The sequence below is a fragment of the Protopterus annectens genome, chromosome 7.part0 (assembly GCF_019279795.1).
Source record: "Protopterus annectens isolate FY-2018-M chromosome 7.part0, PAN1.0, whole genome shotgun sequence".
NCBI classification, from domain to species: domain Eukaryota; kingdom Metazoa; phylum Chordata; order Ceratodontiformes; family Protopteridae; genus Protopterus; species Protopterus annectens.
This window is the reverse complement of record NC_056739.1, coordinates 1,457,332,609-1,457,404,697: the sequence shown is the minus strand read 5'-3', so window position 1 is coordinate 1,457,404,697 and position 72,089 is coordinate 1,457,332,609.

Here is a 72,089-nt window from a genome sequence, read left to right as displayed (position 1 = left end):
AATGTGCCAATTCCTAATTATAATATCTTTAATAATGTTACTGAATGGGCCGAACTCAATAATGCAAGCTTTTTTGTATAGTCGAGTAGCTCCCCCTATGTTCTCATTGGGGACTAATTCAGGCGCCATTTTTAAATATAAATGTATGCAAAGCATTTAACTTAATTGTTCTGATGAAGCTCGCTGTTTGTAGCGAGTGAAAGCGCTCAACAATCAGTTTTTACTTGGATTAAACTTCTTTTGTTTTAAGCCGGTTGGATTTATTTTGTTGAATATTGCTACAAGGTGGAAGGACCTGTTTGGATATCGTGTTGTGTTCTTTCTTATTTTACCCAAACGGATCAACATTATTCAGGAGTTGCTTTATGGATTCCACCAACTTAACCGCAGATTTGGCTCCTAGTTCCGGTTCTGAAATAGAACAACTGAAAGCGGAGGTTTCCGCTTTACGTAATGAGGTGTCCAAGCTAGCGGAATTGTTCAGCAAGATCCCCGGTCTTATTGACTCTAGGGTGAACACCCTGACTTTTGAGAATGACAGAAATGCTTTGCACCATGTTTCATGCAGTAACGGAAACATGGACCAGTCTGGTACACATTTCTCTAATAAAGATATACCGGACACGTCTTCACCTGGAATCCCTAATGGGCAGAATACTGGTCACGCACATGGGTGCGCGATTGATTTACCCTGCAGTTCTGCCAACAATTTTAACAACAGGACGGCAGGAACTGAATTTACTTTCGATTTCTCGTTCGGTAACCTTTCTGAGGAAATGAAAAGAGTGGGGACCAGACCGAAGCTTACACAGGCTACCAGGACTTATGCTCAGGTCTCAAACAACAAGATACTGGAAAAAGGTACTGTTACTCACATTAACAAAGACAAGAAACTTAATGTTTTACAAGAGTTTCTTGGTCAAGATTGCAATTTTGACAATGTTAATAACAATTCCAACAGTGCCAAACAGAAAGGCACTTTAAAGGACTCTATTTACAGTTTTGGAAAGAAACTTAACATAATTAATGGACTGAAATTAGACAATGCGTACCTAAATTTTTGCATTTCCATCAATATCATACCCATGGGTTTGCGTTTTTTTAAATTACCAATGGGAATTGACATAGACAATGAGGTCAAATCAGATTTTAACTGTCTTTTTGATAACTTTGGAATTCAATACATGAAACTAGTGATTAAATACAATGATGAGAAGCTATGTAAACTTTTGGCTGAAGTGGAGAAGCTTCACAATGCAATAAGTCAAGATTTAGCATTTCCACAATGGGAATCTTTGTTTTACAAACAATTTGATAGTGCTGATATTAGGGCAAAGAAGGCCCAAGAACGTAAACACAAAAAGATACATAGGGATAGGGAACAGTACAAGAATCACACGAACTACAAATGGAACATATCTCATCAAAGTTTTATACAGCACACTAAAGAACATGATCAAGAATATGTTTATAGGGAAGATGAAAGTAATCAGTTTTTTCACAACCAAGGGGGAAGGCACTTAGCGAAGTGGAAAAAAGGGGGAAAATGGAAAATGAAATTTTAACATCTGACACACAACAACTTGTAAGTGTACCCGACAGTTGTGATAATTCTGATATTACTACAATTAACAATATAGTTTGCACACAGAATAATTTCACAATTTATAATTACAGCAGGTTGCCTTTGGAGAAATCACATTTCAGTTTATTATCCAAAGGGTTAAAATTTATTCCTACACCAAAGTTTAATGTAGTTGACAGTATTTTTGAGTTCAAAAAATACGTGAGGAAATTAAATTTATCTATGGTGTTTGGAAACAGTGAGCAAGAAGTGTCTACAGGCGTAGACCTACTGAGAAAGAAAAGTAGTTACATGCCTTTGGCTAACCCTAGTATTCACAAGTTTGACCAAAAGGTCACTAGAGAACTATATGGTATTAGTCATACCTTTAAAGGACACAGATTTAATTCCAATCTTTCTGAAACGGAGACTGCCACTTTATTTGACTTACAGAACAACAATAATATCAGAGTCATGAAACCGGACAAGGGGGGAGGCATAGTTACTTACGATGCGTTAACATACAGAGGGATCATTCAGGATATTTTACTTGAATCAGGCAATTATTCTTCTATTTCACAGAATGAAATAAATATTGCTTACAGTAGAATTGACATGTACTTAGAAGAATATTTTTTGGATCAGAGAATAACGGAGGATTTATACCTTTACATGTCTGTGCCTCATCCTACCATGGCCACCATAGTAGGTATTCCCAAGGTCCATAAGGACTGTGCCAACCCGCCTTTCCGACCGATAATATCAGGCAGCAGGTCTAAGACCTTCCCAATTGGAGTGGTCATAGACAGTATGTTAAAACCTATATACAGCAATGTCAAACATATGGTGAAAGACTCGTGGGAATTTTTGAAAAACTACCCTGTTTCCAGATACAATAACAGCACTATTTTCAGTAGCATAGATGTTGTTGATTTATTTAGCAGTATTCCCATTGAGGATGGACTTGAAGCTTTTGCTAATTGTCTCAGGAGACATACAGAATTGACTTGGGACACCATCACACTTCTAACGGACTTGATGTCCATAGTGTTAGAAAATAACTTCATATACTTTGAGGGGAATCTGTACAAGCAGACCAGGGGCGTTGCTATGGGGGCGGCTTGCGCGCCCATATTCGCTAACCTGGTCATGCTTGAATGGGAAGACAATTACATCTTTAACAGTCCACACTACAAGTCCATTTATTACTACTCTAGATTTTTGGACGACATTTATATCATGTGGAATGGTGAGGACAGGTCATTTTGTGAATTCTTCACATATATTAATTCCACATGTGAATATCTAAAATTCACGGAGGTTCACAATAACCAAGGTGTCCCATATTTGGACACTTTGATTTCTGTAGACAATGGTTGTCTGAAATCAAATATTTACAGGAAAAACACTTTTTCCAATTCGTATATAGATTACCACAGTTACCATCCAAGAAAGTTGAAATGCAATATATACAAGGGCCAATGCATTAGGGCCATGCGTATGACTTCTGAAAATTCAGACATGATTAAGGAGATTGAATTTATTACATCCTTATTTCAAGAAAGAGGCTATGCTACAGATTTAATGAATAATATCTCAAGTTATATTGTTGAATTAAGAGAGAGTAGATATACTTCACTACTAGGAACTAATGTATCCCTTGTAGGACCTGAATTAGTCCCCAATGAGAACATAGGGGGAGCTATTCGACAATACAAAAAGGCTTGCATTATTGAGTTCGGCCCATTCAGTAACATTATTAAAGATATTATAATTAGGAATTGGCACATTTTAACATGCCAAAATGAAATTTTGGATAAGGTTGGTAGTAGACCAATATTCGTAAACAAAATGGGAAGAAACCTCAAATGTTTATTGGAATTACCCAAACATGGACAGACCAAGCTTAACTCACACACTAGCAAGTGTGGGGCTTGTAACCAGTGCAGTTTCATTAATGAAAATGAATACATTCAGTTAAAGAACACCAATAGGTCGAAGATTTTTACATCTAAAGGAAACTGCAAATCGAAGATGCTGGTATATATTGCCTTATGCATGGTCTGTCCTGCTTTTTATATCGGTAAAACCGAGAGGTTTTTTAAGCAGAGAATATACTCCCATATATATTGTATAAAAAGGAGAGACAACAAAAATGCCTTAGCTAGGCACATTATTGACAAAGGGACAGGGCATTCATTTAAGTTTGCCATCATTGAAACAATCAAGAATAATCCAAGAGGTGGCAATACTAACAATTATTTAGCCTATAGAGAATTGTATTGGCAAGTGTTTACGGATGCCACCTTTCCACCAGGAATAAATGACTATTTGTCCATAAAACCATTACTGACGTTAAAAGAATGAATTTACAAATAAATGGTACAGTCAACTTACAGCAGGGTGTGACATTAAGTTTAAACCACTTTACACTAATGACACAATCTCATATGTTATTAGAATAGATTTTAGTATATTATAGATTGATTCTTTAATGAATATTTTACTATTATAGTACAATTTACTGATATAATAAGATGAACAAAAGCAGTTTTCAGTTACATTTTGAGTTTATGGATTTTGTTACACTGCAGGCATCATAGCTGCAGAGTTTTCACTTTTAATTAGAAGTTTTTATAAAAATGTGTATTATCACTTTAACAGTGACTGTTTTTCAAGCCATGTTTTTTGGCGCCATTTTTAAATATAAATGTATGCAAAGCATTTAACTTAATTGTTCTGATGAAGCTCGCTGTTTGTAGCAACAATCAGTTTTTACTTGGATTAAACTTCTTTTGTTTTAAGCCGGTTGGATTTATTTTGTTGAATATTGCTACAAGGTGGAAGGACCTGTTTGGATATCGTGTTGTGTTCTTTCTTATTTTACCCAAACGGATCAACATTATTCAGGAGTTGCATTCAGGATAAGGGGTAGCCTCTGAAAGACATATCTCTCCCTCCAACATGTCTTATTTATGTGGCAGTTTATGATTAGTTCTCTGGATTGGGTGTTTCTGATGCTATTTGTTTTGTAGATGTGCAACAGATCCATTAAGGCTGGATCAGCGGATGTTTTATAGACCGGGCAGAGGTCACCTTTCAGCAGCCTGTTAGACACTACGTATATGGACAAGGCTTTGAGGTGGTCCACCTAGGACTTATTTCCTAAACCATGTATTCTTTTTGTGAGGAACCTCTGTGGGCACTCCATTTATTGCATATGCCTGGTCAAGTACATGCTGAAGTGGAAATTGTACTCAATGATTAGTCCTCTGAGGACAGAGTACAACAGAACAATGACATACTTGGACCTGGATGCCATTTTCATACTTATAAGTTGTGCAACGTAGAATGATTTTCTTACTGCTGTAGGCAAATGATGGTAAAAGACAAAGTCACTGTCTACATGCATTCCCAAATCCCTGAATACTGGATCTACTCTTAGGGGATGTATCATCAATGTGGGAATTTGCAGGGTAGCTGTCTTACTGAAATCTACTATTATGCATTTCTTGGCACTAAGTTAAGGGCTGTGACTCCAGTACTAGTTATTAGTCTTGTGTCAATCCTTCTTGGAGGGTATTTATATCTTGGGGAGATTTAATGACTGTACCTAATTTGCAATTGTCTGAGAACTTGGTCAGCCTGAGGACTATGATGTTAGCCTTGACTTCAGATGAGTAGATACCAAAGAGTAGTAGTCCCAGAACTGAGTGCTGAAGCACTCCTCTAATGACTAGATTTTTTGTGGAGGTAGACTCCTCATCCTAACTTCTTTGGTCTTGTCTATGAGACAGTTGGCTATTCAGTAGCTGTTGTAGGGGTTAATACCCAATTCGGTGAACTTGTTTACAATATCCAAGTAGAGTATTGTGTCAAATGCTTTGTCAAGGTTAAGATAGGCAGTGTGCACCATTCTGGTCTCATCCATTTCTCTGTTGACCATCTTGAAGAAGTCCACCAAGCTAAGTAGGCATACTCTGTCCTTAACTGAACCAAACTGAGTTGGATGTAGTATCTGTAGGTTTGCTATGTTGTCATTTAACATATCCATGATTATTCTCTCCATGGCCTTGTATATTAGACTAGTCAGGCTTATGGGTCCATAGTTGTTTGAGTCCATCAATGCCCTGTTCTTGTGCAGTGAAATAAGTATTGCAGTTCTCCATTCATTTGTCATGAAGCTTGTTTGGAGACTGTGGCTAAATAGCAATTTCACTGCACTCAATATTTCATGTTTGATGCTATTAAGGAGGCATCCTGGAATATTATCAGGGCTCATCAATGCAGTGTTATTGGCCTTGGAGAGTGCCTTGAGGACCTGTTCCCTAGCAATAATTGGCAATTGGAGAGTCATGGGTGTGGGTATTTCTTGAGAGGTATCGGGGGGGGGGTGGGCTAGAGTAAAATTTGTCAGCCAGCTTATACATGTGGCTCCACTTACAATTAATTCAGTACATTGTTATTTATTGCCTTTGAGTTTGCGGACATAGCTGAAGAAAGCTCATGGAGTGCCCACAAGCTACAGAAACAAACAAACAGATATTGATAATTACAAAGGCATTTAAGTTGATTTAAAGTGCAAGTACACTGTAAATAGTGCAAATATACAGCAAGCAGACATTGCTAAGTACAAGGGTACTTAAAATGATGTAAAATGAAATTATGCAGTAAGTAGTGCAAATACATAACACTAGCACAGTCAGAAATCATTAAAAAGTGCAATTTGTACTTAAATCATTAAAAAGTGCAATTTGTACTTAACTAGCAAGAATGGCACAGGATTGCAGCAGAACTCTCTGAAATCTCAGGCATAGAAGCCAAGTGTTTGGAAGCTGTCAGGAAATGAGGCACAGAAATTGACCAAATAAATAAAATGGCTCCATCACCATTCAGGAAATTCTACTTAGATTCTTCTGAAGTGATTCCCAAACTCAGAATAAGTTCAGGCCACTCTCTACTGCCACCATAGTACAGTTCAAACCATGCTTAATGTAAATTTACCAGGAGAAGCAGAAAATGCAAAATGAAACAGTATTACAAAGGCACTTTAAGATGGTTTGAAGTGTGGTGATACAGAAAACAATACAATATATAGCAGATCAATAGTGATGAGTGCAAAGTCTCTTAAATGATTTAAAGTGCAAGGACACAGTAAATAATGCATAGGCTTAAGCCATATGTGGGCTGGGGATGGCAGTTTAGCTGTAGTTGAAAAAAAGAGTCTTCTAGGCATAAATCTGGACATTCAGTGAAAATCTGGACAGTTGAGAGGTTTGAAAAACACAAACAAAGACCCATCAGTTAATGAAAGGCAATCATCTACACAGAGCAATCACATTTATTTGAGAATGTTGCACCAGGCTTACTTAAAAAAATAACTAAAAGTCATCTTTTACAGCCCTTAACAGCAGATTTAAACCAGAAATCACACTGTGAAAAAAAGGCTTATCTATTTCAACTATACATTTCAAAGTAATCCTACTTGAAAACAGTCTTGTTTTACAGGCTTTCTTCAATTTATTTTCAGCTTTTGCAAATGTAACCAGTGATCCAAAACATAAGCTCACAAACAGCAAAGGCCTACCACTTCTTTCTAACTTATTGAGGAAAACAATATTATATATAGCTGTAGCAAAAAGCACAGCAATTTTGTTAAAATGCATCTGTGAAAGATATATCTATGTTGATATTCAAGGCTTCCTAGTGAACAGACAGTAATCCATACTTTGTGCATCTGTCATCCAAGCATCACTTCACGTAGAGGAAATGCTATAGCTGAATACAAGCTACCTTGCAATGTCATCAGAAAGCCAGTAAGTGTTAGAAATCAATCTTCCTCATTGTCTAAAACTGTCTTTATCATGTCCTTTTTTGAAAATGGATTTGCTTCTCTGCCAAGTGCAAAGAATCTGGGTAACACAGCTTATGAATTTTTGTATAAATCTAAAACATATTATAAAATATTTGAATAATGAAATTACAAAATTAGCTTCCTAATCTGAATAGCTTTTTTGTGGTACTCAGCATTTCATACCTCCTTTGATAATGCTTAGCATTGCCTCAGAAATATGTTATTTAAATAATATGACCTGTACCCAGTAACCGAACACCCAGAGAACTGAATTAAGAAGTGTATAGCGGGCACAGCAGCCCATTTAAATGGCACAGTTTCTCATTATCAATATTTTATTCCAGAATAAAACTGTAATCAAGCAAAACAGAACATCAAATAATATTTGATAGATTCATGCATATTTGACAAATAATAAATATCTGCTTTAATGCAGCATTAGCAATATGTGGATACCTCTGTCCTTTTGGCCACATCCTAATATTTCTCATTTCAGTTCGTTAGGCTTCCTAAATTACATACTGACATTCTTTGATACTGCATGCTGTCCTTAAGTATTTCTTGTCTATCTATTAATTCCATTAAACAGTTTAACACAAGATCTTTTTGTTGTAGTTACTGTGACAGCTGAGCTATGCTAAACATGTCAGCTCATGTATCAATTCATCACTTTCCTTCTATCTTGTTTGCTTTACCGGCCAGATTACATATTGTATGACGTATGTTTCCTTTGAATATATGTCATTTCATTTTAATCATTACCACCTTTCTTGATCATAGATTTGCTATAGCAAAACTTTTTACTAAGTTGACAGTTTTAACAAGGATAGTGATAACATATCCAGTGATCATTTATTTCCCATTAATCTAGTCACTGTGTTAGAGCCTACAAGGCTCTAACAGTATCTGTATCAATAGTAATACACTCTTTTACTTTTTCTACGCAGCATACTTTGCATGTACTTCTCTCCTAACTAAGCAGAAAGGCTCAAATCTTGTGTTAAAGCTTGCATAGACTGTCATTGTCAGTATAAATATTAATGACCTCTATGTATTCATTTTGTGCAACAGACCATGCCGTAGTCAGCCACATGAAGTACAGATGACAGGCCTGATAGGACCAGTACTAAAGAAAAAGTTTGATCCCTTCTTACCAAAAAATCCTTAAAGGGCCCTTTAAAGGCCATCAGACCATAGCACATAGTTCTGCAGGGGACAAGACGTGGGTTGGAGTTGTACATTTATAATGTTTGTAAAATTTGTATTGCAGGGCTCTGTGGAAGGGTAGTGGTATAAATGAAGTCAGGAGTGATGAAGCTCCAATATTGCAAATGTTTAAGTACAGCCCTCACTTTGCACATTGTATGTGTGTGTGTGTGTGTGTGTGTGTGTGTGTGTGTGTGTGTGTGTGTGTGTGTGTGTGTGTGTGTGCGTGTGTGCATGCGTGTGTGTGTGCATGTGTGTGTGTGTGTGTGTGTGTGTGTGTGTGTGTGTGTGTGTGTGTGTGTGTGTGTGTGTGTGTGTGTTAAGCTATATATGTGCTTTGCAATTTTTGTCTACTTTTAGTTGCATAGTATGGAATGCCACTATGCTGCAGTACAGTCCTTATACTGGATGGAACTTTTTCAAGGTAAGTGTTTTTCTTTTTATTTGTAATTTACATTGGAATGTTTTTTCTTACTACTTGCTGACTGGTTACGAAGTATAATTTAGTTATGTATCTGTATTATGTTGCTGGTGTTTCATCAATGTGGTGTTTCAACAATGTATCATCAATGTGGGAATTTGCAGGGTAGCTGTCTTACTGAAATCTACTATTATGCATTTCTTGGCACTAAGTTAAGGGCTGTGACTCCAGTACTAGTTATTAGTCTTGTGTCAATCCTTCTTGGAGGGTATTTATATCTTGGGGAGATTTAATGACTGTACCTAATTTGCAATTGTCTGAGAACTTGGTCAGCCTGAGGACTATGATGTTAGCCTTGACTTCAGATGAGTAGATACCAAAGAGTAGTAGTCCCAGAACTGAGTGCTGAAGCACTCCTCTAATGACTAGATTTTTTGTGGAGGTAGACTCCTCATCCTAACTTCTTTGGTCTTGTCTATGAGACAGTTGGCTATTCAGTAGCTGTTGTAGGGGTTAATACCCAATTCGGTGAACTTGTTTACAATATCCAAGTAGAGTATTGTGTCAAATGCTTTGTCAAGGTTAAGATAGGCAGTGTGCACCATTCTGGTCTCATCCATTTCTCTGTTGACCATCTTGAAGAAGTCCACCAAGCTAAGTGGGTATACTCTGTCCTTAACTGAACCAAACTGAGTTGGATGTAGTGTCTGTAGGTTTGCTATGTTGTCATTTAACATATCCATGATTATTCTCTCCATGGCCTTGTATAGTAGACTAGTCAGGCTTATGGGTCCATAGTTGTTTGAGTACATCAATGCCCTGCTCTTGTGCAGTGAAATAAGTATTGCAGTCCTCCATTCATTTGTCATGAAGCTTGTTTGGAGGCTGTGGCTAAATAGTAATTTCACTGCACTCAATATTTCATGTTTGATGCTATTAAGGAGGCATCCTGGAATATTATCAGGGCTCATCAATGCAGTGTTATTGGCCTTGGAGAGTGCCTTGAGGACCTGTTCCCTAGCAATAATTGGTAATTGGAGAGTCATGGGTGTGGGTATTTCTTGAGAGGTATCGGGGGGGGGGTGGGCTAGAGTAAAATTTGTCAGCCAGCTTATACATGTGGCTCCACTTACAATTAATTCAGTACATTGTTATTTATTGCCTTTGAGTTTGCGGATATAGCTGAAGAAAGCTCATGGAGTGCCCACAAGCTACAGAAACAAACAAACAGATATTGATAATTACAAAGGCATTTAAGTTGATTTAAAGTGCAAGTACACTGTAAATAGTGCAAATATACAGCAAGCAGACATTGCTAAGTACAAGGGTACTTAAAATGATGTAAAATGAAATTATGCAGTAAGTAGTGCAAATACATAACACTAGCACAGTCAGAAATCATTAAAAAGTGCAATTTGTACTTAAATCATTAAAAAGTGCAATTTGTACTTAACTAGCAAGAATGGCACAGGATTGCAGCAGAACTCTCTGAAATCTCAGGCATAGAAGCCAAGTGTTTGGAAGCTGTCAGGAAATGAGGCACAGAAATTGACCAAATAAATAAAATGGCTCCATCACCATTCAGGAAATTCTACTTAGATTCTTCTGAAGTGATTCCCAAACTCAGAATAAGTTCAGGCCACTCTCTACTGCCACCATAGTACAGTTCAAACCATGCTTAATGTAGATTTACCAGGAAAAGCAGAAAGTGCAAAATGATACAGTATTACAAAGGCACTTTAAGTTGGTTTGAAGTGCGGTGATACAGAAAACAATACAATATATAGCAGATCGATAGTGATGAGTGCAAAGTCTCTTAAATGATTTAAAGTGCAAGGACACAGTAAATAATGCATAGGCTTAAGCCATATGTGGGCTGGGGATGGCAGTTTAGCTGGAGTTGAAAAAAAAGAGTCTTCTAGGCATAAATCTAGACATTCAGTGAAAATCTGGACAGTTGAGAGGTTTGAAAAACACAAACAAACACCCATCAGTTAATGAAAGGCAATCATCTACACAGAGCAATCACATTTATTTGAGAATGTTGCACCAGGCTTACTTAAAAAAATAACTAAAAGTCATCTTTTACAGCCCTTAACAGCAGATTTAAACCAGAAATCACACTGTGAAAAAAAGGCTTATCTATTTCAACTATACATTTCAAAGTAATCCTACTTGAAAACAGTCTTGTTTTACAGGCTTTCTTCAATTTATTTTCAGCTTTTGCAAATGTAACCAGTGATCCAAAACATAAGCTCACAAACAGCAAAGGCCTACCACTTCTTTCTAACTTATTGAGGAAAACAATATTATATATAGCTGTAGCAAAAGCACAGCAATTTTGTTAAAATGCATCTGTGAAAGATATATCTATGTTGATATTCAAGGCTTCCTAGTGAACAGACAGTAATCCATACTTTGTGCATCTGTCATCCAAGCATCACTTCACGTAGAGGAAATGCTATAGCTGAATACAAGCTACCTTGCAATGTCATCAGAAAGCCAGTAAGTGTTAGAAATCAATCTTCTTCATTGTCTAAAACTGTCTTTATCATGTCCTTTTTTGAAAATGGATTTGCTTCTCTGCCAAGTGCAAAGAATCTGGGTAACACAGCTTATGAATTTTTGTATAAATCTAAAACATATTATAAAATATTTGAATAATGAAATTACAAAATTAGCTTCCTAATTTGAATAGCTTTTTTGTGGTACTCAGCATTTCATACCTCCTTTGATAATGCTTAGCATTGCCTCAGAAATATGTTATTTAAATAATATGACCTGTACCCAGTAACCGAACACCCAGAGAACTGAATTAAGAAGTGTATAGTGGGCACAGCAGCCCATTTAAATGGCACAGTTTCTCATTATCAATATTTTATTCCAGAATAAAACTGTAATCAAGCAAAATAGAACATCAAATAATATTTGATAGCTTCATGCATATTTGACAAATAATAAATATCTGCTTTAATGCAGCATTAGCAATATGTGGATACCTCTGCCCTTTTGGCAACATCCTAATATTTCTCATTTCAGTTCGTTAGGCTTCCTAAATTACATACTGACATTCTTTGATACTGCATGCTGTCCTTAAGTATTTCTTGTCTATCTATTAATTCCATTAAACAGTTTAACACAAGATCTTTTTGTTGTAGTTACTGTAACATAGCTGAGTTATGCTAAACACGTCAGCTCATGTATCAATTCATCACTTTCCTTCTATCTTGTTTGCTTTACCGGCCAGATTACATATTGTATGACGTATGTTTCCTTTGAATATATGTCATTTCATTTTAATCATTATCACCTTTCTTGATCATAGATTTGCTATAGCAAAACTTTTTGCTAAGTTGACAGTTTTAACAAGGTTAGTGATAACATATCCAGTGATCATTTATTTCCCATTAATCTAGTCACTGTGTTAGAGCCTACAAGGCTCTAACAGTATCTGTATCAATAGTAATACACTCTTTTACTTTTTCTACGCAGCATACTTTGCATGTACTTCTCTCCTAACTAAGCAGAAAGGCTCAAATCTTGTGTTAAAGCTTGCATAGACTGTCATTGTCAGTATAAATATTAATGACCTCTATATGTATTCATTTTTGTGCAACAGACCATGCCGTAGTCAGCCACATGAAGTACAGATGACAGGCCTGATAGGACCAGTACTAAAGAAAAAGTTTGATCCCTTCTTACCAAAAAATCCTTAAAGGGCCCTTTAAAGGCCATCAGACCAAAGCACATAGTTCTGCAGGGGACAAGACGTGGGTTGGAGTTGTACATTTATAATGTTTGTAAAATTTGTATTGCAGGGCACTGTGGAAGGGTAGTGGTATAAATGAAGTCAGGAGTGATGAAGCTCCAATATTGCAAATGTTTAAGTACAGCCCTCACTTTGCACATTGTGTGTGTGTGTGTGTGTGTGTGTGTGTGTGTGTGTGTGTGTGTGTGTGTGTGTGTGTGTGTGTGTGTGTGTGTGTGTGTGTGTGTGTGTGTGTGTGTGTGTGTGTGTGTGTGTGTGTGTGTGTGTGTGTTAAGCTATATATGTGCTTTGCAATTTTTGTCTACTTTTAGTTGCATAGTATGGAATGCCACTATGCTGCAGTACAGTCCTTATACTGGATGGAACTTTTTCAAGGTAAGTGTTTTTCTTTTTATTTGTAATTTACATTGGAATGTTTTTTCTTACTATTTGCTGACTGGTTATGAGGTATAATTTAGTTATGTATCTGTATTATGTTGCTGGTGTTTTCCTTGTGCATAAAAGGTTCATAGGGAACTACTAGCCTAACTACCCTTGTGTGCCATTTATGACTATTAAATTTCCTTTCAAAGGTTACAATCAAACCTTGCACCTTGTGGCTGTAAGGTAAGCACCCTAACCATTATACCAACACCATTCGAGTGCAGCTAGGGCTTTCTTTTTTATTATGTGTCATCTTGGCTTAGATTATAAAAAACACCTGACATGACTTGTTGCACATCTGCTCAGTATATCCCAACTTACACCACACTAACTCTGGCCCCAAGAGTTGATAAATGGCAGGTTTACTACCTGCATTTTCAAAAGGTGAGTGTGCTTGAGCTTGTCACGCAATAAGTAAGAGTGACATAAGAAGTTTTTTTCCTCACTCAGAGGTTACTACACCTCCAAATGAGTGTTTAGGAAGAGGCAATGTAGCAACTATATTGCCTCTTCTCCAAGATGCACCAAACGCAGGCCATACAGATCTCATTAATGTGAGTGTGTACAATCTATCCATCCATCTACAACTCTTTTTTCCATTCTTTGCACATGGGTGAATGTCTTCATCAAAAATTAGCAAGAAAAAATATAAGTACATTCCATCTTGAGCCAATGTAGTCAAGCAAATATGACTCAAGTTTTGGAAGCTGAGTAAGACAATGTAGTACACAAGTATGACTTGTCTACTAGTGTTTAGTGATGATTTCATCAGGATATAACTGCCTAATCACATCTTGTTCAATTTAGACTTGACTGTAGGTCATTTCATTGTAAGCTAGGGACTGGAGAAATCTGTAAGGAGTTTTCCCTTTCTCCACTGCAATGTAATAGGGGTATCATTTTAACTATGGTGGTTCTTATTTGGCATGGATGAGTAGTTATTAGTACAGGTATGCCCTTAATCATTTATGATTAAGAAACTGATTTATCAATGATCACATGCCAGTCATTTGTCTCATTCACCGGAGTGAAATACATGCAGTCTCACACACGTGACACATACACAAACACACACACATATATATAAAAACAAAATATGAAAAAATTGATATCATACCCCATGTGTCATATGTGGGCATCATTAATTACAGATCTAGCACCTCTTGGCACTGTGCGTGTGTGTGTGTGTGTGCGTGTGTGCACTATGCAGGCTGCAGAATTTCTTGAGTTTTCATCCTCATGCTCGGTGTATCTCTGACTCACACCCACCCTCTATATGTCCATTCTTTCTACAAAATCCCTTGCCATAATGCAAAATATGTTTCTGAATCCCATGTGAAGTTTTATTCTCAGAAAATAGATTGCATTCTTCCCACAGTATGACCCAATATTATATTTAGTAAATGCCAATGTCATAAAGATGTTTTTGTATTCTTTTGTGAAAAGCTTGCTCAGTTTTGTTATATAAAAACGGTGGCATCCTGAGCAGACTACCAGATAGACTAAACCTATTGTGACACAATTACCATTAGCAACCCTAATTTTGCTGTTAAGCCCATTGTCAAGAATAATTTCTTTCTGCGTGGTAATGTAGGGGCATGATTTACAAAACCCACATGGGGTGGTGCCTCTTCTATGCCCAGGTCCATTAGTGTGGGTGCCACAACTCTCGAAAATTTGCTTTCAATTGTGTGCTGTCTTGTATGCAAATATTGTTTTAAAACCCAAAATGTCCATCAGGACAGTGTTAGAACTAATATTGCAGCAGTTCCTACTGAGAATGATTTAACACAGGGAGTCTACTTTGTTATATTGTACAATTGGCGCCCTTTTGTAATCATGGTTATTATCTCTAGTGGAGTGCTTCTCAGCTGCTGTGTTTTTCTTTTCTAAATGTAAATCTAATCCTAGTAGGGGTTTGTATTTGTTCTCCCATTCATGTAATATTTCCATGATAATAGTGTTTACAAAAATCTACTGGATAGCCCCTCTGAGTGAACATGCTCTTTAGAACAGTACATTTTTTCTCCAATGTCTGTTTACTAGAGGTTATTCTAGCTACTTGGAAATGTTGTCTTTTTACCAATTTTTTTGTGATTCATAGGGTGGTAGCTATTGTAGTGCAAATATGAGTTACTGAAAGTTGCTTCTCCTTATCCATATCTTAGATATGAACCCATCTGTTCCAGATGAACTTAAAGTGTTGACAGTTAATACTTTGATTGTTAAAATTCCAAGTGAATTTTAGAAAAGAAGTGGAAGAATAGAGTTGTTTAACAAATTCTGGAATAAATTTCAAGCGACCTTCCCACAAAAAAAAATGTCATCCAAGTATTGTAAATATGTTTTACGGAATTTGAAAAATTCTGATTTAAACACATGTACCTTCTCCTGTGAGAGTAATATCAAGCTGGCATATGAAGAGGCACAGACTACTACCATGAAGACTCCCTTGACCTGTTTTAAAAACTCTCCCTCAAAGTGAATAAAGATATTTTTCCAGCACAATCAACATTGATTCTCTTAAGTAATTCCACCTAGGTGTTCATCAAGAAAGAACATTCTGTTAAAATGTTATGAAATAGTTCATTGCCCTCAGTGTTGGGTATGTAGGTAAATAGATTTATAACATTTATGGTAAGAAATCTTACATTCCTGGAGCAAAGTTTGGGAGTAAGCCTAATAAGAAAGTTTTACGAATTCTTCAGTAAGTGAGATCTTTCCTCAAACTGTGGTTTCAATTTTTTATCAATGTAGGCTGCTAAAGGGTGAGGGTTTTAGCCATGAACTGCCACTATGTGTCTATGCTTAAGGTTTTTTACACTTTTTTTGAATCTTAGGTTTACCAAATAAGTTGGGCATAAAGTGTTTTTTCTTTTTTATTTCTTAGATAGGTGAATACATTTGAGTGAGTTCTGCTTTCTAATAATAGTTCTTCCAGAAACAAATCAATTTTGTAACAAACAATGTTAATTTAATTTTTGATACTGTAATGTAAGGGATCTATGTTGATCCATCAAAATTACGTTTCATTGAAACAAACCGTCAAACTCACTTTTGTGAAAATACACTTTGTCGAAAATGCACTTTGACTAAACACAAAATAACGAAAAAATAAAAAATAAAAAAAAATAAAATAAAACAAAACACTAAATCACATTTATGCAGGGGGGCAATCCACCCTGCACTCCCCATGTGGGGGGCTGCACCCCTCCACCCCCCTACTTAAATATACTAACTCTGAGATCACACTACAGTGGGGAAAAGGATATAATTCCTTATCCCCACTGTAACACGATTCGGCAAATTGGCTTTTGCAAAAGTGCACTTTCAATGTAGTGCACTTTCACGGAAGTGGGCTCGGTCTTGTTTCTCGATGAAGTGTACTTTCAACAAACAGAAGGAGACCCAATGTAAGTAACAGTGTCAAAGAGCAATTCATTAATTGTTTTAGTGGATTGCCAAGTGTTTATTATTACTGTCCTACCTCTTTTTTCTGGTTGCACGATTCTGATTGTTTTGTCCTGTCTTAGAAAGTTAAGAATGTCCTGTTCTCCAGATGTAATGTTCTTAATCTTGTTATACTTGTGATTCATTGGAAACTTATAAAATTCTCTAGAACAAGTTTTCTCAAATGCTTGTATAGTCCCATTGATGGGAGGGTTGAATAGACATCTTTTTTTTAAAACCCCAGTGTTTGGTGTGGTGGTTTTCTCATCAGTATTTTGGAAATATGTTGCTAAATTTAATTTCTTAGTACAAGTTTTTAATTCAATCAGAGAATCAACTATGTTATACTTTGAACCTGGAATAAATTTAACACCCCTTGAAAACAATCTAAAATGGTCATAAGAAATATCAACACGGCTCTAGTTGTATATATTGTACCCATTCAGGATGAGGTAATGGCATCTTTGTGCTGAACAATTATCTGTTGGGACCCCTCCACTTTATGTTCTTGCTCTCTTCCCCTTCCCCCATCCATTCCTGAATCTGGGTTGTGTTGAGGCTTGAGATTCTCTGTCCACATGATGTTTCTGGGGGTGGGGTATTGCCAGGTATAGTGGCTTCTCGCTGCAGCCCTTTCTGATCTCCTTAGTGGAGGAAAAATCCTCCTCTGATACAAAATTGTGAGGGTCAGAGTGATGCAAATGACTACTGTATTCATCTTTTTCATGTGCTTGGTAGTAATAATTAGGGTTGTCAGCAGGGGCTATGGAATTCAAATGGATCTTGGCAGAGTTGTTCCTGTATTCCTGCTGGTGCCTTACAGTTTCCTTGTTTTTCTGAGCCACATTCTGTTTGCATTTGCTGTCAATATGTAAAAAAATGTTTAAAAAGATTGTTATATTCTGGAAACAACAAATCACTTTCATTAGGATTTTTAAAACCTCGGCTTCTTTGAGCAAATTCTCAGTTAATTTAGTGGCATGGCATACCATGCCTTTCTAACACTCTGTCGAAAGAAGTGTGTTTTAAAAGTTTTATTTCTTTATTTCATTAATTCTCATACAATGTAACAACACTAGACCATCATTTGATGTTAAGACATGTTTGTGGACAGACTTTGGTTTGTCCACTTGTTCTTATTTTTGTTCATTTGTTTATGTATTTATTAAACTGTACTTTAAGGAAGTCTGTGTATAAGGAAGTGATGCAGCCCTTTTACATTCTGATGACATTCCTGGTCGAAATGAAAGCACTAAATTCGGAATAAAGTATCTAGCTTTCACTGCTCATTTTGTTTTTTTCATACTTGGTGAATTTATCTGCAGTCATTTTGGTCACCCTCAGAAGTTGATGGTGTTTTGCATTTGGTTATTGTCTTTTACTCTATCCACTGTCCTTTTGCAGTTAAATTATTAAGCCATACATCAACGATCAACGGAACACAAATTTACAATGGTGAAATTGTAAAGCAATAGTTAGAAGATTCTTTACTAGTAAGGCTTCTACTACAATATGATCACACAAAAATAGGTATTGTGGAAAATGAAATAATTCTACTGGATAAAACATTATACAACATGATAATGAAAAATATGAAGAATTAGAAGCTGCCCCAAAAGACTTCAGGGAACTTGAAGCTTCAAATCAATCTTTAATTGATGTTAACTATTTCAGCCAGATGTGCTGACCTGACCATTATTACCTTAAAATGGTGGCTAGTTTACTAATGGTGAGCCATAGCCAGTAAATGCTTCTATCATAAAAGAAAGAATGATTTGTAAGTATTAATCCTACTGAAATGAAAGATGGGAGATCTGAATACTGGTAACAAAGTTTACTATCTGGAACATATAAGATGATGTCCCATCACCTAAATCTAATAAGGCTCCTGGCCCGCATGACTTTGATACATCATTTAAAAATGTAAATATTTTTTCTAGCCACAATGTTGCTATGATCACTAAATCACATAAAACAATGTGGAGCAATAGATAACTATACAAATCAGTCCAGGACCATTTTATGAATAAAGCAAACTCAGACCTTCTTTTGATTAAGAATTATCATTCAGTATCATCAACAAATATTGATTTAAGATTTTATTCTTGCATTTTTAACAAGCTGTTTTATTAGTTTCACATCCTACACCTTTTAAATTTTAAGATGATTTTATGGAAGGGATACACAGACAAGATAAAATGATGCTTGAAATAATTTTGTATTGCAATCATAATCTAAATAGATTGATGAGAGTATTTACATGGAATGCCAGTAAAGTCTTTGAGCATGCATGTATCCTTTTTTATGTGTTCAGTACTTCATAAAGTTGTATTCCATGAAAATATGTTAAAGTCATAAAGTGGCTATATAACTGTATCTCAATAAAACTTGCAATAAATTAGGACCTTTCAAGTTGACATTTTGACTGTAATTTGACAAAAGTGCTCACTCTCCTTATTTACTAATCCTATGTTAAGAAAAAAAACCTTAATTTACAAAATCATATGAAATGTGTACCACACTGAAAAATATGTGGTAAAATGAAATTAAATATAATTTCATTTTCTGATGACATATTGTTATACCTCTGTAATCTTAATAACCTGATACCACAAATTACTAAGTATTGAAGAATATAAAAGAGTGCAAAATTATTGGCTCAAAATGGGCAAATAAATTGTATTTACAGTTAATAGCATCAACAGAAGTAACATCACCAATGTCTCAGCAAAAATTAGCATCTCATTTGAAGAACTAGAATATTTTGAAGTCACGCATATTTCTGACATAACTTCATATACTCAAAACAACAGTGTTCTTGCAAAAGCATCAGCATTTAAAATGTTTCTCCAGGAATGACCTATTTCTACAATAACACATATTCTCACAAATCAAATATGCAATATAATGAATATGACAATATCTAAGTTCATATTGAACAATTATATATTGAACACACCAAGAGTCAATTTGAATAAGCTATTTTTGTGCAATAACAAACTTTCTCACAAATCCAGGAAAGCATTCAGTTTAATAAATAAAATGCAATCTAATTTACTATGGAAAAGTAACACATCAATAATCAATTTAAATTAGCTATTTGGCACAAGTGGGAGATCTGAAAAAACTTAAATATCAATATGTTTTACTTAATAGTGAGAATCATCAAATTACTGTCCCTTATCAGGATAGCTTTCACTTCATCTGAGATAATACCCCTATGTAGCTTGTCTTTTTGAATTCAGCCTTTGCTGAATAAAACCACTTTTAAATCTATACAATTTCTGTCAAAATTTGAAGAAATTCTCTGTACTACCAGTTTATCATAAATTGCTAGTACTGGATCTCCATCTTCTCATGAAAAACAAACTTGACATATTCAATCAGTTTTTATTATGGCAACCATTACTAGACAATCCAGAATGTTACATTACCATGGACTCAGAACCTTTACAGCACTCTAAATTTCCTATGCACTCATTTTACTTTATTGTTAACCAAAGTATTACATTAAATAAAGGTATGCTGGAGAAATCTTCAATCTACTGCCTACCCTCTAATTAAATATAATTAGTGTGATTATAGAATAGTTGTATTACACATTTAAGTATAATAAGGTAAATCAAATTTGGTTCATCCTGGTCAGGGTATTCCAAGAAAATATTTTTCTTTGTGTTTCACACAATAATCCACTATAAATATTATTCTGATGCACACATTTCCAATTACTGGATAGCACTTTAAAAAGATATAAGTATCCTTTCAAGCTGGATTAGCATTTGGTAGAAATCATACAGAATGCTTCCATATCCCAAATTCATACACCAACAACTCATGTCACTCAACAGTGCCTACTGTCTCCCCATAAATTAACTGTTGTGGGCAAACTAATCATCATGATCATATGCAAAGATAATTCAGAAAATGAGGTAATATATATATCTGAAACAGTAGTCCAATAAGATATTTGGACAATTATAATCAATGGTTTCAAAAACATCAAATATCTTACTGGACTACAATAAGATATTTGATGTTTTTGAAACCATTGATTATAATTGTCCAAATATCTTATTGGACTACAATAAGATAGTTGGACAATTATAATCAATGGTTTCAAAAACATCAAATTATTCATGATATAAATGATTATAGATGGTTCCAGACTCTTAGGTTTACCATCCATTTGGTAATATTTCTGAGACTGTAGATAGTTTTGCTGACTCATTCATATACCATTTGCTAATAATTATGCAAAGTAATGTACTCTAAGAAGCTCTGTCTCAACTTGTATATATATATATATATATATATATATATATATATATATATATATATATATATATATGTGTGTGTGTGTGTGTGTGTGTGTGTGGGTTTCCTATGTTAGGCTGACAGCACAGAAGATCGACACTCAAAACACCGATGCCAGAAGAACAATGAAGCAGATGACCAACAAGTCATAATCCCGACAGTGAAAACATCGACAGGGGTAACTTGTGAGCGTGACCCAGTACGTGTGCAATAGTGAGGGACTTAGGGTTAGGGTGCGGGTAAGGTAAGTGTGCTTTAGTGAGGGACTTAGGGTTAGGGTGCAGGTAAGGTAAGTGTGCGATGCAGGTAAGGTAAGTGTGCGATAGTGAGAGACTTAGGCTTAGGGTGCAGGTAAGGTGAGCATGCGATAGTTAGGGACCTTAGGGTTAGGGAGCAGGTAAGGTGAGTGTGCGATAGTTATGGACCTTAGGGTTAGGGTTTGGATTAAGGTTAATGCATAGATAGTTTTGTATAAGGTGTAGTGTAGGTTTTTAGGTTGTTGGTGTGCTTGTGTTGTATGTGTGTTGTGTGTAACAGTGAATGTTTTGTTTTGTTAAGTGTCAAGATTGTGGTGTGTCAGGCATGTGAACTTCCATGTTTTTGAGGTTTCGTTCTTCTGGTGTCTGTGTTTTGAGTGTCAATTTTCCGAGCTATCAGTCTAACGTAGGGAACCCATATATATATATATATATATATATATATATATATATATATATATATATATATATATATATATATATAGCTATATACATATATATATATATATATATATATATATATATATATATATATATATACATTTTTTTTTTTACAGTAAAACCTTGGCTGAAGAGGGGAGTTCTCCTTAACTCTATGGAAAGCTTATATTAAGGTTTGTTTGAAATCATTGGCACTTATAGAGAAATTCATGGTGATCGTAAACAAGTATCTTTACTTATGAGGTAAGAAGATCTGGTATGGTCTACAAACTATGCACTAATTAGTTTCTGTTTGTCCATAAACAGCACATAAACTTTTTGTGATTCCTTCATATCAGTACCTTCACTTGCTAGCCCTCTAAGGTTTAACTATGGTCTCAAATTCATAGTATACAATTTTAATTTTATGTTAAGGGAAGTTGACTGATGTTTTGTTTAGGCTTTATGCTAATGAACATTACTTGGTTTTCTTGTTCTAACACAGCATTTCCAATATTGGGATAAGCTGCACTTGTAAAATGTTGGTGATAAACTATATTCCATATTGGAATTATGTATCTTTTTTAAAAATGGAATGTGTTATGTGCATTATATGACATTTTGAAAAAAATCAATAAACAATAAGTGTTTAGAAAGGATAAGAAACTAGCCAGAATTTTCAGCCTGAAATATGTAGCTTGTCATAATCAAATACTGTTTTGTGATGCATTAAACAAATGATTGTTCAACTGTTATATGCATATTGCTAATAGTTTTAATTAATTGCACATATTGCCTGCATTTACTAAAATGACTTAGCTTTGTTGTTTAATAAGTTTTACTCTTTTCCTCAAATGTGCTATCTACCTGTTACCGTGTACTGTGCTAACTTCTATTGTTTGTTAAATGATCTTATAAGGTGTTGCCTTCTGCCAAATGTTCTTATTGTCTGCCTGTTCTTCAGGCCATGGCTGAAATGGGACTTTAGCTCAGTCCACCTACATGATTAACAAAAACAATTACATAAAATGTGACTGCTTGAGCATTCAGAGCTAGAGTATTGCCTCTAAGCTTCTTTATGGAGTTACAAAACACTTTGTTGTATTGCAAGTTTAAGGCCATAGTAGGTACTGATTAAGTGGATTCTCCTCATAGCAACATGTTGTGCTATGCTGAGCTCAGTTTTATTTTTAAAACTGGTTTATTTATATATTATGCAGAGATATTTTTCATATTATATTGCACTGCAGTTCAACCACAGCGGTTGACTATTAAATCTCCCATTTTATTTATGTCCAACAGGGACAGAGTTTATGATACAGCTATCCAGAAAAAATGCAGTATTTGTAGAAAACTGTCAATGATATACTAGGGGATATACTTGGAGGCATTTAGTGTTGTTAATGGCATCATTTATATTGGAATAATTGCTGTGGAAAAAAGTCCCTAAATGTGGAGACATTTTGCATGAAGTAAGTGTTTGTTTTAATGGAAAAAAGCAGTGGTATTATGGTCTGATTTGATAAAGGAAGAGGCAACAGTGGACTTTTAGCAAGCAGAAAGAATGTTAGCAGAAATGACTTCTAGAATGATTTCTCTGAGTTGGACTTTTCACCTGTTTCAGCGATCAGTTTTATCAAATCCAGGAGGTGTTGTGTGCACTTATTATTGAAAGAATAATTGTGTCAGTCAGTTACAGGGCAAATAAATCACCCATAGTCATTGCAATATGTTTAATACTAGTTTCATTCAGTCAATGAGGTGTAAATAGCATCTTTAAGGGGTCATTGATGGGTTTGGGAGCAACCAATTACATGCTAATCATACATACAAGCGTTTCTTTTACTTCCCTGTTACTGTTTGTGTTGGGTGGCCTTTCTCAAGACAATTACTAATTCAAGTGGACACATCACCACCAGTCTTGCAGAGCATGAAGGAGTGGAAACATTAATCAACAGAATTAGTGGAACAGTATATGGATCCCTAAATCAGAACTGAGTCCCACAAATTCCAGATTCAGGAATGTCTTAAATGTGTACAACATCTAATTTAAACTTTAGAAATGGAGAACCACTTTCAGTTTATTATTCATCTTCTTAGATGTTAATTTGGGATACTCATTAAATTAATTCTATCTAAACAGGACACCAAGGGTAGCAAATGTCCTACACATAATGTGCAATGCCCAAAGAGGGGGTAAGACATTATTATAAAATAGAATGATGAACCACAGAACTTGTCAACCACCAGATGTGACACCAGTTATTAAGGTCTGTGATAGATTTTCTGTGAGTTGTTTCAATTTGCAGAAAGCTGATTCTGCTTCAGGTGTCCACTGTAATAAATCTTGTGCTGCCATAGGCTTTTTGAATATCAAGTTGGTCAGTGGAGCAGATTCCAAGGCATAGTTTGGAATCCAACTCAGACAAAAATTAGTAGTACTTAGGAAGGACATCATTTCCTTCTTGGTAGTTGGTTTAGGTGCTTGTAATATTGCTGTTTTTCTGTCTTCATCTAATATTCTGCCTTCTTTGGATATTACATATCCCAGGTATTTGACCTGTTTTTTCCAAAGTTGCAGTTTGTTTTTGTTTACCTTATGTCCTTGAGTGGCTAAAAATCGTAGTAATGCTATGGTATCTTCTCTGCTTTCTTGCTGGGTGGGGGCTGCCAGCAGAATGTCATCTACATAAAGTAAAATCTGACTGCCTTTCGGTGGGATAAATCCCACCAGGTTACTTGCCATTTCCTGTGCGAATATTGTTGGACTTTCACAATAGCCCTGTGGTAGTCGCATATATGTATACCTTTTCCCCGGAAATGTAAATGCAAACCAATGCTGGCTGTCAGGGTGTATCAGTATTGAGAAAAATGCATTGCTAATATCTACCACAGAAAAATACTTTTGTTGAGGTTTCAAATCATTCAATAAGGTGTGTGGATCTGGCACCGTAGGTGCGCTGGGTATAACTGTGTCATTTACAGCTTGTAAATCTTGGACCAAACGCCATTCTCCGTTTGCTTTCCTAACAGGAAATAAGGGTGTATTACATGGTGAATCGGGAGATTCTATCAAGACTCCTTCCTTAAGTAAGGCTGCTATTATAGGTTTGATTCCTATTTCTGGATCCTTTTTCAAGGGATAATGTCTCTTTTGAGGTCTAAATGCTGACTTTGGCATGATAGTGACTGGTCCTGCTGTACGAATAAGTCCTACATCTAATTTCCCTGTTGATCAGAGAGTCTCTGGTATGTCTCGTAAGGCTTTTTCCTCTTCCTCTAGTAAGAGTGCTACTCAGCTGTCCTCACTTGCCTGTGAGTGCACAGCTGGGTTTGTCTGCATTATCCAATTTAGTTTCTGCTTCTGTACTCCCTGTTCGGAAAGTTCTAACTCTTGTCTGTTTTTCCCACCTTGTGACTTTTTCTCCTAGGTCTGTCCACTTCACATTTCTATCTTTAGTTAAACTCACATGTGGTAATCAATTAGATTTGTAAAGTGCTAGGAATTCCTGGGGCAATGAACAGCTCACTATACTGTTTCCTTCTGTGTCCCGGTACAAATTTCATAATACTAATCTGTTAGCATGGTTTTTAAACAGTTCTTGCTCATATTCTTTATCAGGCCCTGGCTTGCTACAGTAATATAGAGTGCAATGCAAAAAATGCTGTTTATCAGTGTTAAGGGAGGGGGATTTACTGATGGCTATGTTCATCAGTTCTTCGGTTACTGCCCCTGGACCAGTCTTAACCAAGTCCTGGCTGTACCAATAAAATATTTCACCCTCCGGTCGCACTATAAAAGTATCCATTTGTCACTGTGCTTCCATACCCTGCATAGTTGGAACTACTGCTATGCCAAATATCTGTATTTGGTCTCTGCCCAAGAGATTCACTGGGCATTTTGCAGAAACAACAATTTTGCTTTTCTAGGTCATCCCTGAAACTGGGTCAGTTATCGCTATGTTGTGGGAGAGTGGCTCCCGATACAGCTGTCCATTAGCTGCTTTCACTAATATGTAGTCAAGTGATTCTGAATTTTCTGGTAGTTTGGAAGGATGCATCAGGGTCTGTGAAGCCCCTGAGTCACACAGAAATCTAACCTCTCTCCCCTCTACCAGAAATGTAACTTCCGGTTTTGTGTCTGCTAAGTAAAGCTCTAGGCTCAATAATGGTAAGTCCAAAATTTCATTTTCTTCATTATCTGTGATTTCATGCACCTCCTCTAGTTCTTCTATCACATCCTCTGCCCCTTCTATTACATTTGCACTTGTCTTTTCTTGTTTATTCCTTTTCAGTGATTCTTGACTATCATATAGTCAGTCCTCTCCCTCCTTGTCTTCTGTGGTTACCTTTTTATTTTGCCTGCAATCCCTTGCTAAATGTCCCTTTTTTCCACATTTAAAACATTCACCCCTTTTCTTTCTCTCTTCAAAGTCTTCTGATCGTTTATCAGATTGTTTGTTTCCCTGGGCATTTTTCTTACCCTTCTTCCCAGTTTGTACTATGAAGACTTCGGATCTGTCTTCTACTGCAAATACTTGAGTTTTATTTTTCTTTTTGGTGTTAAAATGCCTTTCGGCATGTCTTACATATTCAAGTAATGACTGTAATCTACTTGTACGATGATCTACCATGTGCTTTGTAATAAAGTTGCTAATGGGTGCAATACTGCCTTTCAAAAATGCATTCTTTAGCTGCTGCTCATATGGGGAATCATGTGTTTGGTCTTCAGGTACCTGCATTCCACAATGGTTATTAAAACATTCTAATAATCTGGCATAATATCTATCAACAGTTTCACCTTCTTATTGTATGCATTGATTAATGCAAGTCCATTCAGCCCTTGGCTTCCATTTCTCAGCGATTCGGTCCATTAGACCTTTCACTCTGTTATCCAGTTCTGTGTTACTGTGTTACTATGTGGGAGTGGTCTAAACTCTGTGTCACGGGGATTCCAGTTGCCACTGATCATGTGCCAATCTGGACCTACGATTTGTCTGACTACTTCCTCTACTTCCTCTCCATTCAAATGGTAACTTAACCTCATACCCTGTAAGTCTTCTAAGAATTTTCTAAAATTAACTTTCGGATGGGGAATTCCCTCTGTGGCTTTCCGGATGTCTTCCAGTGTCCACGGTCTATATACTAGAAGAGTTGGGTCCTGTCCTGCCTATCCTGCCTGCGGATTTGGTACTTCTATGAGTGGACATATTTCTTCTTCACTCATAGCTTGTGAATTTTTATTCATTTCATACAATTCAATATCCCCTTTTAAGTTGCGTGTTCGAGACCTGGTCTCGATAGGATCTCTGACAAACGGTTTTGGCTTTGCAGAAATAGCTGGGTATAGCGGTGGTGGATCAGCTTGTCCACTTGCTTCATATTCTGGTAAGGTAAGCAGAGGGGGCAAAGGGGCTGTTGCTATTACCAAGTTATTGTCTTCTTTATCTAAAAACATTGCTTTTGAATTTGTAATCTTTTGTTCCCTGCGGTTTGCTTCCTCAAGCCACCTGTGTGCCTGTGGGACTCCTAATTGTCGTTGCTTTTTTTAGTTGACCTTCTGAGTCTGTTTTAAGTGGTCTAACAAGTTTAATAAGTGAAGATTTATCAAAATTACAATCAAATTTGTATTTATTAACCCATTTTGTATAATACCTAACATTGTCGGCACGCTGCAATTGCATATATTTCGCGTCTTCGGTTAAGGGCGGGTCTCGGGAACTTTTTATGCACTGATTTCCCATGTTGCCTTAGCTAAGCTAGAAATTGTTACGTAACCCTTTTTATCACGTGATACCATGATGTACACTTCTTCACAGTTTATCTAGAATAACTGCCTACCTATTCTGTTTCCCTGATCTATGACAAGACAGCAATCTTTTTTGTCCCTGATCTGCACTTGCAAATCTCCCTGACAAAAACAAAAATACTGTAACAAGTCCCTGATCTAAAACAGAAAATGGGAAATTCCTCCTTACCTGAGCCTCCATGTTTGATCCCACCGGAATGTTGACTCGTCCTCCAATCGCAGATCAGAAACAGTGGCTGGCCTCTTTTGAACAACAATTCAGTCAGAGGTCTTTCAAAGCAGAATAACCGATGTGGCCTCTTCTCCGTACGGGTTCATGCCACCGGGCCCAATTCTGACCTGAGCTAGAGTGAGAGATATAGTATCCGGCTCGAAGGACCAATCTGTCAAAGGAAAAATATACTTTAAAAATGATCAATACATGGTAGGTTCAGGTTAAGGCACTTTAATCTTGCAGCAAGGAGACAAAGACGTGCTAATACAGAGTTTGCCTGGCTAGAATCAGGAAATGCAAGCATTTTTATACATTTTCTAATAAGACATTGCCTACCAAGCTGAGGTAGTAAATCACAAGTTTTAACATCATCATTTCGTAGTGATTGTTTTTATAAAATTCTGCTTGTACTATCAATTTTTGTGAGAAACTTCCTAAGAAAAACAATGTGGCCTTGGCTACCACCGGTTAGATATATGCAATGTTACCATTCAAGGTACTGTGGCTAATTTGAGCACAAAGCAAGTATAGATTGCAGTTAATTTCTTCAACAGTCCTTTGTCCATTTTATCTCTTTCTTCTGCAGCTGTGCGTGTGCTTATACTTCAAACAGAGCTAATTGTTCAAAATCATTACATTATAGAATATGGCATTGTTCATTCATTGCTTCCTGACCTAGCAGATAATCACCTGCTTCTCAAGTACATGCAGTTACTAGCAGTTACTAGGTCAGAGGGCATCTTGCAAGTTTCAGAAAGCACACTGCAGTTTCAAAAGCATCTTTTAGTCTCATATAAAACTAAGCTGTATATAAAATAGTTCATATAAAATAGAATGAAAAATGCACAATGCAAAAACGAAAACCACACCAGAACAACGGAGCAACGACCCAGCAAACGCAATGGATATAAAACAAAAACAAATAATAAACGCTACCATGCGCTGGGTCAAAACGGCTGGATAAATGCAAAGTTGATACTCCACAATGATAATAGTCACAGATCCAGATATGAAATCCACCAAGAACTGCAGAAAAGTCAAGAATTAAACTGTTTAATGACAGAGACTGTTAGCGCTTTCACCCGTAGGCTTCTTCAGACAGTATAAAAAACACAGAGCACACATTCAATTTTATAAACATTAATGGAAATCCATATTTATCTTAATAGTGTTCTGGCATCCTTACTTAACCAGACATGACAATGCTCAATTCCCTATTTCTGGTCCCCTGCACATCCCTTCATAGTCAACATTCTATTTCCTTATTTTCTTGCCATTCAAATGTTTGTGTTACTGTCACACCACACGTTGTACTGAAAAAGAGGCATATATTTTGTTTTCAGCTTTATCTTGTAAAAACAATTCCACATTTTGATGTGAATTTTCAGATAAACATAGAATAGCTAGATAGCATTACAAACAAGTTTGACAAGACAGTATGACAGTTAAATGTGTATCTTTTCTTTTAAGACTTCTGAAAGTTAATAGCTTCACTGTAAAGTCAATACTGATGTCCTTTCACTACTCTGCTAGTAAGGATTTAGAAAGCTGCATCATTACACTGATTGTGCAGCTTGCTAACAGTGTAGTTGTGCTGTGGAATTAAATTAGTTGTAGATGATTACATGACATCATTAATAAAAATTCACAGTAACAGTGCCTAATTGCACAAGCTGATTGCAGTGTGACGGTCAGTGATAAATCATAGCTGACGATAATTGCAGCTCACTAGTTTAACCCTAACCATATGCCAGCTGCCTGCATTGATTTGCAGGAACATTATTATCCTAAGCATCAAAACAGAAACTGATTTTTAATGCTTTAAGCATTTAAAAATTGAATGACCCAAATAGCATCTCAGTGTGCAGTGTTTTGTAACTTGCTATTTGAACCACACTAGAATTGAGAATTCACAAGTAACCCTTTTAAGAAGGCAACACATTCATAGCCTAATCCATGCCCTGCTTTTTGATTATTTCTACAATAAAAGTGCCTTGTTAGATTGACTATAGGTAGCATCTGAACAGCAATATGTAATACACAGGAATAATGACGTTCTATATTTATAGGAAAAATACCAGGAAATCACAAGCCTTGATAAAGTACTGAGAAGACAGGATTTTCATGGAATTTGATATTCAGAGTACTGTTTCTCCCCAGCTTGCATTTCTTTTCATATTTACTATTTACAATATTGTAAATTTGCTTTATTGAGTGTTCTATATTTACAACCAATTTTCATTTTGAATATTTATTTAGCTGCACAAAAGCTATAATAAAACCATGTTAATGACTAGAACTTTCTATTCCTACATCACATATCATGAGTGGAATTACATTTTCTTAAGAACCATACATACGTGTGCCATACAATATATGTTACATTTCAAAAAAGAATACAGATTACTATCTGTCCTTTGTAGAAAAGACTTTGTAATATATATGTTAGATTTCAAGACAGAACAAGACTTTTTGTGGTATTTGAAACTGTCAATTCATATCAACTGTGCTGGTGACTTGGATCAAAATTTTTTTTCCTTTTGTAGGATTTGGCTTTGAAAGTTCACTTACACTGTTGTCTACAGGGATTACATACATATTCTTCACTGTTAATATAGCAATAACCCACGCTTGGTGGTAATGCTACCACCCACTGTTTGGCGTGGTTTGGCCCGAGGCCCGAGGACCAAATAAAGCCAACTGTGGGTAATTTAGCATCCACACCCAGAAGTGTTATTGCTATTATACTATGACATTATTTAAGAAAAGAAACTATTACTTTTCTTAAATAATGGCATAGTATAATGCCTGTTTACTGCCCTTCCGCAGATGTCTTGGCATCCGGCGGTTCTGATGTACCGCGCGCTCGCGCAGTACATCAGAGTTGTGCAAAGCAACGGAGAAAGCAAGATCTCCGTTGCTTTCATGTCTCGCTATGTTAAATGAGTTTAACATAGCGAGACAGTTTTAAAATAAGAACGGACATCTCCGTTGCTTATTTTAACTGTCTCGCTATGTTAAACTCATTTAACATAGCGATTGTAAAAGCAACGGAGATCTTGCTTTCTCCGTTGCTTTTAACACTATAAGCTATGTTAAATGGGTTTAACATAGCGAGACAGCTTTAAAATAAGCAACGGAGATCTCCGTTGCTTATTTTAGCGCTTCGCCATGTTAAACCCATTTAACATAGCGAGACATTTAAAAGAGTTATACTAATGGAAAAAGTCCGGGCGACCGGACCTTTTTCCATTAGTATAACTCGATTTACAACGGGCACGCTGGCCAATCAGCGTGCACGTTTTGGGGGGATCATGGTATAATAGAGCATAAAGTATGAAAGTGGGCCTTTGCTATATCTCTGTTAGCTAACTGATTAACCAGGAATCATAGTTTTGCATGAAAATATTTTTTTAATTAAGTATTAATCTATCCATTTATTTTTATCACTCATTTATTTCTTCTTAAGGTGTCACTGTTGCTGTCAATTGAAATATGATAAATACCCTTGGGTATCCCGGTCAAAAGGATATTTTGCGGTTATAACCTCAGATAAATTATTTTAAACAGCTAATGATTTCTGATGAAAGATTAAAGACATATAAACATTCCTTCTGTAAATAGTATGGGTGTCAAATGTGCAAAATATCAGAATTGTGATTTTTTTTCTGTTTGCCAGCTATTAGTGTGTCATCTTTGTTTGCTTGTTTTTTTCTTCTTATTATTTTTTTATGTACATTCCCTTACCCACAATGCTCACCTGAAGAATATAACAGTGGAACTAATGTAGTCAAGTGATTCTGAATTTTCTGGTAGTTTGGAAGGATGTATCAGGGTCTGTGAAGCCCCTGAGTCACACAGGAATCTAACCTCCCTCCCCTCTACCAGAAATGTAACTTCCGGTTTTGTGTCTGCTAAGTAAACTCTAGGCTCAATAATGCTAAGTCCAAATTTCATTTTCTTCATTATCTGTGATTTCATGCACCTCCTCTAGTTCTTCTATCACATCCTCTGCCCCTTCTATCTCATTTGCACTTGTCTTTTCTTGTTTATTCCTTTTCAGTGATTCTTGACTATCATATAGTCAGTCCTCTCCCTCCTTGTCTTCTGTGGTTACCTTTTTATTTTGCCTGCAATCCCTTGCTAAATGTCCCTTTTTTCCGCATTTAAAACATTCACCCATTTTCTTTCTCTCTTCAAAGTCTTCTGATTGTTTATCAGATTGTTTGTTTCCCTGGGCATTTTTCTTACCCTTCTTCCCAGTTTGTACTACGAAGACTTCGGATCCGTCTTCTACTGCAAATACTTGAGTTTTATTTTTCTTTTTGCTGTTAAAATGCCTTTCGGCATGTCTTCCATATTCAAGTAATGACTGTAATCTACTTGTACGATGATCTACCATGTGCTTTGTAATAAAGTTGCTAATGGGTGCAATACTGCCTTTCAAAAATGCATTCTTTAGCTGCTGCTCATATGGGGAATCATGTGTTTGGTCTTCAGGTACCTGCATTCCACAATGGTTATTAAAACATTCTAATAATCTGGCATAATATCTATCAACAGTTTCACCTTCTTGTTGTATGCATTGATTAATGCAAGTCCAATCAGCCCTTGGCTTCCATTTCTCAGAGATTCGGTCCATTAGACCTTTCACTCTGTTATCCAGCTCTGTGTTACTATGTGGGAGTGGTCTAAACTCTGTGTCACGGGGATTCCAGTTGCCACTGATCATGTGCCAATCTGGACCTACGATTTGTCTGACTACTTTCTCTACTTCCTCTCCATTCAAATGGTAACTTAACCTCATACCCTGTAAGTCTTCTAAGAATTTTCTAAAATTAACTTTTGGATGGGGAATTCCCTCTGTGGCTTTCCGGATGTCTTCCAGTGTCCACGGTCTGTATACTAGAAGAGTTGGGTCCTGTCCTGCCTGTCCTGCCTGCGGATTTGGTACTTCTATGAGTGGACATATTTCTTCTTCACTCATAGCTTGTGAATTTTTATTCATTTCATACAATTCAATATCCCCTTTTAAGTTGCGTGTTCAAGACCTGGTCTAGATAGGATCTCTGACAAACGGTTTTGGCTTTGCAGGAATAGCTGGGTATAGTGGTGGTGGATCAGCTTGTCCACTTGCTTCATATTCTGGTAAGGGAAGCAGTGGGGGCAAAGGGGCTGTTGCTATTACCAAGTTATTGTCTTCTTTATCTAAAAACATTGCTTTTGAATTTGTAATCTTTTGTTCCCTGTGGTTTGCTTCCTCAAGCCACTTGTGTGCCTGTGGGACTCCTAATTGTCGTTGCTTTTTTTAGCTGACCTTCTGCGTCTGTTTTAAGTGGTCTAACAAGTTTAATAAGATTTATCAAAATTACCATCAAATTTGTATTTATTAACCCATTTTGTATAATACCTAACATTGTCGGCACGCTGCAATTGCATATATTTCGCGTCTTCGGTTAAGGGTGGGTCTCGGGAACTTTTTATGCCCTGATTTCCCATGTTGCCTTAGCTAAGCTAGAAATTGTTACGTAACCCTTTTTATCACGTGATACCATGACTTACACTTCTTCACAGTTTATCTAGAATAACTGCCTACCTATTCTGTTTCCCTGATCTATGACAAGACAGCAATCTTTTTTGTCCCTGATCTGCACTTGCAAATCTCCCTGACAAAAACAAAAATACTGTAACAAGTTCCTGATCTAAAACAGAAAAAGGTAAATTCCTCCTTACCTGAGCCTCCATGTTTGATCCCACCGGAACGTTGACTCGTCCTCCAATCGCAGATCAGAAACAGTGGCTGGCCTCTTTTGAACAACAATTCAGTCGGAGGTCTTTCAAAGCAGAAGAACCGATGTGGCCTCTTCTCTGTACGGGTTCATGCCACCGGGCCCAATTCTGACCTGAGCTAGAGTGAGAGATATAGTATCCGGCTCGAAGGACCAATCTGTCAAAGGAAAAATATACTTTAAAAATGATCAATAAATGGTAGGTTCAGGTTAAGGCACTTTAATCTTGCAGCAAGGAGACAAAGACATGCTAATACAGAGTTTGTCTGACTAGAATCAGGAAATGCAAGCATTTTTATACATTTTCTAATAAGACATTGCCTACCAAGCTGAGTTAGTAAATCAGAAGTTTTAACATCATCATTTCGTAGTGATTTGTTTTTATAAAATTCTGCTTGTACTATCAATTTTTGTGAGAAACTTCCTAAGAAATACAATGTGGCCTTGGCTACCACCGGTTAGATATATGCAATGTTACCATTCAAGGTACTGTGGCTAATCTGAGCACAAAGCAAGTATAGATTGCAATTCATTTCTTCAACAGTCCTTTGTCCGTTTTATCTCTTTCTTCTGCAGCTGTGCGTGTTCTTATACTTCGAACAGAGCTAATTGTTCAAAATCATTACATTATAGAATATGGCATTGTTCATTCATTGCTTCCTGACCTAGCAGATAATCACCTGCTTCTCAAGTACATGCAGTTACTAGCAGTTACTAGGTCAGAGGGCATCTTGCAAGTTTCAGAAAGCACACTGCAGTTTCAAAAGCATCTTTTAGTCTCATATAAAACTAAGCTGTATATAAAATAGTTCATATAAAATAGAATGAAAAACGTGTTAACTCATTTAGTTTCTAATTAGCATTAATCACACACATTAATACATATTTTTCTGACAATTCCATATGAAGAAAAGGTCATCTGAATGAACTATCCACCTACTCTAAGGATATTTGGAGAGTTCTATATTATAAACATTAATGGAAATTCATATTTATCTTAATAGTGTTCTGGCATCCTTACTTAACCAGACATGACAATGCTCAATTCCCTATTTCTGGTCCCCTGCACATCCCTTCATATTCAACATTCTATTTCCTTATTTTCTTGCCATTCAAATGTTTGTGTTACTGTCACACCACACGTTGTACTGAAAAAGAGGCATATATTTTGTTTTCAGCATTATCTTGTAAAATCAGTTCCACATTTTGATGTGAATTTTCAGATAAACATAGAATAGCTAGATAGCATTACAAACAAGTTTGACAAGACAGTATGACAGTTAAATGTGTATCTTTTCTTTTAAGACTTCTGAAAGTTAATAGCTTCACTGTAAAGTCAATACTGATGTCCTTTCACTACTCTGCTAGTAAGGATTTAGAAAGTTGCATCATTACACTGATTGTGCAGCTTGCTAACAGTGTAGTTGTGCTGTGGAATTAAATTAGTTGTAGATGATTACATGACATCATTAATAAAAATTCACAGTAACAGTGCCTAATTGCACAAGCTGATTGCAGTGTGACGGTCAGTGATAAATCATAGCTGACGATAATTGCAGCTCACTAGTTTAACCCTAACCATATGCCAGCTGCCTGCATTGATTTGCAGGAACATTATTATCCTAAGCATCAAAACAGAAACTGATTTTTAATGCTTTAAGCTTTTAAAAATTGAATGACCCAAATAGCATCTCAGTGTGCAGTGTTTTGTAATTTGCTATTTGAACCACACTAGAATTGAGAATTCACAAGTAACCCTTTTAAGAAGGCAACACATTCAAAGCCTAATCCATGCCCTGCTTTTTGATTATTTCTACAATAAAAGTGCCTTGTTAGATTGACTATAGGTAGCATCTGAACAGCAATATGTAATACACAAGAATAATGACGTTCTATATTTATAGGAAAAATACCAGGAAATCACAAGCCTTGATAAAGTACTGAGAAGACAGGATTTTCATGGAATTTGATATTCAGAGTACTGTTTCTCCCCAGCTTGCATTTCTTTTCATATTTACTATTTACAATATTGTAAATTTGCTTTATTGAGTGTTCTATATTTACAACCAATTTTCATTTTGAATATTTATTTAGCTGCACAAAAGCTATAATAAAACCATGTTAATGACTAGAACTTTCTACTCCTACATCACATATCATGAGTGGAATTACATTTTCTTAAGAACCATACATACGTGTGCCATACAATATATGTTACATTTCAAAAAAGAATACAGACTACTATCTGTCCTTTGTAGAAAAGACTTTGTAATACATATGTTAGATTTCAAGACAGAACAAGACTTTTTGTGGTATTTGAAACTGTCAATTCATATCAACTGTGCTGGTGACTTGGATCAAATTTTTTTTTCCTTTTGTAGAATTTGGCTTTGAAAGTTCACTTACACTGTTGTCTACAGGGATTACATACATATTCTTCAGTGTTAATAGAGCAGAAAGTATGAAAGTGGGCCTTTGCTATATCTCTGTTAGCTAACTGATTAACCAGGAATCATAGTTTTGCATGAAAATATTTTTTTTAATTAAGTATTAATCTATCCATTTATTTTTATCACTCATTTATTTCTTCTTAAGGTGTCACTGTTGCTGTCAATTGAAATATGATAAATACCCTTGGGTATCCCGGTCAAAAGGATATTTTGCAGTTATAACCTCAGATAAATTATTTTAAACAGCTAATGATTTCTGATGAAAGATTAAAGACATATAAATATTCCTTCTGTAAATAGTATGGGTGTCAAATGTGCAAAATATCAGAATTGTGATTTTTTTTCTGTTTGCCAGCTATTAGTGTGTCATCTCTGTTTGCTTGTTTTTTTCTTATTATTATTTTTGTATGTACATTCCCTTACCCACAATGCTCACCTGAAGACTATAACAGTGGAACTGTAAAGATAAATAAGACTGTAATGAATGTAATATAAAGGAAAAAAGTGAATACCTATCAAAATGTTTAAAGATAATAAAGAAAAAGTAAGAATATTGGCATAACCTACCACATCCATATAGTTTCTTGCACACAGCTGAAAACAGAAGAGCTGTAATTCATATTTCTATAAATAAGTAAAGTTAAATCTTAAGCAGAGTTTACTATGCATAATCACATCTCATTTAACTGGCAAGCAATTACTCAACACCAAAATATTTAACAAAGTGAGTGATCACTGCTCAATAAAAAAGTCTTTTGGCTTTTCCCGGTTAGGGGTCGCCACAGCAGAACTCCGGTCCGCTAATGACTGGCAGTAGATTTTTACGTACTGGCTTGCTGGGCCTAACGCACAACCTTCAACGAAGGAATGCCCATTCACGCATGTCACCACACAGAAGACGCTCTAACTGAGAATCGAATGGGCAACGTCTAACTGTGAGGCGACAACACTACTGCAGCACCACCACCGCAGTTACAGTGATCACTATCACTACTCAATACAATGACAATACCACATTTGCAAATTGTAATTCTTCTTTTTGCAAAAGGCAAGCTGCCTTGCTCCTTCTAATACAAGAACAAGTGCCTCTCCACCCTAGAAAGACCATTGCATTATCTAAGATAATTTTTCTTACTCCATGATGCAGTAAACATAGAGCTAGTATATATTAAAGTATTTTGGGGGGGGTTGGAAGGCACAACCCTGAATGGCAGGGAGATATACAGGGTTGAAGCCCCACACCTAAAACACTTTTAAGAATAACAGTGAGCTCTGTCTTTTGTTGCTTTTCCTGAAAATGATATATTAGTGTTTATATACTTCATTGTTAACATGTGGGCTTTCCTCTTATCATATAGCCATGTCATATACAGTGTTATAACATATTGCACATGTAAACTCTGCCCTTACTGCAGATCTCTGTCCAGGCACTGCAAGGTTTTAAACACAGCATAAGTGATTCAACTGCCAAGCATACATAGGCACTTACAGCATCTCTGCAAGTCTTGATTCATCTTCATCACATATTCACAAAATATGCCCCTCTAGAGTCAAACTGGTTGGTGTCTGGTGTCTGTTTAAAACATGCCAGTGCAAGCAGCTATTGTGGCAGGGCAGGAAGCCCTGTATACTGTAGTGCAAGTGTGTCCACTGCTGATGTGATGAAATACCTAGTGTTATGTATCATACATTTTATGGCTATATACAGTGATGGATATGTGATGTTACTCTTGTTTGTGGATAGTGTTCTGTAAAACTGATGATGTGACAGGTGTGTCCAAAAGGTGTGAAGATGAGACCTCTGTCTGGTGTACACAAAGTAGGTTCTTTTCATTATGTGCTTTGATTTTAAACCTTGGAAGCTGCTTGAGTGAATTAAACTTGGATTTTTGCATCAAAGAACAATTGACTGCTGTATTTTCCTGTCAATGGTACTTGTTTGGAGTTTATAGTTCTTTTTTGTACCTTTGCTGGCTTTTACTTGGTTCCTTTCATAGCTTACACACTGCTGCTCATTAATCATGGAGACATTAACAGTTTGCATGATATCAGTTTCCACAGATTAAAGTCTGCCATGTCTACAACACTGTTAAGTACAGCTCATTGACATCAGGTAGATGCCATGCTGCATATGTGCCTGTCACACATTGTCTCCATGCCACCACTTGGGTATACAGATTATCTTATATGTGAAGCATTATGGGTTGGGAATCCTCATGTCTGGCATCTTACTATGTACCACGTTAAGTCAGGGTCTGCACTATGATGACTTGTGCTGGCCTGCCGCTTATGTTCTTAACTGCAAACACATAATTTTAATATTTAGCCTGCACCAGGAAAAACCTGTGCAGTCACGTCCAGAGTATGCTCCAGGACACTGCCTAAGATTTCCAGACAAAAGATATAGCCCATTTAAGACATTATACACTCTCCCAGTTTCACACATGTTTTATCTTGAGTTTGACTGCACCTTTCCCCAGCATGCCATTGGAAATGGTAGATAAGAGTCATTATCCATGGTGTGGTAGGCCAAATAACCTGTTGGATGCTGAAAACATACATTAGGTGCTGTAAATAGGTTCTGTGTAGCAACCCTGTCCTATGTCACTGATATGTCAGAATGGCTTTTGGTGCTGTGACACTCCTTTTATGTCTGGCACATGTCACTGTGATATGTTCTCAAGATGTACGATGGTAAAGGTAAGCAGAGCAGAAGTTGAGCACTTCCATTTTTATAGGATGCATTTATGATGATCAGATTAGTGTTAAACATAAGACACCAACAGAAAGAGGTAAACCATGCCCCATTCATCTGTACTTTGCATTCAATGCCCTATAAGTTACAGATTGCTGCTTGAGTACTTTGTATTGCACATATCTCCATGATCAAAACTGCTATCATAGATCCAGAGTGATTTATCCTCCCTTGATAGAATTAAAAAAACATGATGTACTGCCCCATGCACCTCCACATATGATGATCACATCCCATATCCTGAATGCAAATGACTGAGCTAAACCTGGCATATTACCTGCATAATGCTGGCCACTTTTTTTTCTGATATGGTGAGTTACTGCAACCTCCGACTTTTTCAAAATTGTCCATTCATACTGTCAATCTATCTGGCATGTTATTTAAGGTGTCTATAACTGCTCTATCAGGCTAGCATGGGTGGTGACTTTATAGGCTTCTGTCTTACACACAATTGCTGTCATCAGCAGAAATTGTGTGGGTGTGTAGTCTGCACTTAACCATAGTCTTCCTACTTACAAATTCCATTGTGTGTATATAATATGAACTATTACATCCACAGTCATCCAGGGTCTTTATGTGCTTACTGACTTACTATAAATAAGTGTCCTATTTGTTATTATTCTAAAACTTATAGGTTCATAGGTTGGTACTAGGTATTCGGCCCTAGGGCCTATACAAGCCAAGCCATAACAACTCCCTGGCTATTTTTTTCCACACTATTTACTTCCCTGGACCCCTGTCTAGCAGGGCAACTGACATGATCCCCGGGGTGAATTTCTTTTCTCCCATCCAATTGTCAAGCTTCCTTTTGAAGAGGGCCAAGGAGGTGCTCTGCTTGACATGTATGGACAGTCTGTTCCAGAGTCTGGGGAGTCTGTGGGTCAGGAACCTATCCCTCCAGCATGTTTTGTTTATTGTGATGACAAGGTTTAGATCCCTGGAGTGTGTGGCTCTGAAGGATTGCGATTTCTTTAAGTGTAGCATGTCCACCAGCTCAGGGTTTGACATGGCTTTGTATGTTAAGCAGAGATCGCCTCTGAGTAGACGATATGCAACAGAGTATAGCTGGAGTTTTTTAAGGTGATCAGCATAGGTCATCTGCTTTAAGCCTGTGATTCTTTTAGTGAGGTATTTCTATGGCCTTTCCAGTTGTTGCAGATGTCTTGAGAGATACATACCAAATGGGGCATTGTATTCTATAATGGGTCTAATGAGGGATGAGTACAGTGGGACAATGACCTCCTTTTTTCTGGATAAAAAGCCCTTAGTGATGAGGTGTGCCACACAGAAAGATTTCCTGACTGCTATGGTGATGTGGTTATTGAAGGTGAGACCACTGTCCAGCTGTGTCCCTAAGTCTCTTATCACACTTTCGGTGTTTAGTGTACTGCCACCTATATGGTAATTCATGGGTATATGTTTTTTCCCAAAGGGGACAACTATACGTTTCTTGGCATTGAGCTTGAGCCCATGGCTCTGGCAACAAGCATCTTTTTCTGTAAGGCCCTTTTGTAGAGTATCCGCATCATTTGGGGATTCAATAATGGCTCCCAGTTTGCAGTCATCTGCAAACTTTGTTAGCCAGAGTCCCTTAGTGTTAGCCTGAATTTAAGAGATGTAGATGTCAAATAAGAGCGTTCCCAGGACTGAACTCTGAGGTACTCCACTTGTCACTTGTCTGGAGCTGGATTTGGAGTCAGCTACTTTTACAGTGGGTTCCTATTACGTGATCAAAAATCCCTTTAGGTGAATATGAAGACGTTGAACCGTATTGCACAAAGTACTTAAACTCCAAACGGTCAAAACCACGAATTTTGAAATGTCGATTTGTTTTGGTTGGCCTGTCTGTGGTACAGCTCCGTAAGGTAATTGTGTGACAGATTGGACTTTAGTGTTAGGATTTGGGTTAAGGTAAGTGCATAGATAGGTACTGTATGTAAGAGTTAATGTAGTGTTAGGTGTAGGGTTTTTTTAAGTGTATGTATGTGTATTATTTATTTTGTTTAGGGTGTAGGGGATGTGTGCAGTAGTTACGGACCTTAGGGTTAGGGAGGGGTTAAGGAGAGTGCATAGATAGTTGTGTTTGTGGGGTTTAGTTTAGTGTTGGAGGTAGGGTTTTGGTGCTTTAGTTTAGGTTAGAAGTAGGGTTTGGTTAGTGTATGTATGTATGTATGTGGTTTATTTATTTTGTTTGGGTAGGTAGTATGTAGCAGGTGGTGGGGTTTGCCGACTATGACAGTTCGATATTTTTTTTTCACGGTTTAGTGCGTTCGGGATTTTTGCAGTTCGAGGTATAGGGGTCGATGTTTTGGTATTCATGCATAGGGTTTTTCGCTTTGCTAATATAGACCCTTTTACAGTGTGGGTTCTGTCAGTAAGCCAGTTGGCAACCCATCGAGTGATGTAGGGATTAATGCCCAGCTTAGTAAGTTTATCTATGATTCCAGAGTGGGGGGGGGTGGTGTCAAAGGCCTTGTCAAGGTCCAGATAGACTGTGTGGACTGCCTTACCCTCATCCGCGACTCTGGAGACTGATTCGAAGAAGTCAGTCAGGTTTAGGAGACAAGATCGTCCCTTCACGAACTAAAACTGGGTGGAGTCCAGTGTTTGAAGGTTGCCAATATCTTTGTTTATAAGTTCCATGATAATACGTTCCATGGCTTTGCAGATCAGGCTCATCAGACTTGTGGAGTGGGATAACTGTAGTTGTGTGCCACTCAGTGGGCACGAAGCCTGAGGTGAGGGTATGATTAAACATGACACTTAGGTGAGGTGCCAGTTCATTTTGTAGTTCATGTAGTACACAACCTGGGATGTCATCTGGTCCCATGGATGCTATATTCTTAGCTTTGGAAAGAGCGTTTTTTACCTGTGTGGCTGTTATTACCAGAATTTGGCAATTTTCCAGTATTGAGATGGGCCATTTAGGGGTGAGAGGGGGGTGAAATTGGCACTGAATTGATCTGCCAGGATATTGGCATTATCCTTGGGATAAGTATATTTAATGCCATTCTGTTATAGCTCAGAGCAGATCTGAGCATTGCCATTTAGATTCTTGACATAATTATAGAATGCCTTGTGGTTGTCTTTGGAATCTTTGGCAATTTTATTTTCGTAACTAGCTTTGGAGGATTTTACGAGGGATCTCAGCTTCTTACTGAGGCTGGTAAGAGAATTTTTTGCATCGTGGGATTTTCTTCTTTTCTGCAACAGTTTCTTTCTTCTGTTGTAAAGTTTGTTTATGGCAGGGGACCACCAGATTGGCTTCCTTTTTTTGGAGGAGAGCATCTTGGTTCTATTTGGGATGGCACGATTCATGCAAGAGTGGATGTGCTTGTACAGTGCCTTAGTGTAGCACTCACAGTCAAACTTTCAGTTCCCGTCTGCATGGGTATAATCAAGTTTGTCACTTCTGACTTGAGTAGCATGAAGTTGGCTTTGGAGAAGTTTTTTATGGAGATTTTCTTACTAGGGTGTTGGGGTGGGATGTGGATGTTAAGGGTGATTAGCTTATGGTCTGACCTGACCAACAAAAGGGCGACCATAGGTGTGGAGCATCAGTTTCCCATGTTGGTAATTACCAGATCTAGGATATTGGAGCCCCTGGTGGGACTATGGATTAGTTGATCCAGAGCATCGGAATTTATGAATTCCAAGAACCATTGGGCAAAGGTGTTGGTACATGAGTAGTTTTTCCAGGTTAATGGCAGGGTAGTTGAAATCACCCAGTATTAGGGTGTTTGGTTGCATCTTAATATTTTCCAGTATGTTTAGAAAGGTGTAGTGAGAATCTTGGGGCATGGTGGGAGATCTGTAGAAAGCTACAATTTGGATTGCAGCCTTACCTAGTGTTAGTTGCACCTGGAGAATTTCAGACACATTGTGTTGGGCAACTAGCCTGGTGGTGTGAATATCCTTGGTGAATATGGACATTCCTTCACCTTTAGTGTTTTGATCCTGGTTTGGTGGCCGAAAAGTGTGGTAAGAGTTGTAGCTTGGTATTGCAGGGGTGCTCTCTGGAGCCTTGAACCAGGTCTCAGTTACTGCACAGATATTGATGTTCTCCATTTTTAGGAATGCCTTGAGGGTGTGCATTTTGAGGTTTAGACTTCTAGCATTGAGTAGCATTAACTTCAGATTTTGCATGCTTGTACCTGTTATGGTGGTGGTTTTGTCCTTTAAACATTGCCTAAAAAAGGCACTATAGGGATGGCAAGAGCCTTAGCCAGTAACCTGAATCCCAGGGGTGACAGGTGCAGACCATCTCTGGCAAAGCATCATGGTCTGTCAATCATGTTGTCCCAGGCAGATACTTGATCTCTTTTGAATGACACCAGACACTTAGCCAATTGTTGAAGTCAATCATTTTGTCTTTATATTGTGGTATCATCCTGGGTGAAGGCAGGATGTTACTTAGGGCAAGGGTCATACCTGCCTGGGCCACATGATCGAAGGCTCTTCCATGTCTCTTTTCATGTAGTCCATGGAGGTACATCTCAAGTCATTCACTCCAACATGGACAGTGACAGAGGCATATTTGTACTTGTTGTGGAGTGACTTGAGAGCATGCATTATGTGGTGGATCCTGGCACCTGACAGGCAGTTGACTGTAATTTTCTCCTTGTTCAGCCTGGTGAGTGGGACATCAGTGTGCCTGACTATAGAGTCACCTATGACTAAAGTGTTTGGTACGTTGTCTTGCCTTAGGGGCTGTTGCTGGGTGGCATACTGGTGTTGTGAGCAATGTGACACTTTGGTTGTGATTGGTGTTTGTTTGCATTTCAGCTTCTGAGGTCCTTGTTGCTTGGACAGGTTACAGTTAAGGGCCTCCGCATATGTGGATTTAGTGTTGCTATCAGTAGGTGTTGGTGATGTGAGTTTAGAAGGGCTATGTGTTGCTTGAGGTGTAGTGCGGGTGTTAACCTTCTCCTCTTGACTGTCTAGCACAATCTTGGGTGGAGAGAGCTTTGCTTCCAGTTTGGCTATGTAAGTGCATCTCTCGCAGGTTGTAGTGTTGGGTGGTAGGAGGAGAGAGTCATCTGTGTACATGAGGCAATTGCTGCATTGACCCAGTATGCCCAGATTCACCAGGTGGACAGGAGAACTCACCGGAAGCTGACCCTTGGACATGCCTGGTTTGGTGCTTTTTTTGAAAAGTACAGGAGCTGTTTTCCCTTCCCTTAGCAAGGTACTTTGCAATTATAGGCTGTTTAGTGCCTATGATTAATTTCTCCTTATTAATAAGGAGAGTCAAGTGCTTGTATCAGTTTAAGGCTCCCTAGTGCTTTCCAGCAGGTATTAGAGCAAGTGCTAGTCACAGGGATGCTTAAAGGTAAGATAAAAAAATGGTTTATTCTGAACACTGCAGTGTGCACTAGAGAAGTTAGATGTGAAAGTAGGTAACTTAAGTTTTACCTGTCTAAAAAGTTAAGTTTTAGTGGAGAGTCACTATTTTTAAAACAGCAAGATAGATTGAAAGGGGGTGACCACTTTTGTATTCTGGTACTATGGAATACAGTAGGATGGCCAATAAATTTAAATAGTTGAAGGGGAGTGATTTCACAAAATGATAATTTTGTGCTTACTCACACAAGCCAGTGAAAGCAGAGAGGAATGAGATACATGGTCAAATTATCATAAGAGGCAGGCAACTAGAAACACAGTGGCATTTAAGAACAGAATACTAACAGGGTGGGCGAGTGGGGAAAAAAGTTCTGCCTCAACTCACAAGAGACAGAGCTGTGGTCTCTTTTGAAGTTTTAATATGCAGTTAAAAGCAGAATACAAGTGAATCACAAGGTAAAGAAAACAAATCACAGTATGCAAAATATAAAAATGCAATAAACTAATACAAAATACAGCAAATAAAAAGCAAACTAACCTTTCCTTCACAGCAAGGTGTAGCAGAGTCTGGGTGAGCCTTTCTAATAAAGCTCTGAATTTTTTTATTTTACCCCTTAAATAGAAGGTTTAGTTCCTAGCTCCATCCCCTCAGTTCACAAATGATTACCCTTAAGTGACCTGTTCTATCATGTATGAGTCCATAACTGATCAGTTCTAATTTCTGCCTGACTCACAAGAGACAGAGCTGTAGTCTCTTTTGAAGTTTTAATATGCAGTTAAAAGCAGAATACAAGTGAAACACAAGGTAAAGAAAACAAATCACAGTATTCAAAATATAAAAAAGGCAATAAACTAATATAAAATACAACAAATAAAAAGCAAGCTAACCTTTCCTTCACAGCAAAGTGTAGCAGAGTTTGGGTGAGCCTTTCTAATAAAGCTCTGAATTTTTTTATTTTACCCCTTAAATAGAAGGTTTAGTTCCTAGCTCCACCCCCCCAGTTCACAAATGATTAACCTTAAGTGATCTTTTCTATCTTATGTATGAGTCCTTAATTGATCAGTCCTAATTTCTGCCTGACTCACAAGAGACAGAGCTGTGGTCTCTTTTGAAGTTTTAATATGTAGTTAAAAGCAGAATACAAGTGAAACACATGGTAAAGAAAACAAATCACAGTATTCAAAATATAAAAAGGCAATAAACTAATACGAAATACAACAAATAAAAAGCAAACTAACCTTTCCTTCACAGCAAAGTGTAGCAGAGTCTGAGTGAGCCTTAGTTAACTTTAATCTTATTATGTTTACCATGTGGACTGACACCACTCTCATTTGTATTATGCCTATCCTCATTGCATGATATAATTCTGCTGAAAAATTCAGGTTCTGCTGTATATTTTGTAATGGTTCTGCCTTCAGAAAAAAACATTCTATGATTTCATACAAAACTGAGAATGTATTTCTAAACTCTGTTTAAGTGTGGTATACCCCCTATATATAGTATGTCAAATGAACCACAGGAGGAATCAGCTTGTATAAAACATAGGTTTACTAAGCAATCCAATAACTCACTCGGCTTGCTTTAAAAAAAAAAAACAGTACCTTAGGTTAATTTCCAAAAGTCCCATGCTACCCTCCAAGAAAAAGTATCCCTTTTACAAGTCTTAGGATGTACGACTAAATCAAGCCCTGATTGTAGGCCCATAGGCCATGAGATTCCTTCAGCTATGATTGAGCTGTCACACTCCATACCTCCAGACTCAGAACAAAGCTTTCTGTTTTGGTGTTGCAGACCACTTCTTTTTGTACAGCATTAATTGGCAATTGGTGCACTATTAACCAGCTAATAAATATCTTTCCTCTCTGACATAGTGGGAACTTCCCATTAAATGGCACATTTAAAGGCACCTACTCATTTTTCAAATTCAGCATATCACAACCACCCTTCTCAGGAGAAAACAGGGGTTTTGAATCAATAACGATGGATTGTAAGACCTTGACATTTTGTTGCCTTGGCTGAGCCTTTGAGTCATTGTAAATTTAGAGTGTTGGAGGGATAGTGCTCACCAATATAACTTTGCATTTCCATCAGTCTGGTTGCTCAGCCTTTGGAGAGAGGTACTGTTAATTACCAAGCTTAAATCTCTGCCCAATGCGTAATTTGTGGAATAAAAGGCACAATTCACTTCTAAACACTCTCTTTCTAAGGTAGAATATTTCCTTTTGGCATTGTTCAACTTTCTGCTAATATAGCAAACGATGTGTCTGTAAATAGGGTAAACCCTTTTATAAAATCAAGAGTTGCTAGTACATGTTCAGAACATATTTATTTTACATTTGTTTGCCGGGAAAGCCCAACTAGGCAGGGCCCATTTCCAGCGAGGCCCATGGAGAAAAGCTCCAGCATAGTAACAATACATAAGAACATGCATATAGTGAGATTTTTATATAATGGCAAAATAATCATGACAAGAATCACATCATTTTAAAAACGTATGTATGACAACAATTGGATATAAAATGGATGAGTTTTATATGAAGTTGTTCAAAGGAACTTGTTGTTACACATGATATACATTATAGCAGAATGCCAGCTATTAGCTAAAAATGCCAGTTTATAATTAAAGGCAGGAATTACATCGCACTCATTTATGTCAAAGTCAAAATAAACTTTATTGTCATTTAGAACTACACACATGTAGCCTAAATGAATTTTTGTGTATCAGCTCACTTCTTGAGATTACAAAGGAAAGTGAAATAACACATACAGTACACAGTATATAGTATAATACACGTACAGGAAAAAACATAACTAACAAATACAATACTACTCGCAATATATGCAAGAAAGATCACAGACATTTATCAACATTCATATATGAAAAGAATACCCTCCTCTGAGTTAAATTAACTACCCTATTTAAAATAATACAAAACGAACTATAGATTGAAATGCCTAAGTTATTTATGTAATATTGCACTTGAGTGAGTTAAATAACACTGACTATGGATATAATAAATACATATTGCAATTACTTGGAATATATGTAAGTATATATTGCACAAATAAAAATTTACTTATTATGTGTTCGGACATAATATGTTTATTTATGTATGTATATGTTTATGTTTATATATATATATATATATATATATATATATATATATATATATATATATATATATATATGTTTAGTTAGGCTAAAGTAGAGGGGATGAAGATGAGGTTAAGTAGAGGTGAGACAGGTAGAATGGAGAAGAGAAAGGGGGACTGAATAAGCGGAGTAGAGGAAGAGAGGAGCTTTGATGGGAAATCGTTATTTAGAAGTAAGGAAGAGATAGGCATAGATGTGTGAAAAACTGGTAAGAAAGATGGACAAGCAATATAGTGGCATATATGTATGATTTTATTATATGTTATTTTGAGGAAGGGGAACAAGATCATTGCTATTCATTGTTAGAATGGAGTATTACGTGAGCATAGTCTGGAGTCTGATAAATAATGCTTGAGTTGTTTTCTTTTACACTGAGTTAAGTTGTTAGTGGTTCTAATAGAGTGAGAAGTGTATTCCAGATATTTGCAGCATGGCTTGAATATAGAGAGTCCCCAGCAGTGTTCGTAGATTTGGTAATTTGTAATAATTATTTATTTGTTGATTGAAGCATACATTTGTTGGAACAAAGCTAAATTATATTTAAGAGACCAGGGATTTTATCTGGGGGATTGAATAGTTTATGAGCCATAGCTAACTGGTCATAAGTCAGGAGATGTGGGAGTTCTAGTCAGGATAGATTTTTTAGGAGAAGGCAGTGGTGTATCTTATGTGAAGAGTCTATGGAGAATTTTGCTATTTTATTATAGCATGTTTCTAGTTTATCTAGGTCTGCCTTTTCAGGTTGGTAAGAATGAGAGAGGCATAGAGGAGAGTTGATAAGAGATGTGTCCTGGCTATGACTAGTGTAGAGCTGTCTGTTGGAAATTTTTATTTCTGTATAGAGTTCCCATCATTTTATGTACTTTCTTAATTGTTTGTGAACTATGTAGATCAAATCTGAGTTTATTGTCAATTAGTAGTTTTGTTTTTGATTCTGGAGTTATTATTCATTGTCTAAACCAGTGATTAGAATATCGGAGGGGGATCTGTGGTTCTGGTGGGCTGAAAGATCATGAGTTCGGTTTGGTTGGGATTAAGTATGAGTTCTGAGTTAGCCAGCTGTGATTCAAATTCAGTGACAGATTTTTGAGTTATGTCTTGTAGTTGTTGGGTGGTAGGTGCTGCACATATAAGTGTGGTGTCATCAGTGTATTGGATAGCTGAAGCTAGAAGGGAGGCAGTACTGAGGTAATTAGTAAAGATGCTGAAAAGAAGAGGGCCAAGTATGGAGCCTTGTTGGACTCCAAGTATGACTGTCTGTAGGGAGGAGAGGTCTTGTAGCCACCTTACTGATTGCTGAGGGTTTGTTAGATAACTTTGGAACCAGGAGAGAGTGGAAGGGCTGAGGCTTAGCTTAGTGAACATGGTCAGTAACTTGCAATGGAAGACTGTATCAAAGGCTTTGGACATATTGAGAAATACTGTTGAAACTATTTTTCCTTCATTTTCCTTCATTTCAGTAACTTTAGTTCAATAAATGCTTTATCTGCCTCAATAAACAATTGCACTTGAGCAGACACTTTCCCTCTTGTGACATCTATCAAAAGACAGACAATAGATGCAAAATTACACATAAACTTTCTGCAGTTTGCAGCTAGTTTAATAAAAGCCATCAGCTGTACTTTAATGGATGGTACAAGACATTTTTATAACTTCTATTTTTGTGGTTGTGCTTTTATCTCCCCTCTTTCTATATGGTATCCTAAGTACTTGTATTCCATCATACCCAGCTTGCTTTTCATAGCCTTTACATTTAATTCTGTCAGTTTTTATAGATTTTAACACACATTGTGCTCTAAGTACATGAAAAGCCTAGTCCTCTAAATGAATGACTACATAATGCCAGTGTGCAGCAGCATATCAGAATTAAGGCATCAATATTTTATTCATCAGCTTCAGAAAGGTGGTTAGTACTTTATGTAGGCCAAATGGAAATGATGTACTGAAAAGGCCATCAAGGTTATAAAGGCTGTTTTTTTTTTCCTTTGGCAGGGTAGGTAAGTATCTGCCACTATTCATTTGTCAGGCCCAGTTTTGTCAAATATTTGTCTTTTTAAGGTTCCCTAGCAATTCAGCAGTTTTGGGTATGGGATAAGTATCAAACTTTGAAATGCTATTCAGTTTCATAATGTCATTTCAAAATGTAATATTTCCATCATGTTTAGGAACTACCACTATTGGGCTATGCTAGATTTACATTGTGACTTTCTGGTACTCCTAATTAGAGCATCTTTTGAACTTCTCTTATTAACCTATTTATTTTAATATGGTAGTCTGTAAAGTCTCAGTCTAATCTTCATTACAGCTATTGTTTCTATGTTATAGTCTATTAGCTTAATTTTCCCAACCATTTCTGAAAACAAGTCATTATTTCTTAGGAGGATTTGTATTTTCCTTGCTTTTGTACCATTGACAAGGTTTACTCAAACTGCACTTCGGGTAGAGATTCACTGATCTTTCCTGTTTGAAATTCAGCTTGCAAGCGCACTGCAGAATTTTCTACTTCTTTCCATTACTTCAGTATATTAATGCGATACATTTGCACAATGATTTTCTTTAAAAGCTATTTAACCTTGTAGTTCACTGCATTTATTATTTCAGTCACCTCAAATCACCCTTGGCATTTGGCATTTTTATTATAAAGCCTATGTTGCATCTCCTAGGCTCTCTGAATTTGTTTCTTTGCTATGAGCATAACCAGCTGCAATCTATCTTGAAACTTAACATAATGCTGTATCGTACTCTTAAATTTTGCCTTCACTTCTTCTCTCATTTCCTTAGCAACTTGAAGCAATTCTCTCTAATGCCAGCTGAGGAAAATTTCAAATGGGGGTAAACCCAACTGAAGCTCATGGCACCTTTCTTATAGCAAACTGTAAGAAGGGTAACAACTGATCCCAGTTTTCACCATTTGCATAAAATGGCTTGCCTTAACATGGATTTCTGTGTTTTACTCAACCTCTCCACTAGCCCATTAGTTTATGGCTAGTGGAGGGACATCTTAACTGTCTGACTTGAAACTGTTGACTTAACTGATGCAATACTCTTGAAATAAAGCGTCTTGGCCTGTAATTACCTCTTTACAGAGAATAAAAGTGTCAGTTCCCTGGTAATTGCTTTACTATTAGTTTTGTGTAATAGCATTGCTTTTGGAAATTTTGTAGTATAGTCCACTTGTGTTGGAATATACTGAAAAGTATTGTTAGATTTTACTAGTGACCCCATAATGTCATTAACAATATACTCAAAAGCCATCTCTATCAGAGTCATAGCTATGTGATCTGTTGCCCTGCCCAACTCTCTGATCTGGTGACCCCCTTACCTCTAAATTGAGGAAAAAAATAAATAAATAAAATAAAAAATGTCCTTCTTTCTAAACTGCAGTAAAGTGCTTGGTACAGTGTAAATACCACACGTGGAGCACTGAAGTGCTTCATCCCTCACCAAAGATGCAGTATCAACATTAATTTCCAAATGTTGGAACTGCAGTACTAAGTGATTGGCTTTTGCTGATCATAACCCCTGACACCTTGCAGCAGGAGTGGCTATCCCCTTAACCCCAACCCCAGTTACTTCTCTGATCTCCATGATAGGTATTGGCATCAACAGACTTTTATATCCGGGATGGGATATAGACTGTGGCATTTTGGGCAAGAAGCACAGGAGTCATATGCCTCTGTCATTATGCACAGTTAACAAAATCTGTCTAGTATTCTTGTCTTAGTCTTGCACATCTCATCTGACTTCTTGATATGTGACTATGGACTAAGAGCTTCACTAGTACCCTGTAAGATGTTGCACTAGCAACTGATGTAGAATTTCTTCTCTAGCTTTACTTGCTCTATGTAAGCTGTCAGGTTTTTACTCAAAATAAGGGTAAGAAGAAATGGGAACATATAAATATAACCTTGGCTCTCCCCTGAAAATGGCTGCTAGCCTAGAGGGACTAACCTGGTCAACAAGGTATAAATACATTAAAAGTTTTAAATCCACATCTCTGTAATAATTTCAAAATTAGAGAGGAAAATAGTAAGTGCACTGACAGATTTGAACCGTGTTTATGGCAATTCAGGGGAGGAAGCCAAGTAATGGCACACTGGAATGTTTGTGGGGGGGGGGGTTCTGGTCCACTACCTTGCCTAGAGAACTATTTGGCCATGATCTGGCTCTGAATGCTAACAAAAGTATGCTCAGATCTCTGAATTGCCTTTTCAATGTCACTGTTAATTCTCACTTTGTTTTAATGGCTACTCCCATACGTGCCCCCTGAATTCTATTTTTGACCTGTCTTTTTTTGTGTCAAAACTAATTCTGTGCCTCTGTGCAAACTTCTGTGTTGTATTGATTCTTTCTTCATGTTTTCTGTCAATTTACCTTAAGTTTCCATACCAATTTTTTTTTACAGTTTTAGGTTTCTGTTCATTTGTTGTTGGGGCAGCTGTCTGATAACAGACAGGATCCTTTTCCCTGTCTAAACACAACCAAATTCTATTTCCATCTGAAGCTTCAATGCCGACTTCATCCTTCTGGTTTTCACTCAGGATCTATATACCAGTACCATTATCTTGCTCTCTCATCTCAAACACTTATGCTGAATGGTGTGTCAAGCTGCTGTTCTAGCCCTTTGTTTTAAATATATCAGATTGCAACAATATGGCTATGGAGTCCCCATTCCCACATTTAGTAACATGGATTTCAAATATCACATTTCTTTTACTAGCATTCTGTTTAGTTATTAGTAGCATGGGATTTCCACCTAAAAAAAAAAAACTCTTGAAGATCCTCCACATTTCAAACAAAGTAACTTATTACCTGCTTCCTCTTATTTAACAGAAAAGGGTACATTTCTTACTATAATTTTAGATTTAGAAGCAGAAAAATTAAGTTTTAAACATTATGTCATTAACTAATAAACACCTTAATAAAGTTACTAACTACTTGGGGTTATTGAGATCATTTTGAAATACTCATTTTCTAATATTGCTAGGCAGAGTGCATTCTCTGAAACTGTGACAAACTGCTTGCTACAAATGCATCCCCACCCCCCCTGCTAATTATATATACCAACTCCAACACTGGTCTGCGGTGGGGAAAGGGCAATTTTCCCAATCCTCACTGTGCACAATCCTGCACAAATTTAACATGAGCAGAAGAAATCAAATGAGCTTCTTTCACATCTGACAGTGTTAAACCCATTCAAGATTATAACTGTTCGAGTATATGGAGTATTTGTATATGTGTGTGTGTGTGTGTGTGTGTGTGTGTGTGTGTGTGTGTGTGTGTGCCTATATTTTGTTATTCTTCCACCAGGGCTTGAATAAAAATGCATCTCTTTTATTATTATATTTATTATCTGTGTAAGCACACTGATCCAAAGATGTTTTCAGACATGGTGGGGCCAAAACAGATTCAAACAGCAGTAATTTTAATCTTTGAATCCTTTCATGAAAGTCTAACACAGACAAATGTTTGTTGCCAAAGCCACAACTTAAAACTGAATGCCAAGGACAGCATTATAGTACCTTATGGAAAGTTGGCTACCCTGGGGTAACTACAGTATGTCATAAATAAAATACCCTTAAAAGTTGATTCACTACTTAGGAATCTGGAAACCCATGTAGATCGTAACCTAGCCTTCGACCAACATGTGTGCAAGGTAGTAAGAAATTCCCTCTATGCTGTTCAACATATAAGTAAAGCCACTGCATCTAAGTACAGAGAGGTTGTTGTACCACTGTACTTGGCAGTCATCAGACCCATCATAGAGCATAATGGCCCCTTCAGTATGTACCTGGACAAGCACATGCAGCAACTGAAATATCTACAAAGTTTTCTTATGAAAAGAATAGAAAGAGTAAACACAACATCTTATGTTGATCACCTCAAGTCCCTGTCTCTTTACTCACTATCCTGCAGACTTTTGAGAAATGATCTTTGCCTGGTGTACATGATATCCCTTTACCCTATTTTGTTGAACCTTTCGTACATCTGCAAAACAAACAGCATTAGATCTGCTAGATCAAAGACCTACATTTTGTTTGTGACACAAATAGAACATGCTGGAGAGACAGGTATGTTTCTCAGAGAATTCCCATTCTCTGGTACAGGCTCCCCATCCATGTGAAGCAGAATTCTTCCCTAACACTATTTAAGTGCAATTTTGACCAATGGATGGGTAATCAGAAATTCACAGCTGGTTTGGTACCTATGTCTCTTCTGGATGGAGGGAGTCAGTAAATCACTCGTATAAATTCAATTTATATGTCATATTTGGGTTGGCATGGCTAGACTTATAAGGGCCCTAGTGGTTGTTAGACAAGTATACACCTTTGAACCTATGAGCTAAGAAATAAAGATAGTATAACAGCAATGGTTCCAAACAACGATAGGTTTGAATCAATAAGTGGCTAATAAAGTACATCAACAGGTAGCCACCATCTATCAATATTAAAGCAAATATGTACATTGAATTATATATGCATAGTTATATATGATAATGACTAGTACAATGAATTAAATATATGCAGTAACACATGAAATTCACTGGCATGTTGTATAGTTTGTGACAGCAAGGTTAGAAACTTTTGAAAGTTATGTGTAAAACAATGATTCAAATATGCAAAACTCATCAATAAAAGCAGAGGGATGTAGAAGAAAAAAGCAGTATATTATCCTAAACAAAGCAGGCAACCCCATCCAGATCTACTTCCAAACTGCTATAACAGGGAAATACAATAAAGAAGGTCAAACTAAACATAAAACAGTGCCCAAAAAATATAACTCAGTCATAGAGTTACCATACTGCTGGTCAGTAATTAATTCCCAAGGCCTGCTGCGGTGTGGGATATTTCATTTAATATATCTCCACATCCTCACATAGTCAACACATATACTAACAATGCAAGCGTTTACATGTAAATCAAAACATGTCTTCAAAGAATAGTTTAGGTGTGTTGAGCACAAATCAAAGTGTATATCACATACTGGGCTGGATTCAGAAGCACACGATGAACTGCATAATGCTGTTCCTAGCTGGATACTTAGTGTAATATTAGGGAACAATTCAAAGATACCTGTAGTGCTACAGGTAAGAAGTCACCAACATGTCGTGATCCAGCAATCTCATTAAAACAAGAAAACGCAAAGAACTCTGGGAGCAACTAGTAATGTGCACTTCCTCAGAGCTGTTTACAATGACTGCAATAGCATGGTGCAGTAATTGGAAGACAACATTTACAGTCAGTCCTGTTTGGGAAGTGAAGTAATTAAAATGTATACCTGTTGATGTCTATGGCCACAGTGGGTCTGTTAACACCATATCAGGTAAGTACTGCAAAGTGTGTGTGTGTGTGTGTGTGTGTGTGTGTGTGTGTGTGTGTGTGTGTGTGTGTGCATGTGTTTGTATGTGTGTGTGTGTATGTGTGTGTGTGTGTGTGTGTGTGTGTGTGTGTGTGTGTGTGTGTGTGTGTGTGTGTGTGTACATGCATGCAGTGGTAGATTAAGTGTATATCATGCCCCGAAGGATTTCAAACCATGTTTCCTATTCATACACTTACTTTTTTGGGAGACAGATCATGAATTAATGTACATGTTCATTTGGATTAATCTTTCTGAATATATACTTACCTAACAGATTTATATTTATTGTTTAATAATGCAAACTGTTCATGCATGATATTTAAATTTGAGTTATCAGTTAACATTTTTTTTCAGCAAGAAGTGAAAAAAAATTACTATCATACATTTTCTTCCAAACCTACAGTCCTATCAAAACATCATGTATAAAAATAAAATGTACATCTGTTTTACTTCCCCAGACTTCCTTAACAAACTAAACATTTCAGCCAATGTCAGGATAATGACTACACCACTGCCAGCCTCCCACACAAGCTGCTACAACCTTCCATGCACACATCTCTGAGCAAGGCCAGTTCTAGACCAGGTGGGGTTCACTCCAGAGACCAGTACGAAGCCTTACTATCCCTTACACAGTTTGGGGTGTGGAGGCCACTAGGTCCCCTCAGAAGCACTAATAGCCTGGATGCTATGTCATGTATTTATGCCTTATTTTTGAAAGATAGCTTGGCTCGCTTTACTCAGATTACTTTTCTTCAGCGTTTACAGCAGTCTGGTACCTTTCTCCCCTCCTCCTTATACAGCGCTCATTTCCTAAATCTTACACTTCCATCGTCACTCACACCCGACCACTAACTACATCCCTCCAGTGTCCATTTATCTTCCTGGTCATTTCCATAATTTCTCCTTTCATGTCTCTGTTATCAATTTTTACCCTACATTACTGCTTGTCTGTCAGTAAAATATTACTAACCTGAAATTATTGCTAACCTGAAAAATACCCTAGTTTGACCTTTTCCCTGCAGCTATTATGCTATAAACACATTAACTGTTACTGTATTTTATTTTTCTGTTCACTAATTAGCCAATGTATGTTCATTTCTCTCATTTTTTGTATTAAATGCTATGTTCAAGTAATACATATTTAAAATTCATGTAAATAAGCTCATGCACAGATATTTTACCCTGCAATTATAAATGTGCATCATATGTAACTTAAATATTGAGGTTTTCTCACCAGGCCTCTGCTGAAAATGAATTTTACCCAGTCAGACTTTTGCCAGTCAACAAAGACAAATTAAAATATGATAAATAATAAATAATAACTTGCTAACTCTTTCTTTCCTTTTTTTGACTGCTATTCAGAAGAGCTATGTGCGTGTTTGTGTGTGTGTGTGTGTGTGTGTGTGTGTGTGTGTGTGTGTGTGTGTGTGTGTGCCTGCAATGTCCAGTGAGTCCACAGATAAAACTCAGTAGCTTTTCACATACACACTTACAGCACACTTAGCTATATTTAAATAGGCAGAATACCAATTCATCTACTGCATGTATTTGGGTGTTGGAGAAAATCAAAGCATAGAGGCAAATCTGCAAAGAGAAAGGGAAGACATACAGCTTCCACACACAATAAGCTACAGCCAAGAACTCAACCACAGCCAAGCGGTATGACATGGCAACGTTAATCACTCTCTGCTATGCCAAATACTACTTGCTTTCACACACATCCAGGTCCTGCCAAACTATCAGTGATGGCCAGTTACTGTGAGTAATGCTGATGTTTATGATGGAAAGTGAAAAAAAGTCACTGCCAACTCATTACTTTTAGTTATACTGCACCTTTCCAACACACACACACACACACACACACACACACACACACACACACACACACACACACACACACACACACACACACGCATGCACGCACGCACACACACTTGCACACATAAGCCATAGCAATACTATTTTCATACACATTTCATCAAAAAAAGAGTTTTGCATTATTTAACAAGACTTCTGCCAGTGACCAAACAACATCAGGGGCAAGCCACTATTATCTACAGATGGTGTTTGTATCTACATATTACAACTACTTTACTGGCTATGTACACCTTAGACTGTATGATTGTGATAATAAATAAATAAGATGAAATAGAGCAGTACTTTTTAATAATGCAAATCCAGCTGCAGCTACCCACTTCCATCTGCTATCCAAATGAATCATGGACTGCTAACAGAAATGAGCTGTAAGCTGCAGCTGCTTCAAAAGGCAGCCACGTGATTTATTTATTTTAGCATAAACATGTATTTCTTTAGAGCACAAATAAATAGACCCTGGCTGAATTGCAATGCAGACACTTACTGTGAATGTGCAAAATTATTTATTTATTTTTTTGTTTTTGTTTTTAACTACAAGTTAAAATAACTGCTTTTTTTGTTACTGTCTCAGTGTTATGTTTAGAACACAACCTAACCATAATGAGTTAGCTTGTATGCAGAACATAACTAAATATGAGTCTTGCTGATGTTCAGTGGCTGGTTGGCCATGGGCCCCACTTAAGCTGTGAGCTGTTGTCAGCCGCCCAGATTGCCCCTATTATAATCCACCACTGTGTGAATGTGTGTGTGTGTGTGTGTGTGTGTGTGTGTGTGTGTGTGTGTGTGTGTGTGTGTGTGTGTGTGTGTGTGTGTGTGTGTGTGTGCTTGCAGGTGTTTGACTCTCAGATTTGCATGGGATGGTAGGTGAGAACATTAGCACCATTACTTCTAATTGCATTGCAGTCAATTCAGAGACATCCTAATGAGCAATTAATCACCTTTTGCTCTATGTGTTTCTTGCATGTCTTGGAGTCATTATTTTTTATTACTGAAGTGTTACTAGAGCTCAACAGTGAAGTTTTAATAGCTCTGTGGCAATAATTTCTCAGTTCATAGGTTCATAGGTGGGGTTACTAGGATATCGGCCCAAGAGCTATTTTAAGCCTAGCCAAGCTTACCCCAAATTTAACAAAATATTGGTGATATTTGTCAATACCCCAAGGAATGTTATAGTTACAATATAGGCATGTAAACATTAAGCATTCACAGGCTTCCCCTATCCACTAAGGCGATTGGTGCAAAACCAGAGCTAAATCTGTGATTTTTTATCCATTGGTTCAAGTTATGTTTGCATAGAGGTAGGAATGAGCCTAGCTTCACATGGATGGGAAGTCTGTTCCAGAGAAGTGGTAATCTTTGAAACACATACCTGTCTCTCCGTGTCCTGTTAAGGTCAACATTATCTTGATTGATCTTTAAGGATACATTACATGCTTTAGTGTAACATCCACCTACCTATTTATCTGTCTATCTATACATATCCCTGTGTGCGCTTATGTGTGACAAAAAATAACTACAATAAAAATGTGCTGCTTTGATTTAAAAGAAAACATTAAAATATGTTGCAAGTGCAGCCAGACATGCATCACATGATGCTTTTCTTAGCTTATTAATCAGTCTCTGTGTCAGTTATACTACATGGGTTAATGTATTGCATTTCTACATGTAAAGAAAAATAATGAACATATTCAAGTGATGGAAAAATGAAACTATAGCAGCCTCAATATTTTTCCATTCTCTGTGCCTGTTAGACTGTGCAAATTAAACCACTAGGGTTGTTTTTGAGCTGTGATACATAATAACGATTGCTATTTATTACCCTATGGTAGTCGGGCAATACTAGAAACAATTTCTGTGGCATTATTGTTAGAGTGCCTAATATTACTCTACTTTTGCATGCTGTTACCTATAAGTAGTTTTAAAAGGCACAGCATGGGGGTACAGACTTCCCTGCTGACTAGCTTAACATTGAGAAGTAGCATCCTCGTGTCTGATAGAAGTATATTTAATTTAACATCTCACTGTAGTCGCTACTGAACTAACTTGTCACACATTTCATGTAGAGATAATAGACTGTATTAAGCAAGAAATTCACTGTATAATTGATTAGTGTGTTTAACAAGATAGAAGTTCTCCAAAGTGAGCATTTGTGTTAATTGTTGTATCTCTATTCAGGTACTGTCCTTAAGCTCCCCACTTGGCTACAACCTTCAATAACTGCTACACAGAAGGTCGCTATACCCTCTACGAGTGTACGGACAAGCTTAATCCAACCCTGCCACTACAAATATTAAAGGCTGCCAAGGTTAATACTTAGATACTTTAAAGTAAAAAAAAAAAACATTTAAAGCAAGCGTACTGGGTTCAAAGCACGACAGTATACCGCATAATCCCATCTAATTAATACAACTCCCCTAGATAGCTCTAGCAGATATAGTAGTTTACCTTAACTGTAGAGAGATGGAATAATGACATGCTTGGTGAACTACATAGAAGTATAACAACTTTCACTAAACACTTACTTTATATTTACTGGCCCTTGGACAGTTTGTTGTAAGTTTAGCCCCGCTCTACTCTCCCTCGCTCCGCTCGGGCTCGCTCCGCGTCACACCCTGCCCCCCATATTCCACCTGCCCCCAGTAGTGCTACATTTATAACAATAAAGCCACACCCCCTCCATTTTCTAGCCATACAAAGGCACTATCTAAATAGTACCCTGCCCCTCCCACTATTTACCAATTTAACCATTAATATCCCTCTAAGGTAATGAATATCATGTCACCCACTATTTTAAAGGTAACACTCAAAACCGTATCTCTCATCCTACCCCTTATAATAATACCATACCTCCTAACTAGATAAGACCAGCAATGCTCAGGCTTCCACTACCCTAAATACCAAACCAGTACCCCCTTAGCCCCCACTCATTGCTGAACACTCTACTTACTATCCAGCCTCTAATACAACAATCCCAAGCAACCTTTCTCTTAATAAGTTAAAACAAATTCACCCTAAATCCAAGTACTACCAAAAGCTGGTATTTAAACTCATGAGGCTATTAGCTAACATATGGAAAAATATAACTAAGGATGGAACCATCCATCCTAACCCAGGCCCATCCTCAACCCCAAGCTCTACTAGCCCACCATTTACACTCAGGCCCACTAACTCCCTCCTCATTTGCCACCTAAACATAAGAAGCCTAAATAACAAGGTACATAACCTCCATGTCCTATTAGCAACTTACCTCCCTGACATAATGTGTCTAACAGAAACCTAGCTTAAGCCATCAACCAAAAATAATGAGATCTTGCCGCCTGGGTATAATATACTCAAGGCTGATCGCACTAAGAAAAAAGGAGGTGGGATAGCCGTGCTATATAAAAGCACACTTAATGTCACAGTTGACCCCACTCAACCACCCCAAGTCTCCAATGCTGAAATATTGTCTATCAAACTACAACTTAATATACACAAAATTGTAAAAATAATTGGTATTTACATCCCCCTGGGAACAACTCTGACACACTTAAGGACATTCTTAATTGGATATCTACCAACTAACCTCAAGAAACTATTGTTCTGGGGGATGTTAATATTGACTGGAACTCTTGTTCATCAGACTCCTACTCCACCCATATTAACTTCCATGGATTCTCACAAACCATATCCTCCTCTACTAGAATAGGTAAACCTAACCAAAAAGAGAGTATCCTAGACTGGATACTTATCAATAGTCTTCCCCATATGTACATGTCAGGGACTCTTCCCAATGACCTTAGTGATCATCTCATCACATACATAATTAAATACAAGACAGTCAGCACTCAACTGCCCATCTATAGGTCTGTCAGAACCAAGAGAAATTTTGAACCCACAAAATTTCAAACAGAACTCAAATCATGTAATTGGTCAGATCAAAAACAACTTCCCCTTGATGAGGCAGTAGCATATTTTAATACCAAATTTCTTACCATACTTGATTCTCATGCTCCAAAACGGTCAATCAGAACTAAAACACAAATCACACCATGGCTTTCAAAAGACTCCAAATCTAAAATCATACTCAGAAATAAAGCATGGGCCAAATGCCGTACTACTAAAGCACCCCTAGATCATATTAATTTCCAGCAGCTAAGGAATGTGACTAAAAAAGCCATCATACTTGACAAAAAAACTATTATTGCCATCTACAACAGAAACACCAAAATAACCCTCAAAAATTTTGGGCAGGTATAAATAATCTTCTCCACCCAGGTCAATCCTCTACTTCTACCCCAGCAGCATTCTGTCATAAAAGCTCGAAAGAATTGGCAAATACCTTTAATAGTTTCTTTACAGAGACTATTCAGTCCTTGGCCAACCAACTATCCACTACTTGCTCTTCAGTAAATGATCCTATACCCAACTCGCTACTCTCCTTTAACCTCCAACCAGTCTCCACATCCTTCATCCGATCCTTACTGAAGAAATTAAAGCCAACTACCCTCTCTGCAGACCTTCTCTAAGCTGAACACCTGCAAAAAGCTACAGATGCCATACCCCATCTTGATCCTAATCAATCGAACCATAACAGAAGCCACAATCCCTTCAATCTGGAAAATATCTTACGTTATTCCACTCCATAAAGGTAGCACATCTACAGAACTATCTAACTATAGACCGATAGCCATATTGTCTCCACTTGCCAAAATCATGGAGAAGTGTGTGCAAAAACAACTCCTATACTATCTCACCCAGAATAAACTTCTGACCGACTCACAACATGGATTTAGACCCCACCACAGTACATCTACTGCCCCCTCTCTTTTACCAATGTGATTAACCAAAACTGGAATAACAACAAAATATGTTCAGGTCTCTTTCTGGACCTGTCCAAAGCTTTTGATATGGTTAACCATCAGCTACTCCTCCACACTCTGAAAACCTTATACCTAGACAACCAAGCTCTCCAATGGTTTCATGCCTACCTCACTGGTAGACAACAAGCAGTGCTGTGGCAGAAAAATCTCTCTTGTCTGTTACCAAATTCCATAAGAGTTCCTCAAGGCTCCATATTAGGACCTCTTCTCTTTTCAGTCTTTATTAATGACCTCCTTACAGTCATCCCAAATGCCACCTGCATTCAATATGCAGATGACTCTACACTAGTATGTTCTGATACCTCCCCAATTAACCTACTATCTACAACCCAGCATACTTTTACCATAGTTGAAAACTGGCTCTCTGATCGTCACCTGATCTTAAACCCAAACAAAACCAAACTACTACTCTTCTACCCAACCCATAAATCCTCTACTACATCCTTTACCATAAAATCTAACAATGGCACTATCATCTCCCCAGACCCCTATACAAAACTTTTAGGAGTAACCATTGACAACAATCTAAGATTCGACATGCATATTAACCAAACCATTAAATCTGTAAACAAGAAACTTGGGTCACTTTATAGGATAAAATCTTTCCTAACGCCAATTGCTAAAGCAACCATTGCCCGCTCACATCTTCTCTCTACCCTTCTATATGCCTCTCCCATGATTACTAACCTTAACAAATCTGACCTAAACAAACTCTCTAGTTGCTATAATCATATTGCCAGGTTTGCAACTGGCATGCCCTATAGGACACACCACTGCCTTAACCTAAAAAACTTTGGCTGGATAGAACTGCGAAACCTTCTCCAGCTAAACCAGCTTATTGAAGCATTTAAAATTCTCAAACAACCTGACAACACCCCTGCACTAAAAAATATAATAACTCCTTATGCCAATCTTTCTTCGCTCATCAAATAGGCTGCTTATCCAAACAATCAAATCCTATAATTCAGGGGGTGATACACTGTTTGCCAATGCCATAGGAAAAATATGGAACTCCCTCCCTTCCAACCTTACTCTTATTACCTCCTTAGCCCAATTCAAAAAGAGTCTAAAACTTCATTTTAAGTCACATTGGCTTTGTCCATGCTCCAGCCCTGATTAGCTCTTTTCCTTTAAACCAGGGTTTAAATTTCTTCTGGCTCACCTAAGTTGAGAAGCTAAACCTTTTAATTATGGAATTGATCTAACTCTTTACTTGTTTTACTTAATCTGATCAAAAAGATGCCTTTAAAACATTTTGTAAATGTTTTCCTGAGGGAAGGGGCCTGTAACCCTAATAGGATCTATGTAAATTAACTAAACTGATAACCTATATTTGTTCTTATTTTTAAGCTAGCATGTTTGTAAAAGTCTGTAATAGAATTTCTGTATTTGTTGTGGCTATATCTAGAATGTTTGTAGAAGTCTGTAAAATTTGTTTTCCTCACAAATACTTTACTATATGTAACATTCTGCTAATGTGTCTATGTTGGAGCTTTTCTCCCCGGGCCTCCGCTGAAAATGGACATGTATCCAGTCAGACTATCCCGGTCAACAAATGTAAAATAAATAAAAATAAATAAATGTAAGCATTCTTTTCACTCTATATCTTTTTCCATTACTTGTACTTTTCTTCAGTTAGTATTGCACAGGGTAGACATAATATCCAGAAATGTAACATTTTTGTAAACTCATTTCTAGCTGTTGTTTCTGAAGTGTAGCCATATAATAAAACCCAGCCAGTGATTATATTATTATCATATGTATTTTTGGTCAATTACCATTATTTTCCATGCTGTTTATTTTTCATGCAACTAGCTAAGGCAGTCAGTTAAAAAATACAATATGTGTCTTGCAGTTATAGTTCTATGACTTAGTTCTACCGATCTACAGTTGCAGTGATTAAAGATACTTTCCAATTCCTTGTTATCATTTTAAATGCCATCACGCATATAACTCATATAATTGGTCTTTATGTTTTGGATAATCGTATTAGTAAAGGTGCATTGAATGCAGTCATGCCTTTTGTAAGATTTGATCTTTTCTCCAGAAAAATTGGCAGAAATATTTTCTTAGGCCATAAGCCTGCAGTGTAGAGCACCTGTAGAAAATGTGTTCCACACTTTTTTGTTTCTGTGAGCACCTCTTGCAAGTTGTATTATTTTCAAAACATCTTGGTTCTTTTGTCTGGGATTTAGAAATGTGTAATGGAGAAACTGCCAGAAAATCTTTTTTAGACTAGAAAATAATGTGGTATTATTCAGGACTATGAAAATTATTTTTTTAATTTTTACTCTTAAGGTCGGGGTACATTAGTTCATGGATACAGTTTTAACAATTTTTAGATACTATACATGAAATAACTTTGTGATACAGCTATCAATATCTATATCTATAGCTATATTAACATCTGTGTCTCAATATCAGTCTAAATCAAACTGTAAAAATCTCAAAACTCCACCTATCAAAACGTACAGCAAATGCTCTACATTTTCGATAGATAATTTAAAAAAAAATTAATAGTCCCACTGCTAGGGAACAGGGTTTTCCTAAGGCTGTAAGGTAATAGAGCTGGAGGTAGGATGTAGGGGCAGCAGTAGGCTTAGGGTTAAGGTCAGTACATATAAGTAAGGATGGGTAGTGAGACTTCACCCTTACATAAGTGTGCAACCCTAAGCTTAAACCTATCCTTGCTCCTAACACCAACCCTTATGTAACAAAAAACATTTCCTAAAAGTACAAATACACTAGATGTAATTTGCATCGATAACCTACATGCACAACAATAAACCTATTCCTTTACCTAGCCTTTCCTTTACCACTGACCCACAAATACTGACACGAAAGCACGCACTCACCCAGGCATACTCTCACACATATAGGCACACACACACACACACACACACACACACACACACACACACACACACACACACACACACACACACACACACACACACACAAAACCAACTTACTGTTAACTTAAAGTGTATACCCACCTGCCCTTTGATACTCCAATGTTTGATATACTTAGCAGATGAAAGAGTACTAATGACTGAAAATAAAAACATAGCACTTCACTTTATTGGCAAAAGCACCAGTCTTCAAAGTAAACTGCTCCTACATCTATGTCGGTCTCGCACTCTCTCTATATATGTATATGTATATCTCTGAATATCTATATCTATGTCTAATATATGTATATGTGTATCCAACAAATGCAAATAAAAACTAACACTCCGATGGCAATCCAGTGGTGTAAAACAAAAATAATGAACACCAATAACATCCAACACCACACTGCGAGGAGATGGAAATCTTTTAATAAAATAAAAAATGTTAAAAACAGAGATAAGCACTTTTATAACACAGGGTTGCTTCTTCAGACCATTCAAAGAATATAACTTAAGCACAATAATTATATAGTTGAAATGATTAGAAAACTACCCAATCAAAAACAACGAACAATTAAACTATTAAACACTAACTTTGCATAGCTAATAATCTCAGCTAACCTCCCTAACTAATAATGAAACAATACAGAATTTTAACCAATCAAAATTAATATTAAAACACAAACTACCTATCAAAACACTCTAAAAACAATGTTCTGATTGACTAAATCTTTCCAAGTTGAAAAGTAAAGCAGGTGGTGACTTGAGTGACCATGTGACATTCACTAAAGATGCCATGTTTCTAAAAATCACTATCACAATATTCTGAAAACATGACTTATCTAGATCAACATTCCATAAAGTTTTGGCAACACATGCCTTGGCATTCATTGTCATATACCGAGTGTAATAAATTTCCCTTTGAAAGTTCATTGCAATTCATTACAATCTACTGAAGATCTAAACTGAGATCATGTAGGTAGCGGCACAAAGTCAAGTGTAGCAGCTCAAACTAAAACAGCCAATGAAAAATGGTAAAAGTGAATAACAACCAAATGGGGGCATTCATATATACTGCCTTCCAATTGGTTGAAAACTCTACCTAACATCCTATCAAGGAGTGGCACAGTACAACAGTAAAGATCTAAACTTCTCAGAGTTACCCTATCAATCAAGGGTAAGACAAAACCATAGAAATATACCAGCTATATTAAAATCTAAACAACACAATCTCATTGTGCCTCAAGTTAGAAGCTATCAGAAATATGTATGAATGACTCACCAATATGTATTCACGAATACAATAACAACTCTCAACCTCCTTTACATGATGTCAAACTATGGTGGCCAGTAAAGAATGGCAAAAACAAACAACAACCAATCAAGAGCGATCTTCACAGCTGCTTTCCTATTGGTTAAAGACTCCAACTCAGCTGCCTATCAAACTACAGCTGAAAGGTGCCAATAGAAACCCAGACTTCCCAGCTTCACCCAATCAACTTAGGGCAAAGCCGATGTCATTCCATTTAGAAACAATATCCGAGGACCTTCAAAAAACATATATAAAAGGCTCACAAAAAATGCACTCATCAAAAGAGTATCAACAAAAACTACAATAGCGGCTCTGAGCCTCCTAACTAAAACATGCAGAGGCAGCCTTTCAATTCAAAAAACAAGCTGATCTGCCAATTATCAGCTTAAAAAAACATTGACACCAATCCTCTACATTGCAAGACTGGATTTCATACTAGGGCATTATAATCCAAAACAGCACAATAGTAGTACCACAATCTAACCATTTTAATAACAATAGCAACGAAGAAACCATGGTGAAACAAAGGTCACCCCTTTAGTTGATTAACAGAATTAGTCTTGGTTGGAAGCACACTATATCATCATAAATCATGCCTTCATAAAAATGAAATATCCAATGACTTACTCATCGGCTTCTATGACCAAGAACCATAGCTCATGGCTACTATTAGCTGAAGAAAAACTGCAGCCAATCAAACCTTGGAATCACTTGTTTAGCCAATCAGACACTACTTAACCTATTCATTAAGAATAACTACTTCAAGTTATCTTTGGTCATAAAATGCTCACCAATGAGCCTCTTCATAACAAAAAAAATAAATCTATCATAATCAATCTAGGGAAGCAACTTAGAAAATAACCCCAGAAAACAAAGAACCAAGCACCAAGGCAAACCCCTATCAAAAAACATCTACAGCACCAAACGGCACAAGCAAGGAAGCTAATAGAAAAACACCCAATAAAAAATCCTTTGAACTAGAGTTAAGACATTGTCAACAACATTATTTCAAACATATTTTTCAAGAAACGCTGAACCAGATTAAAACCTTTATTAAACTAAATGTCTAACAAATATCAAAACTATGTCACTAAGCTGATCAAACTAACATACCAGCAAAAAAGAGGGGCATCAATGGCATCCCGCGGTGGTGGTGCTGCAGTAGCGTTGTCGCCTCACAGTAAGACGCTGTCCAGTTCGATTCTCAGCTAAAGCGTCTTCTGCGTGGAGACATGCGTGAATGGGCGTACCTTTGTTGAAGGTTGTGCATCAGGGCTGGTAACTCGGCACATAAAAATCAACTACCAATCAATAGCATACCGGGATTCCGCTGTGGCGACCCTTAACCGGGAAAAGCCAAAAGAAACAACATCAATGGCAGCAATCAGGCATTCCATGATTGCTGTGACTCAAATAATAATAAACTTGGAGGGGTTGTATACAAAACAAGATTGAGGGCAATAAATACACCCAAATCCAAACTGATTACACAGACAAAAATATATTTAAAGAGAAGCACCTCTACAAATGATTCCATCCATTGATAAATCCAAATGTCACAGCACATAATGCGCTGTAGGAATACCAACCAATTCTCACCACCCAAATAAGCAAAGGTATAGTATAATAGAATCACACTTATCATTTCCTATGTATAACTCTCACTCACACACACATACAGACACACACACATAAACAGTACATATCTTATGAGAATTTGTGAGATGCATATATCTTAGTATATACATTTGACATGCTACTGTGCATACCATTAGGCTAATGGCAACATTATAATGGGGACATGTAACTTTCAAAAATATTTTGTTTTTTTGAAGGATCACCAAGTGTCAATGACATAGGCTGATCATAACCAAACTGATTTTAGCCATGATCAACCAGTTTACTAATAACTAGATATAATACTGCAGATATGAATAACTATAGATACAGATACAGAAACAGAACTACATTGAATGCAGTGTTAACCTGGATGTCTGAACTGCTGAATTACTGGCATTAAAAGTGCCAATATAGGACATGCTTTATCAGGTTTTGTTTAGATTTTGTTTAGAATTTGTTGCATAGTGCTGAAGTTACTGCACCTGTAGCTACCTGGTATTAGTCAACTCATATTTGGCCTTCATTTATTTTAATGTGAATAGTTTGGTACCAGTTAAGCAGTTTGGGTGATACTTAAGCCCAGTAATGTTTCATATGATGTATATATATATATATATATATATATATATATATATATATATATATATGCTTTTGAGTTAATATAAATCTTGATTTGTTTTGTATGTGTAATATATATTTATAAAAGATAGCATTTTAAATACTATTTTATAATGTTTATGTAATAAAGTAATGCATATTCTGTCATTTCTCATGTGGGTCAGTGCCGCTTACCCCTGTTTCTTTCCCATTTCATTTATTTACCAGAAAGATAAGATAGCTGTGATGGCATATAGTAGTAATATTAATGTATGAATACTGTAGAATATTTTTCTAAATTAGTGAACCCCTTTCTAAGTGTGCAATTTGACATTTAAATGTAATTCTTGGTTTATCTGGTCACCAGTGAATTTTTAATACTGCCATTTACTGAGTGTTAACAATAAGCAGCCAGACTCATAGACATCACTACTCCTGTGTACCAGACAGAAGGCATATCCTTTACCTTACTCAGTACTGTTTCACCCACTGCACATGAACAGAATCCTGTGCATGTCACTGCATGACAATATTTGAATTACATTCAGTGTCCAATGTATTGTGAAAAATTATACTATCCAATAATCTAATATATATTGGCAAAATTGTTCTACAAACACACTGCCTTAAAGAGAAAATACAGCAACATATGTTGAGTTCTTGGTTTAGGTATGGCAATGAAAAGGCCATTATTTCTTGTTAAAGAACAGTGTTTCAAGAAATTAGTAACTAATGTAGCAGAAAGACCCTCAGCATTTTTATACCTAAACAAGATTAATTCTTCTCTTATTAGCTTATACCCAACAGAAAAAAATAACTTCTTTAACCTAGATTTCTAGCAATGGTACATATAACCAAATGATATTTTAGTAAAAATGTTTTGAACTTTCTCCAACCTCTTAATTTGCCAAGAGCTATATGAACAGAATGATCCAGAGCACTCAGTTACTGGCTTCACTGCTGATAAATATATAGGAAGCAGAACCCAGGAGCAGCATTAGATCAACTGGTGCCCTAGGCAAAAGGGCTACATGGTGCCCACCACCACACTAATCGATGCCCCCATCCTGGTCTACCTACACCAAATAAATACTGGAAAAGTGCCCCTGCTAGATCGGTGCCCTAGGCGGCCACCTAGTTGGCCTATGCCTAAGGCCGTCTATGGCAGAACCACAACTGATTGGCTGACTAGTAAAGCAGTGCCTAATGTTACTCAAAATACTGTACACCTACCAAGCACAGTAGATACTCATCAAGTATTAATTTAGTATCCACAGCAATATCCAGATCTTTTAGAAATTTACCTCTATATGAAGCTGATCGTTAAGAGAATACAGATATCAACAATTAGATTTTCCAGACTGCATAACTGAACTTTTCTTAGCATTACACAATATCCCTGACATGTCAGACCATTTTATAAGAAGATCTAAATACTACTTCACATGCATGTGCTGCTTTGTGAAATGTATGGCACACTGCCAATGCTGACTATTCCATAAATTCACACAGCATAGTGCTGCCATGGTTAGACCATCAGCCGAAAACATACAGCACATATGGAAGGGTGCATAGTTTTCCAGACTATGTGCATAGCATTATTATAGCATGTTTAGCTTGGAGGGTACATTACATGAGCATACAGCATCTGCCCTAACATAACTGTATTACAGGGAGTATTGTTCAGGAAAAATTGTCCCAAGCCACCACACACACACACACACACACACACACACACACACACACACACACACACACACACACACACACACAAACAAACAACTGACATTGTGTGTGCTGTGTGTCTGTCTGTTTGTGTCTGTGCACTCACATTCATGCATATGCCCATGTTTGTGTGTCTGTTTGCAAATGTACTGAATGGGGTGTAGGAGAAAGCAAAAGAGCATTTAGAACATCAGGTCTCTGAGGAATAAAGGATACCTGTGGGCCACACAATGTAGGAAATAGCCTGCAATACATGTTACTGACACTGTGGACACTTGCCAAGCTTTTTTATTTAGGTGAAGGGAACATAGCAAAACAGGAGCAAAGTGTATACTTACATATAGCCTGCAGATGTAAACTGTATTTGAGAAGGTTCGCATATTTTAGAAAAAAGGATATAGATTTACATGCTATGCACCCACCACTTACAACCCCCACTTGGGAGTTGCAGGGGGGCTTGCCCCCCCCTGCATAAATGCAGAAAACAGTGTGTGGGATGTTATTTATAGTTGCTTTGTAGTTTTCAATGTTTTGAGATTCGATGTTACGAGTTTTAGATGTTTTGAAGTTTAGATGTTATGGTCTTGATGTTTTGAGTTTAGATGTTATGAAGAGTAGATGTTTTGATAGGTAACCATGTGTGCGTGCATGTGTGTGTGTGTGTGTGTGTGTGTGTGTGTGTGTGTGTGTGTGTGTGTGTGTGTGTGTGTGTGTGTGAAGGGTTTCTCTTTAAGTACAAACCAAGACCTACACCACTACATGAAGCTCATAAAATACCTTCATGTTATGACTCAATTGCAACTTACTATTAACTTTTTCGGCAAGAGTGGCATTACTATCAAGTCATATTTCAATGTCCTTTTACATTTTTCAATAGGGTGAACATTTACAAGCAGCAATGGTGGCAGGTTATATGAATATGTTTGAAGTATATGTTATGTTTTTCCTCCTAGCCTATGGCCAAATGTGTCACAAGAATGTATCCAGGGAATCCAGCAATAAAACAACCAACGATCGAAAAAGCAGCTCCCCTGAATGAAACACCACGAGCCACAGTATCCAAATCCTTTATTGAACGAAGTACATAAGCAATAGGGTAAGCGCTTTCATCTACTCAACGTAGATTTCTTCAGAACAACTTACATACTCAATACTACACTTTAAATACTTTCTAAAAGCCCGCCAAAAAACTAATTATCTAATTACCTAACCAATCAAGCATTCATTAAAATTTAAAAGCACAAAACAACAATCTCATTTTTATCATATAAACTGATAAATAATTATATAATTAAATAAAATTCATTAATATAATACTAAAACCTTCATAAATTTGAATGTGATAAAAATCCTTACTAATAAATATAATATATTCCTAGAATATAGAATAATGCATTATATAGGCACCTGGTAGAGAGTGAGGGCTGTAACTCATTCAAATTTGCCATTCTACAAGTGGTTAGGAACAACCCTAGGGAGTGTGATATTAAATCTATCCTAGGGGAGAAAGAGATTCAATGGCAGATTAGACTGAATGCAACCAGTCCACCAGGCATCAATGAGTATATTCCCACCAAACCTTTATTAAGAAATTAAACTATGGTATATGAATGAATTTATGTTGTTCGTTAGTGCTTTATGTATACATTTTATCAATTTAATATATAGGAATATATTATATTTATTAGTAAGGATTTTTATCACATTCAAATTTATGAAGGTTTTAGTATTATATTAATGAATTTTATTTAACTATATAATTATTTATCAGTTTATATGATAAAAATGAGATTGTTGTTTTGTGCTTTTAAATTTTAATGAATGCTTGATTGGTTAGGTAATTAGATAATTAGTTTTTTTGGCGGGCTTTTAGAAAGTATTTAAAGTGTAGTATTGAGTATGTAAGTTGTTCTGAAGAAATCTACGTTGAGTAGATGAAAGCGCTTAACCTATTGCTTATGTACTTCATTCAATAAAGGATTTGGATACTGTGGATCGTGGTGTTTCATTCAGGGGAGCTGCTTTTTCGATCGTTGGTTGTTCTATGGCCAAATGTGCATATACAACTCTGTATTTATATCTGTGGTCTCGCACTATACAGAAAGAAATATGTGTATCTCTATATTAATTGTAAAAGGTAAGAGAGTGACATTGATTTAATTGTTGTAGCAGCAGTTGATACAACACCCCAAACCTATCTAGAAAAAAATGGGAAAAGGGGGAGTTAATGTTAATGATGACTGAATCCTATAAACAAGGTTATTATGCAATCTCCCCTTTGTTGTGCACTGCATACCTTGATTAGTATCCAGGAATGACTAAAACTGATCCATCAAGAATATTAGTCTACCCATTATCAAAATGATAAACAGATATGTATATATATATATATATATATATATATATATATATATATATATATATATATATATATATAGATATATAGATATTTAGGTTCATGTTAGATCCACAAAAATTCACATTACCGACGACCGGATCACTGATACGAGCTCGCCGACACCACACATCCACGACAATGATGAGTAGTGTGGAATTGGATGTATTCCCATATTCCCATTTCCACAATGTGGTGCGATATATATATATATATATATATATATATATATATATATATACATACACACACACACACAC